Below are 71,303 nucleotides of genomic sequence, written 5' to 3' on the forward strand. Positions count from 1 at the left end.
CCAGCATTCGGGAGGCAGAGGCAGGCGGACCTCTGTGAGTGAGTTCGAGGCCAGCCTGGGCTACAGCGTGAGTTCCAGGACAGCCTCCAAAACAATACAGAGAAACCCTGTCTCGGAAAAAAAAAAAAATCCCATTCTGTGGCTGGGAATCTAGAGACATACTTCGAGCCTCCTCTTTTAAAAAAATTATAGCAAAGTTCACATTACAAAAAAAATTCACCTGCGGAGGAGGAGTTATTCAACATGTAGACCTAGGATTTTTTTTTTTTTTTTTTTTGGTTTTTCGAGACAGGGTTTCTCTGTGGCTTTGGAGCCCATCCTGGAACTAGCTCTTGTAGACCAGGCTGGCCTCGAACTCACAGAGATCCGCCTGCCTCTGCCTCCTGAGTGTTGTTGGGGATTAAAGGCGTGCGCCACCGCCGCTCAGTTTAGGATTACCGTTTTAACCTGCATGAAATCTGTGGTTTCTAGTGTGTTCCCTGGGTTACAGAGTCATCGCCATTATTAACTCCAGGACAATTTTCGACGCCCCCCCCCAAAAAAAGATCTCTGAGCCTATGCAGCTGTCACTTCCCCTCCCGCCCCCAGAAGCACTCTAGAAACCACTCTCCTCCAGGGACTTGCCCCCTGTGGGCAGCTTCTGTGAACGGAATCGGATTTCCAGTGGACCAGTTCTCAAGTTCATCCATGTCTGTAGCACACGCTACTCTTCTGGAGTCTCACTATCCTAAGCTCTCTAACAACGGGGGGAGAGTGAGGGGAGACCTCCAGCCAGCAAGTGACACTCTATGTTCCTGGACATGACATTGTCCCTGATAGTTCCCCTCTGTGAACACCATGGAGCAGAAAGCCTACAGGGCCAGAGCCAAGTGCCCTTCTTCTTTTTCTAAATGATTGTTTTAAAGATTTATTTCCATTTATGCCTGCGGGCCAGAAGAGTGCACCAGATCTCATTACGGATAGTTGTGAGCCACCATGTGGTTGCTAGGAATTGAACTCAGGACCTCTGGAAGAGCAGCCAGTGCTCTTAACCACTGAGCCAGCTCTCCAGCCTGCCAAGTGCCCTTCTGATTGGAGGTCCCAGGGTAACTCCAGGCTGGGGCAGCTCCCTGGGCTGCTCCTGTCCTCATCACTGGTCTCCAGACCAGAGACCAACCCAGAAACCACATAAATGCCTTCCTGTCCTTTCCCGGGACCCATCATTCCTCCACCTCTCTCTGGGGTCTCTACTACTGCCATCTGGCCCAGGAACCTGTGCTTGTAACTACCTGGGCCCTATGTGGCTCTGGAGAACATCTTTTGCAAGTCCTTCCAACACACTCCCTGCCGGGGAGATCATGCTTGGGATGTCCACTTTCACCGGCTGACAGGGCTGGAATCTCTGAGTCATACATAAAGCGGAAGAAAACAAGCTGGCACCAGAGAGACATTTCCAGAATGTTCCAGCACTGGCTGACTTTAATTTGGAAACAGCTTTTGGCTTACAGACATTCAGGTTTTAAGGCACATTCCCAACTAGAAGGATCCCGGCCACTGGCCGGGGACTGGCTCTATTCTTACATGGTTTTGCATGGAAGATGGAACAAGTGACTTTTTTTTGGCTTTTTTCTAAAAAAGGAGTGAGTTTGGCAAAAAACAAAACTCATGACAATCCTCACCAGATACAAACAGGGTATACCACCCACTTAACCACTCTCCTCAGAAACATGTATATAGTAAACACCCTTTTATGTATCCGTCTGGCAATGATGGTTTAAAAAAAAGTTTTCAAATAGAAACACAAAATCACAAAGCTGAGAGTCTTAGTCACAAGCAATGAGAGGAATGATTGGAGAGGCCAGGAAAGAAAGACATCTATTCTGAACGGCAAAAGTCTGTGAGGGCCAGGGAGACGGCTGCCTGAGAACTCTGGCCCAGCAGGGCCCTTTCGGCACGGTATGGGGATGACGAGGAGAGACCAGAAGGAAAAGGCCATGGTTCTCCGGGGGAGAAATGGTGTGCCTGGGATAAACTGGGTAGACTAGGAAAAACTGAAGGATGCTCTCTGGGTCTTTCCCGGACACGGCCAGCAGGGGGCAGGGGCGAGCCACTGTCACTGCTCAGTCGTTGCCACCACAGATCTTCAGTAGGATCTTCCGATAGTCCCCGGAAGTGTCTCCCTGGTTACAGAAACAAGAGTGAGGGTCAAGAGGGGCAAAGCCACTTTCTTTCTGGCCCCAAGTGTCCTCGTGGGGAGGCAGGCCCGCCCGAGGGAGAGTCCCCACTCAGAGCCAGCAATGAAGACCTCACTTGCTGTCCCCAGATCCTATGTAAAATGAAAACCAAAAGCCAAGTGTGACGTCATGTGTGTGCATAATCCCAGCGCTGGGTAGGTGGAGTCAGGTAGATCCCGGGCTGACTGGTAAGCCATTCAAGCCTAGTCAGCAAGCCCTGGGTCCTAGTGAGACGCTCTCAAAAGTCAACACTTAGACAGCTCCTGAGGAATGATATTCAGTGTTGACTCTGGCCTGCGCGTGCACGTATGCCCGAACACACACATACACGGTATCATTCACCTATTGTCAAAGTCAGATAAATACCCAGAACGGCATTTTTAATCAGCCCGAGGATCACCGACCAGGGCTAACCAGCATTGCTCTCTGCCTAGAGCACTTATACGGGGATTCTACCGTACAGCAATGCTGTCCTCCTGCTGACCGATCAAATCTGTCCAACATCACTGTGCTCTCTCCACAAGTGCTGGCCAGGCCTAGCGGATTTCACATCGCTCTCTGCCACCCTAAGGCTCTCTAAAGGCAAGCCCTGTGGCCTCCTTGGCTGTCACAGCCCACTAGTGCCCAGGCCACAATCTGACAGTGACGACAAACCCTGTGCTACCCGCAGCTTCATCTTCACAGCACAGCAATGGAGATGAGCTTCACTTCAAAGAGGAGCCCAACAACAAATGTCAAAATGCCGAGTCTGAAATCAGGGCCTGCAGTGCTGGGGGACTTAAGTGTCAACTTCTGCCACCCAGCTCAGGCACACAGTGTTTCCTTCCGGCGTTTGTGGAGACTGCCACCACCACACCTGCGGAAGAGATGCTGGAGCCGGGAGTTGGTGGCGCACACCTTTAATCCCAGCACCTCAGGAGGCAGAGGCAGGTGGATCTCTGTGAGTTCGAGGCCGGCCTGGTCTACAGAGCGAGTTCCAGGACAGCCTCCAAAACAATACAGAGAAACCTTGTCTAAAAAAAAAAAAAAAAAGATGCTGGGCCATTACCTGGGAGGTTTGCAGACCAAGCTCAAGGGTCGGGAGCCAGGATCAGATAACAACCCGGGCTGACCCAAGGGTTGAGCTACCTAGGTGGTTTCCACAGTAAAGTGAATGGGGAAAAAAAAGCTAGATTCCAGTAAACAAGAGCTGAGCTCCACAGACCCTTGGACACGAGCTCTCCTTGGTGGAGCACAGCTTCACAGTGTGTGTGTGCGTGTGTGCGTGCGTGCGTGCGTGCGTGCGTGCGTGCGTGCGTGTGTGTGTGTGTGTGTGTGTGTGTGTGTGTGTGTGTGTGAAGGGGGTACTCTGAAAGTCAGAGACACGATAAGGGGAGGCTTGAGATTTCTCTGTGCCATTTCCAGACACTCCTGTTCAGTTGTTAAGTACTGAGGTCCTAGAGGGTGGGCCCATAGGGTCACAGGGTTGTGGCCTGCCCTGCCCTTTGGATCTTGTGACTGGATGAAGACGCCCACTAGGCCAAACACAGGGCTGCTCTAGAGGAGTGGTCGAGGAGGAGGAGGAGACAGGGAGGGCCTGGTTGGCCCTTGAGCCCGTACCGTGATGTCGTGGTACAACGACTTGCCATACATCCGCTTATACTCCGCTCGGATATCCAGGAGGTCAACCTCGCTGCGAGACACCATGATGCGAATCAGGGTCCGGTCTTTTGTCCCTGCTCCCTGAAGAGTCACCCAGACAAGAGTATGCACATGGGACCTCCCGTCCGTCCTCCCACCCGCCCACCCTCCGAAGCCCCAGCCTCTCCTGTGCCTTCCACACTCAGCCCCTTGGGAAGCCCTTAGAAAGACCCACCCGGGAGGCTTTACGATGTTGGGGCCCCCTGCACACAAGATCCACATACCCGCATGGCCTTGTTGAGCCTTTCGGCAAAGAAGGCGGGGGTGTTCTTCAGGCATTTCACTGCAAGAGAGACACAGCACAAGGTCTGCTGGACACAGTGGGGAACACGCTACCCAAGTATCTTCCTAGGAAGCCCGGGCATCAAACCCGCCACTGCCCATCTGCTTTTCCCGCTGGCTGTGTGATCCCATGTGTGCAGCCCCACACAAAGGAGGACCATCAACCCAAACCCCCCTTTCTTGACATTCACTGCACAAAAACCACTGGGGCTGTGCAAAAAGAGGGAGGGGCGAAATAGTAATGAGAAGAGGCACTGGCTTCATGGATGCCCAGGCACAAGGGGTCAAACGGGATGACCCCCCCTCCCCCCCCCGTGGAGAAAGGGAGGCCAAGGGGATGGGGTGTTTTTTCCTTGGGCCATGCAGGGAGATGAGGATCTACCGCCTGTTCTCATCAGAAGCACCCAAGAAAAAACACGCTGAGAGAAACCAGGCAAACTGACTGCGCCCTGGTATGTATAACGAGGAACCCAACTCCGCATTAGCGGGGAGGCTCCTGGCTCGGAGGGCACAGGGCTATAAGAGGTTCTCCCAGTGCTGGAGGCTCTGCCAGCATTCCTAGAATGGACACCGCTTTGCTGTTGCAAGTTAAAAAAAAAATCTTTCCATGCGTTTCCATCACAGGCAGCTGACAGCCGCCCCGCAGGGATATATTTTTAGAGTAAAACTTGGCAGGATGTGAGTCACCTTCCTCCAGGAGAGCATCTGGGCAGGCCCCCACTAATGCCCACACTGTAGCTCCGCTCTGCTCTGCAGAGCTGCGCTGCAAACACAAAACCCTTCTGTCCCAGAGGCCGGGAGGCTCAACGGATTCCCAGACGGTCCAGGTTAACTAGTCCAGATCCTGTGGCTCCTCTCACTACATCACCTCCAACCGCAGGACGCCGAGCACCCAGCCCGCAGCCCGTAACTCCCTCTGTGGGTGGGTGGGCAGGCAAGCCAAGCTCCAGACGCCTACCCACAGCCAGCATGCCCTGCTCCAGGTCCCCAGACATCTCCCGGCAGATGCTCTTCTCGATGTCTCGGCCCGTCATCCTCTGGTAATCGTTGAAAACTAGCAGGGAATTAGAAGGGATGTGTCAGGGTCTGAATCGTGCTCTCTCAAATTCCCATGCTGCAGTACTGACCTCAGCACCTTAGAGCAGGTATTATTACAACAATGAATGCCAATATGGTGGGCCCTGAGCCAAGCTAACCAGTGGCACACCCATTAACAAGGAGGTCAGGTGTGATGGGGAAGTCCTGTGTGTATATGTCAATAGAGCACTGTTGGCCAATAGGGAAGCAAGATAGGTGGGACTAGGAGTCAAGGAGGACTCTGGGTAGGAGAAAGACAGGGAGTCACCATGTAGCCGCCATAGAAGTAAGATGTCCGTCTGGTAAGAGAAATACTTAGATGGGTTAAATACTTAAGTCAGAGATAGCCAGTAAGAAACAAGCAAATGGCCAACAGCTTCATAATTAATACAGTGTCCTGTGTGATATTTGGGGACTACAATGCGGCAGAGCCCAGGCGACTGGTGGGGAAAAACCAAAGCGGCTGGCAAGGAAAAGGCTTTACCCTAAAATGGTGTGCGGACCCACAAATCTCAGCTTGAGATGGCCTGACTTAGGGTCTTCTGGTCTTTACTTCTTGCACATAGCCACGGCTCTCTCCAAGTCCCACCAAGTACTCTGCACTATAACCAAAAGGATCTGCGGTAGAGGACTCCGCCCTACTGTACACCAATGTGGCCCCTGAGCAGCTAGCTACCCCGTGCCCCAGTAGCTGGCACTACATCAAATGCACATAATGATGTACTGGTGGCAATAAGTGGACTCAGTGGTGCAGACGAGAGACAGAGAGAGACAGACAGACAGACAGACAGACAGACAGACAGAGAAAGAGAATTGGGCATGGTAGCACATGCCTTTTTAATCCCAGTTTCAGAAAGCTGTGGCAGGCGGGTGGGTCTCTATAAGCCTGAGGCCAGCCTGGTCTACATAGCCAGTTTCAGGCCAGCCAGAATTACCTAGAGAGACTCTGTCTCAAAAACAAACAAAAAAGGGCCGGGCAGTGGTGGCGCACGGCAGGTGGATCTCTCTGTGAGTTCCAGACCAGCCTGGTCTACAGAGCGAGTTCCAGGACAGCCACAGAGAAACCCTGCCTTGATAAACCAAAAAAGAATGAAAAAAAAAAAACCAAAAAAACAAAAAAGAGCACATAAAGTTGGGAAGAGAAAGTGGGGCGTGGATAGGGGGGAGGGTGGGAGTCAATTTGCTAAAACGTATCGTACACACGTGTGAAATTCTCAAACAGTAAGACAGTCGATGAGTACATGTTTGAGTCCGTCCGTGTCCCCGCACACTCCATCCCAACAGTCAGGTTAAAAAGCACGCCCTGGGGACAGGGCTCAAGCCCAAACTCTCACAACCTTCACGTTGACTTCCTGCCGACACAGAGACTGAGGGGATGCCTCTCCCGTCCTGTGGGCCTGGGTTAGAGGTCCTGGGGCACGAGCAGGACCCTTACCTCACTCCTCCCCTGCACTCCTACAGCCCTCCCAAGCTGTCCTGCACTCTGCTCCGATTGCTCACCTGTCTGCCCGCAGGGGCCTCGGACGCAGCCGACCACGGCTTCCAATAGGCACGGCTGCTCCTTAGACGCCTGCAGGGGTTGGAGCTGCCTCTCTCTCTCCTCTCCCTCTCCCTCTCCCTCTCCCTCTGGTCCTCCACCCAAGGCCTCAGACACTCAACTCCTCACAGCCCCCAACCTTCCAAGTAGATCATCAACACAACTATCTTTCTGGCGTCCTTCTGGTGTCTGTTCCACCCACAGCTCCTAATCTTCAGTTGAGGGCCACCGTTGCCCGTTCGTTCGCTCAGCAGACAGAATCCCTCTGTCCTCCTGGGCCGCCACCTCACTCTGACAGGCTGGACTCTGGTCCCTTTTACCCCAACTCTCTCTATCCAGGCTACCACCAACTCCCCCTAAGTCGCCGTAGGGCTTTCTACCAGCTGTCCCGCTCAACTGTGGGTCATTGCACCCGCGGGAGGCCCAAGGTCACCTAGGAGACCTGGCAGCGTGTTGTCTGCAAGCTGAGGGTCCTCCGGAGACTTCCGGTCTCTCTCGGGACGAACACCTCACTCCCTGGACGACGGGAAGAGCTGTCCACCACCTCTGACCCCACCCCCCTGCTATGGCCACTCGATCTGTTCCAGACACACCTGTCTCTCTCAGGGTTTCAATCTCACAATCTTTTTACCAGAGGACGGTCCCAGCCCCTCCCCCAACCTACTCCTTCACCTTCTACCCGTTTCCAGAACGTCCTTTTTCTCTACTACATATCTGGTGCCCAGCTCCGAGCTGTGCTGAGTATTTCTCTTCTGACACGAAGCTAACCGGTGAAGACAGACTACACCTCTCAACCACCCGCAACCCACTTCCCCGCCTTTTTTCCGTCATCGTCCTGCAAGCAAAGCTTTCAGGGAGCTTCCCACAGTGTCTTCTAGGGAAAGTGTCCATGCAGAGGGTATCAGTCAAATACTCTGCAGGCTTTTCCTCCCCGCAATGTCCCGTCTGCCCTCATCTAACTGACCCGGGATGTCTCACCTGCCACCAGGTGGGCCCGGCTCCGGGAGCACAGAATTGCATTGAACTTAGACTCATCTGTTCCCAGGCGGTTCTCTCCGGCTGCATACAGCTCCTGGATGGGGAGGAAGACGCACATGTGTACGGCAATCGTCGTCTAAGTCCCGGGCTCAGATCGCCGCCCAGCAGGCAGCATCTAGCTCCGTAAAAGCCCAGACAGAGGGAGGGCAGTCAGAGTACGGGTTTGCTGAACCCTGTAGGCGATGCTCGCTGCAGACCCAACCATATCCTCTTATCTGTCCGTGTGTAGCACAAAGGATTCTGAGTCCAGATCCCAGCACCACAGAGGAGGGGAGAGAAGCAGCCTGGACTTGGGTCCCGGCTTGGAACCAGCTTGCGACGGGGCGTTAGGCGAGGATTTTGGCTCCTGAATCTCAATTTCCTCACACAGAAAATGTAAGTCCAGGGGGGTCACGGGGAGGAAAAGAGGAATGGAAAAGCTAGAAGGGACCCTAGTCAACTCCTCAGGAGCAGCACGTCTCAACGGTAGGGAGGAGCGTAGTTCCTACGTCTTAGGTGTCAGTCAGATTTCTTTTCTTTTTTTTTCTTTTAAAGATTTGTTTATTTATTACATATACAGTGTTCTGCCTGCAGGCCAGAAGAGGGCACCAGATTGAATTGTAGATGGTTGTGAGCCACCATGTGGTTGCTGGGAATTGAACTCAGGACCTCTGGAAGAGCAGTCAGTGCTCTTAACCTCTGAGCCATCTCTCCAGCCCCAGGTGCCAGATTTCTATGTGGCATTTTCGAGTCAAGGAAAGCACCTTCCCTCTCTATATAAACATGTGGGATGATGATGACTTAAAAACCAGTTACAAGCCAAGGTAGGCGTTGGTGGCGCACACTTTTAATCCCAGCCCTCAGGGGGCAGAGGCAGGCGGATCTCTGTGAGCCTGAGGTCAAGCCTGGTCTAAAGAGGGAGTTCCAGGACAGCCAGAGGTACAGAGAAACCTCTCAGAAAAACCAAAAAACCAAAAATAAACAAAACCCAAAGTCCAATTATGGTAATGAAGAGATCCAATGCTCTCTCTTCTGACCCCCAGAGGCACCAGACATGCACATAGGCAAAACACTCAACATAAAAATACATCTTAGCAAAAAAAAAAAAAAAAAAAAATCTTAGCCTGGCAGTGGTGGCGCACGCCCTTAACCCCAGCACTCGGGAGGCAGAGGCAGTCGGATCTCTGTGAGTTCAAGACCAGCCTGGTCTACAAGAGCGAGTTCCAGGACAGCCTCCAAAGCCACAGAGAAACCCTGTCTCGAAAAAAAAATAATAAAAATAAATAAATAAATGTAAAAAAAAACAAATTCCATGGGTCTTCACTGGGCCCTTTCCCCATGCTTCCTTACATAAATCACGTTTGCTGAAGGACATCATAGCTCTTAAAACTTAGGAAGAAACCCCAAATATCTACCAATCTGCAACTTTGCCCCAGACCTCTAAGATGCCTTCCGGGCCTTCAGACAGTCACGGAAGTTAACGACACTGATACCCGGGACGCTCTGGGGTTGAGATCCCGCAGGTCAAGAAGAGTCTGAACATGTCGGGAAGGGAGAAAAAAGCTCACTTCCAAGCCCACAAACTCAGAAGCCGGATAGACAGGCACCCTCGCACACCTAACTACCTGCGTGGAAAAGTCCCCAAGCATGTGAAGCCCCACACCCCTGTGATCTTCAGCTGGTGAGGCATTTACTCACCGCTCTCACAGGTGGGAAACGCAGGGGGGCCTGGGTGCCCCGTTCAACGTCAAGTATCCGAGCATCACCACCCCCAGAAACCCGAAGCACACGGAACCCACCAGTGGCCCCTGCTCTTTCCAACCCCGGGGGCACCGAAGCCACAAAGCAGGAAGCGTGACCCAGCTCATGTTTAGCAAGCCCTGCCAGGCACCATACTCACCTGGACGTCTCTCTGGACAAGGGACATATCCACATTTGTGCTCTCGTCACGGTTTCCCTGAAAGCAAGGAGGGTGTTAAGGTCAAGCCACTTTTTTGGAAGGCCACGCCCCTCTCTCCTCACTCAACTGCCAGGGCTTTGACGTGCCCCCTCCCCTCTCCCTCCTTCCAATTCCCTCTCTCGCATCCTGTTGAGAGGAAGGTACCTGAGACAGAGAGATGAGGAGCCTCTGGAAGTGCCCCGAGGTGTCGCTTCGAATGGCCTCCTCCAGAGTCTTTTTGAATTCTGAAACACACACACCAGGGTCTACCCTATGGGCCTGCTACCTCTAAAGACATGGTTAACAGGGGACAAGATACTCGGGTCTCGGGCTGGAGATGGCAGGTGCCCCCACGTAACCTTCCATGACTCCAGGCTGACCTGACCTCTGGTCAGGCCTGGCCCAAATCCACTTGAGATTTTTTTACCACCCTTCCCGACCACAGGCACCTGCCCATGTGTAAACAGCATGCAGGGCTGGGCTTTGGGTCAAAGCCCAGAGAGATGGGTGTGAGAGGAAACGGGAGATAAGAAGGCCCACGGCAACGGGAAATAGGGCACGAGGAGGCCAAGGACTGAGAGGCCCCAGAAGAGGGTGCGGCCAATGCCCAGGAAGCAAAACCATCTACAGAAGAGCAGAGGCCAGGGAGCTTCCCACCTGTTTTGTAGGCTCTGTTTAGTTCCCGGATGTGTTCGTTACTCCGGGAAGCAAGGATTTCAATCAGGCAGGCCTCATCAGTACCGGCCCCCTATGGCAGCAGGGAAACATAACAGATCTCATGCTGGTGACCAGGCCCTCACTGGCATCCAGGAAGGACATCGGCAACAGAGGCCCCCGACAGACAGACAGACACACACACACACACACACACACCACTCACGCCCGAGAAGCCAGCTCCCCTCCCAGCCCTAGGCAATAAGGACAAGGGTAATGAGGTAATGAGTAGGCATCACATGAGAGACCATGGATTAGGAAATTGAACGAGTGTACAATGATTTTATCCCATGCCACACCCTGCTGGGTCGGGCTGGGGTGCCGCCGGTCAACGTCTGTTTCTTTCAACCTCGGGCCCTGAGTGAGATAAGGAACGGATGGCGGAAAGTCCAAAAGTAAGACCATAACGGATGTGGGAAAGGGCAGAGCCCCCGTGAACTGTCTGGAGGAGACATCTAGGAAAAGAAGCCAGAGGGCACAAAAGGAATGGCCGGCTGCGCCCGGGACAGCAGGAAGGCAGGAGACAGGGTCGGAACCTGACCTTTTCCATCTTGGCTCGGCAGCTTACTGTGTGACCTCGGGCGAGATGCTTCATTTTATGCCAAGCGTCTTGTCTACGAAGGGAATGAATGTGCACCTACCTCCCAAGGACTAAATGGGCTGATCTGACACGGTGCTTTTACGATTACCGCTGACGGCTTGCTACCATCTTACAAAGGGTGTGCGTGTTCCCACCTTACCCAGAGCTCCCAGCATGCCCTGAAAGAACATCCGCCATCTCCGCTCATGGGTGCTCGGGGAACCACAGCACCAACTCAGCACCGCTAGCGCCCTCAACCTGCGATGCTCTAGCATTCCGCCAACTTCTCATAAAGCTGCTGGAGGTGGGCTCTGACAACGCCCAGGCCCAGGCCATTGCCATCCTGTCTGCCCTTAGCACCCTCTAGACTAAAACACGCGTTGGGTTTCAGGCAGTCTTCTCTCCCTTCCAGACCAAGCACAAAGCTCGCAGCCTCTCGTGGAGGTGGAATCCGTGCCCGGCGTGCCTCTGAGTGAGGAGCTCCGTCAGGGTGCCTGGGCAGGGACCCTCTACTCGCGGGGCACACACAGCCGCGTGGCTCTGTAGCCCCGTGGTCAAAAATCTACCAGAGAGCCCAAGCTAAGCTGCAGGAAAAGGCTCCGTGCGTTACACGGGCAGACACAGCAGGCAGGTGTGAGAGCCAGGTGGTGCTAGGAAGCAGAGGAGAGAGATGGAGACAGAGACGTCTCTGTCCATCTGCTGCTATTCAGTTCCACTGACTGAGAATGACGGGGAACAGCCTCCCGCCCCTCCCCTTCTGCCATCGGCGTCCTCTACAACCCCAGCCTGGTCACCCCTCCTGAGACGGGAGACACAGTTACTCCCCGTGAGGAGCGGCAAGCTGCCTGCCTCTCTGAAGAACTACCACACGCTCCTCCTTCTATGGGCTGGAGCCAAGGGGGCCTTGGAAGTCAGGCGAGGCAGCAACTGGTAAGTGGGTGGCACGGTCCTCTCCTGCCTGGGCCGTGGCTGGCCACGCTTACGCGGGAAGGCAGGCACCCGTAAGCCCAGGGACACACACCTTGATGGCCTCCTTTATCTCATAGACATCCAACAGGACCGGGGTCTTCATCAGGGCCAGGATCGTCTTCTCGAAGTTCCCCGACAGTTCTGATTTTAGGTCTTTGATCAGATCCTGATGGGAAGGTCAAAAACAGACAAAAAAACAAAAAACAAAAAAAAAACCCACGGGCGATGAACACTGCAGACGGCGGGGCTGACAGTTATCAGGGCCCCGCCATGGGGAGAATGTCTGAGCTAGAGTGCTGACGCATTCAGTATCTATGTAACTTTACCTAAAACTCAGAACCCAGGAAGCTCAAAACCAACCCCCCCCCTTAAGCCTTTTCCACCAAGGCTCTTCCGTCAACTCAACCTCCCGGGGTCCCCTGCAAGCAGAGGAGGGTAAAGGGAGGCTGGGTGGGGAAGAAACGACTTATCTACAAGGCTTGTCTTGGCAGAACCAAAGCTACAGCCTGAAGCAACCCTAGCTAAAGCTCGCTGCCCATCTTGGAGACCTAGTCCTACTAGGGGGCCCCAGTTCCCGAAAAAATCAGAGCAAATGGGCCTGTAGCCATCTATGCTGATGGTAGGCCCTGGAGCTAGGCTCGGGAGACCCAGCCTCGGTGGCCCTTCCTGCATTCCCCTCTGCTCCCCACCTTGCCATAGGCTGTCTTGAAGGACAGGAGGATCTGCTGCCTCTGCTTGTTAGATCGGCTCCCCAGGCAGTCGATGATGGCCTGTTCATCCGTTCCTAGGAAAGAGGAAGGGGTAGACGCGCTACGGGTTATGAGGACACTCTGTGGCACGGGGCTCTCCCAGCCTGGGGCCTCCCATTCATCCTCCTGAGCATCTAAGACGGCTCTACTTCCATCCCCCTGGACAGGCTTGCCTCCTGCTCCCACTCAGCGAACGGCCCAGGGAACTGGGGGCACAGTAGGACTGGAGTCAGTTGGGTGTGTGTCTCTGTCTGTCTGTCTGTCTCCCTTCTCTCTCTCTCCCTCTCTCTCTCTCTCTCTCCTCCCTCTCCCCGAGACAGGCTTCTCTGTGCAGCCCTGGCTATCCTGGGACTCGCTCTCTAAGACCAGGACGGTCCCAAACTCACAGGGACCAGCCTGCCTCTGGCCCAGTCTAGTCTCTTACCAAAGCCCTTCATGGCCTTCCGAAGGACCTCAGCATCTCTCATGGGGTCAAATCCGGAAGCATCTGTGATGGTGCCTCGGTTTCCAAACTACTCAGACAAACAGGCACAGGTAAGATGGCCCACCCATGCCACCCAAGGGCGCAAGACTCTTCACCTCCTCCCATGCCCCCAAATAACCCCCTTTTCTCTAAGAGCCGAGGCACCTAAATGAAACCTGAAGTCAACAGCCCTAGACATAAACAGCCCCCCCCAAGGCTCATGTGCCGACGCCGTTTAGGAGTCGGCTACCGGGAGGGTCACTAGGGTGGAACAGGTCCTTGAAGGGAGTCTGGGGCTCACTGCCCCTTCTGTTAACTGTTTTCCTGTGTGCTATGTGGTAGACAGACAGCTCTGGTTCACCAAGTGTTCCCTGCCACGATGCTCTTCCCCACCACAGGCCTATAGCGACAAGGTCAAGCAGCCATTGACAGAAACCGTGAGCCGAAGTCAGCTTTGGTCCTTTCGAGCTGTGTTGTCATGTGTCGTTCCCCCCCGGCCCCCGGTATTTATACACAGGCTTACCGTTGCCTAGCGGGGCGATCTTTCTAGTGGTTTGTGCGTGCTGGTTATTAAGGCAGTAAAGTGGTTAGGGGAAAGAGAGCCGGGCCCCAGTTCAGGGTAGGGAAAGTGGGCAGCCTTGCAAGGGGCGGGTGGGAATGGGAGCAGGGTGAGACAGGTGATGGACCCTCTGCCTAAAAGTACCCCGCCAGCACATACCGCCAACCAGCCCTGTGCTAGGCCGGTCTGGCCATGTAACCATGACAACTGAATTTTAGGCATTGCAAACACGGACTGATCTCCAGAAGGAGCCAAGATAAACCTGGAAGAACTGCCAACCTTCCCTACTCTGAAAGGATTCTGAAAGTTCTTCACATTTGTCTAGGAGCCACATATGGGGTCCACTGGGCATGAGGCTGTGTGGCCGGAGGCCTCAGGAGCAATCTCTCACAAGGAGCAACCATCAGGGCAGTGCTTTGTCCTGGGACGGGAGGCACCAGAGAAATCAGCACTGTTTTGCTGAAGCAGTGTGTGGTAGACGGAGGCCTGAACCTTCTCTTCCCCCCTTGTTCCTTCAATCCCCCAAGGCCTTGCTGGCTGGGCCAGAGTCCAGCAGCCTTTGAACTTAGTTTAGACAGCACTCACCTGGGCTGGAGGCACAGCAGGGGTGACGGTACTGGATCCTGAGTACCCTGGGTAACTTGGCACTGGCTGCTGCCCAGGGGGTGGCATTGGTGACTGTCCAGGATAGGTCATCGGAGGCTGTCCAGGATAGGCCCCTGGGGGCTGCTGCCCAGGGGGTGGCATGGGAGCCCCTGGGTATGCTGGATATGAGGGCATCCCAGGAGGTGGGTTTCCCCCTGGGGGTGGATACATTCCATAAGGAGGGACAGGCTGCTGGGCAGGAGGGGGCTGCCCAAAGCCACCAGGGGGGACTGGAGGATAGGCACCCCCGGGAGCTCCAGGATACAGGTTTGGCATGTTGGCTCCTCCAAATGTCCCAGACATATTGGTTGCCTGCCAAGTACACAAAGCAGAACCTGAGATTCACAGGCCCAGAAAGCCTGGCATCCTGTCTTCCTACCCTCCCTTATGGAGTTCTGCAATGGCTCTAAGTTAGGAACCCCCTATCAGACCATGTATACTTAGCAATGGATGCCGGCTCCACTATGCTAGGCTCAGCCCTGCCCCACTCCCAATGGGACATGAAGGGCAATCCCCCCGCCCCAACCATGGATAATGGGTACACCTGCTCAGTGAGCAGGGCAACTGGGCCCTGGTTATGGTTCACTCTGTATACAAACCAGAACACCCTCCACCCCTTCTGGAGACGGAAACACGGAAGATGAGGTTGCTCCTTCCAACCAAGACTAACTGGGCAGAGCTAACCATTTCAAGGACCTAGAAAGTACAGGGGCCCCTTCTGCAGGCATGGGGGCAGCCCTGTCGCACAAGCCTGCTCAGTCAACTGAGGTAGGCGTGGGCTCAGGTGGATCTGCACATGCCCAGAACAAAAGACTGACTCCCTCACCTCAGCTTCTGATGCCCAATGTGAAATGGGTCCCACCGTCTCCATCCTTCACTTACCCTCTTCAACCACCAAGATCTACTGTCCCCAAGCTCATGAGGCCCGCGGGCACCTCACGACCTGGCTGTCCCTGGACATCCACACGCCACACTTCTCTACCGTGCGTGTCAGATCTTTGTTCGAGGCCCCTTTTCATTTCCCACCCTAAGGTCTTTGGTCTACGTTGCCCCACCTGTACCTCTAACCCTTTACCATACCAGATTACTATCATCTACTCTACCTCCTCCGCCCTGTGCTGGGGATTGAACCTAAGGCCTCATACATCATAGGCAAGCACTCTACCACTGACCTGATATGCCCATCTCTCCTTTGACTTCTTGGGACAACAACTCTCTAAGTTGCCCAGGCTGGCCTTGAACTCACCCCGTAGCCCAAATGGGCCGTGAACTTGGGATCCTCCTGCTTCGGCCTACCACTAAGCTAAGGTCACGTGCCTGTGCCACCAGGGTCATTTATTATTCACTTCCCTATCTTCATTACTCTCTTCTCTCCCTCTGACCTTTCTTCTGACTCTTCTGTTTTGAGGCAGAGTCTCTCTAGGCCGCCCAGGCTGGGCTGGAATTCTCAGTCCTCATGAATTCACTTACTGAGTGCTCAGTGTATGACACAATGCCCAGAAACACCTGTCACCTCTCAATACTGCCATCTGGTAACTTTATTTTCTGTCTCCTCTCCATGGATGCTAAGTGGATCTGGACTGAGATGTCCGTGTGTACAGGTGCGCGGGGAGGCAAAGGTCACAAGCTGTCTACCTTGTTTGACACAGCGTCCATTACTGGCCCTGGGGTCACTGGCTAATCGTTAAGTCCAATGGATTCCCTGTCTCCACCTCCCTGGCACTGGGATTGCAAGGACCACACCTGGCTTTTTTCCCATGGGTCCTGGGACTTGAACTCTGCATCTGAGGCTGATATAATAAGCGCTTTACCGGCTGGACTATCTCCCCAGCGCAGAGATTTTGTTTGCTGTATCCATGTATTCTCAGTGCCCACGATGGGCCTGGAATAAATCTGTGTTCCCACTAAGGGCGCATTTGTTTTCCGACTGGAAGATGCCCTCTTCTAAAAGCAAAACCACAAATAAAAAAATAGCCTAACCTACCTAACCTACCTGCTACATGGCCGCCAAGTACCAACCGGAAACAGCGTCTGTATGCGTATGTCTCCATACCTATCCACACACACCCTCCTTCCCCCCAACCCCCAGGATTTGTGCTCAGCTTAAGAGACATTCTCAATAAATCTCCCTGCAGGCACCAGCCTTACCCAACCTCCCAGGGCCTCGAGGACCCGAGAAGACCATCAGCTCTGAGAATCTCTTCCCCACATATAGATGAGAGAAGCGATGCCTAGAGGCAGGTGGTAAGATGACCCTCGTATTCTAAGTTGCTGCTCAGGACTCCACGCTCAGAGACTGGCATGAGGTATCTCTAGAGCCTTGAGTCCTGCAGCCACCAGCCCGGGGCACCTTGGCGGGGGGGGGGCTGACTCACCATGCCCGAGAGGTAGTCCTGGTTGAACTGTCCTGCATAGTTGGCCACGTTATCCAGCCCGATGGGGGGCATGCTGGGAGGAGGGTAGCCAGCACCTCCCCAGGGACCACCACCTGAAAGCAACGCCAAGCTCATCAACTCGCACCCCCAGCCCAACGAAAGGGCAGAGGGACGTGCAGAGGGAGTCAAGCAGGGCTTCAAGGCAAATGTTATGAATAGCCAGAAAGACTGGGGCAAGTCCAGGGGAAGGAGAGGGGCTTTCCCTAACTCTAGGGAAGAAGGCAGGTTGGGCCCTCTGCGGGGGATCCAGGCATGCTTTGAGAGAGAGCAGATACTCCCTTGGGCTCTGTGTTGAGCACATGACAGCAGTGAGTTCCACGAATGCTAGGGATTCTCAGACGGAGGGAAATGGGGCCCGTGCCGGAGCACACGGACACCATAAAGGACAGTGGCATGGAGCTGGCTAGCTGTGGCTCCTGAGGCAGGACTCTCAACCACTCTCATTCACGTCTGCGGGCAACTGGAGACGATGCACGCGTGACCTCAGACTGCTGAGGTAAGGAAGGGCTGGGGAGCAGACACCTGTGTGGGGCTGAGTCGGCAACGTGGCCAGTGCCTGCCAGATGCATCCTCACCCACAGGGCAGTCCAAGTCTGCCCCGCAGCTCCTGGGCTGTGTAAGGCCTGGGGCATGCCGTCACGGGCGGCGGAGTTTCTGCTGGAGAAGCGACTGCTTCGGAAGGAAGATAAGCTGTGCTGTTGCTGCTGCTGGCCACGTGAGTGGTCTCACTTTATCACCCAGGCTCTTGGAAGCCACGGGGAGGGGCAGACAGGGAGGGACAGTGAAGGGACCCCTGGGCATAGGCCTCGCTGGGAGAGACTCCAAAAATCACACTCCTTGAGACAGGGTAGGTGGCTGACTAGAGGCAGCACTCTGGAGGACACTCCAGAGTGTCCTATCTTGTTAGTAGTGGGGACAGCCAGGGGAGTGTTGGGGAAGTCCTGTGTATTTGTCAATAAAGCACTGTTGGCCAACAGCGAACTAAGATAGGGGGGACTAGGAGTCCAGAAGGACTCTGGGAAGGAGAAAAACAGGGAGTCAAGATGTAACGCCATGGAGTAGGAAGCCCGGAAACCTCTCCGGTAATAGAAATATGGGCCAAATACTTAAGTCAGAGCTAGCCAGTAAGAAACAAGCAAGGCCAACAGCTTCATAATTAATATAGCCTCCTGTGTGTTTATTTGGGACTGATGTGGCTCTGGAATCAGGCTGGCGGGGAAGGCTTCTCTCAAGGAAAAGGCTTCTCTTTACAGGGGAGGGAAAGAACCTTGAAGCTACTTTGCAAAGGAGTATAGCAGGCCTTTGTCCATAGGTCAGCTAATTAATAAGGCCCCTCCCGGGACCAGCCAAAGTCAGGCCCCTCTCAGTCCCGGTCCCAGTGGGTGAACCCTCTGGGGTGTAAGAGAATAGACTCCACCTTTTTTGCACAGGATCCCCCCCAGGTCCTCTTACCTGAAGCAGCTGGGGGGTAGCCACCAGCAGGTGGGGGGTAGCCTGGGTAGCTCATAGTTGACTCTGAAAAAGAAGGGAAAGTGCACTAAGGTCATGCTGAGGATGCCCCTACCAGGTCCCCTGGGATCTGCTTCTTAGGAACACAACCCACCACCTAGGCCCCTACCTACTGGAGGGATTAGTTCCCTGGGCTCCAGTGCAATCCAGTCCACACCTCCCTACCGGGCCTCCAGTTAGGTCAGGCCAACCCCAAAGCTACCAGAGGGTGCAACCCCACAAGCCAGCTACTGGTTCCTTGACAGCTGCTCCCCCAGGCCTGGTTTCCGCCTCCACCAACAAGAGTACAAAGTGTTTGCCGCGTCTGGTGTGCTCTGACATCGTATTATAGACAGAGCACTGCCTCAGCCTCCTGAGACTCCTTGTCATACCTTCCTTGTCCTTACCACGGTCCCTCCCACAACAGAGGAGCACCCCATCTACAACTCTGAAGTCTGCCATAGCAATGCCCCACCCCTAAGAATCAGATCCAAGCCGCAAGTTTAGACCAGCTGCTGCTGCAGTCTTTAAATGGCTGATCTATGTCTCTCCTGGGCATTCCATTCTCTAACACAAAACAACATGGTTGCCGGGCGTTGGTGGCGCACGCCTTTAATCCCAGCACTTGGGAGGCAGAGGCAGGCGGATCTTTGTGAGTTCGAGACCAGCCTGGTCTACAAGAGCTAGTTCCAGGAAAGCCTCCAAGGCCACAGAGAAACCCTGTCTCCAAAAACCAAAAAAAAACCAAAACAAAACAAAAAAAAAAACAACATGGTTATGTCGGAGTCATCACTCTTAGAGCCAAGAGATGCCCCCACCCCACCCTGCAATCCCACGGGCCTTTCTGCTACAGAGCCCATAATCAGCGCAGGTATCAAAGCCCTAAGAAAGAAAAGAGTTATGTGGAGATGAGGCAGTAAGGGGTGGGGGGACACCTGCTCTCACAGTCCTCTGTACACAGGTCTTCGGCAACGCCCCACATCGATTAAAATGGCCCCGGGGGAACAGAGATCAACCACTGCCCCGCAACCTGCTAGCTCTCTCTACGTAACAAGCTGCCGCCACCGCAATAAAGTGCAAAAGCCCAGGCTAAGGGCGTGTGAGGAAATTCACGGCCTCCAGTCATGTCCACGGGGCCTAGGGTGGCAGCCACCGTTTCACACACTGGCAGTTGAACTATGCCAAGGGACTGTAAAACATCATGGGCTCCAGCGTCAGTTCCCAGTCTAAAGAGGTTCCCAGGTGACGGACCGGATCTGGGGTCCCCGCTTTTAATAACTGTCCAGAGGCTGTGCACTTAAAATAATTCTAGTCGCCCGCCGCGTCTGCCTTGAAGAACTAAATAAGCTGTCCCAAGGAAGTTGCAGAACTTCTCCAGGGTACCAGCGGACCCCGCAAAATGGCCTCTAGTCCACTTACTTTGGTCTCTGGGTCCAAAGGGGACCAGTAGGCAATACAACAGGGAATGAGGTGATGGCGCCTTTGTGGCTGTGGACGGAGCGAGAACTGGCAGCCTTCAGACCCTGCCCTTTAGACAGCTTTGTCTTTCTAAACTGCTACGCATGTGTGGTTCCTAACATACATGCAGGGCCACTCACAGCCGCCTCCGGACCCAGGGGGACCCTGACACCTTTTAGATCCATGGATACCTGCACAGGAATATGCCCATGCATGTACACAGACACACAGACATACAGACGCATACACACACCCCTTTTTCACTTTTAAAGAAAGAAGGCAGAAACATACAAACCAAGAGGTGTGGTTGCACACATGCACAGACCACTCTCGGCACTGCACACAAAGCACCGGGTAAGGCTAGCTGCCTCGGGAAGAAAGGCCGGCTGGAGGTGAAGCTCACGTCCCGCACTGACCCTAACAGAAGCAACTTTAAGAAAAGGTCCAGTTCAGACAGGCATTTCTAACCACGCACAAAGCTGCCCCTTCCATTCCACATGGCCTCGGTGGCTCTTCCAAAATAAAAATAGCGCACACAGGGCTTATTCAGCTGAGACATCCAGGACATAGGAGGACAGCCTTCCCTCCTGGGAGAGCTGTGGCAGGGTTTCCTGGCAAGAGGAGCATCTGCCTCCTGGGACGAGCTCTGCCCCAAGGCCCCTCAAGGCCCAGTCTGTGGCTAATTCCGCTGCAGAACTCGGCCCTGTGGTGGCCCTGACTCCCTCCCTCCCACAATACTCCATGTATTTCCAGTCTTTTCCTCTCCAAAGATTCATCTTCCACCTGGAATTGTCCGAGCATGCTCCTTCTCTTTCCCTCTGAGGCCTGTCAGGACTTAAAGCCACAGGCTTAGCCCGGAGTTCCACAGGGCAGGGTGGTCACTTTCTCCTCCCTGTGGGTGAAGCTTCCTGCTTCACTGGTCGGGAACATGGGGGCCGGGGGGTGGTGGTGTCCTGGGTGGTGGAACAGTTACAGGGGTTCCTCATCCCTCCTCAATCTCTGGCTATGGTGACATGGTGACACACTGACCTTCTCCTCTCTCTCTCTCTCTCTCTCTCTCTCTCTCTCTCTCTCTCTCTCTCTCTCTCTCTCTCTCTCTCTCTCTCTCTCTCTCTCTCTCTCTCTCGGCTGCTTCACAATCACCGCCGATTTGGTGTACATGCCACTATGTCCTTCTAAGTAAGAGGCACAGATGGGCCAACGGCAGAGGCGGTCTTGAACTGTCATATTGAATCCCCTGCTGGTGTGTACCCACGCTGTCACAGGCTTTTGATCTGCCACTGCTGGGCCCCTATCCCTACCACATTCAAATATCTGCTCTCACGCTGTTACGGCTTGAATCTGAAGTGTCCCCCCCCCACCAGGCTTGTGATCTGAACACCTGTTCTGAAGACAGTGTGGTATTTGTGGTATTCCGGAAGGTTGTAGAGACTCAGGAGGTTGGAGTTTGGCTGAAGGAAGCAGGCTGAGAGGGGCAGCCCTTGGGGTTAGCTCCATGCAAAGTCCCTGGTCCCTGCTTTCTTTACTTCCTGGTCCAAAGTGATGTGAGGGAGCCCCTACATCCCAGATCAATGCTGTCACTGCCTTCTGCACCGTGACAGCCTAAACATTCTGACAGCCTAAACATTCCCTCTCGGATATCTGTACTCCACTGGGACCCAAAGGAATTAACACCCGTGTGTAACACCCTGAAGCTCACCGGCCTACTGAACCCCAGGGCGGGAGTCACCAGCTCAGAGGAAAGACCTCTGGGCTCTAGGAAGCCCCAAGGGACCTCAGCATGTAGGGACCCTTACCACCCCTTCTAAGCTCTTGCTTGTTCCGTGATAAATGGGAACATGGTGACCCAGAAAGACTGCCTGCTACCTGCCCAAAGCTTTACTTCCAGTTTACCCTTCAACGGAGAAGAAAGGTGCGCGGTTGAGGGGTACTTCCCACGGCTGACGTGACTGGACAGCCAGGCATATCCTGTCCCCACAAGCCTGCTTCTGACCATGGCACTCAAACATGGGACCTCACGGGAGAGCCCTCCCGCATAGGACAGGCACCCGGCTCTAATCCTAACAACCCTGCCTACAGAGAATGTCTAGCCTCTGGTTCTGACTCTCTTGGGGACACTACAACCAAAACATCACCCTCCCTTCCTCACTGGGACTATGGAAGGCAGCCACGTAGACTCACCCAGCTACGGCCCTCTCCGGCATAAACATATGTTTCTTAGTTAGGGTTTCTATTGCTGTGATGACACACCACGACCAAAAGTAACTTGGAAGGGTTTTATTTATTTCAGCTCACACTTCCCTATCACTGTCCATCACTGAAGGAAGTCAGGACAGAAGCTGATGGGGGGGGGGTTCATGGAGGGGTGCTGCTTACTGGCTTTCTCCTCATGGCTTGCTCAACTTGCTTTCTGGTAGAACCCAGCCCAGGGATGGTACCACCCACAATGGGCTAGGCCCTCCCCCTATCAGTCACTAATTAAGAAAATGCCCCACAGGCTTGCCTACAGCCATGGGGCATTTTTTCAATTGAGGTTCCCTTCTCTCTGGTGACTCTAGCTTGTGTCAAATTGACATAAAACTATCCAGGACAATGTGTTTCCAAAACAGACCATTGTGGAACATGTTAAAACCTCCCCTCCCCCCAGCTGAGTGCAGGGCCGCCTCTCCACACATGAGCACCCCAAGGAGAACTTGGATCCTGGCATCCCAGCATCCCCGAGAACCAAGCCTCCTGGGTACCCAGTCAAAGCCACCACCTGTGGGGGAGGGGGGAATTTCCTTGGGACTGTGAAAGAAAGGGCTTGCTCCCTAAAGCCATGGCTACCCACACCAGTGTGCCCGTAAATTTCAAGGGTTCCCACCACATAGGCACATATCTAGAGAGACAGGACAAGAGGGAAAAAGCTTCCGGAATGGAATTCCTCTCCCCAGACTCAGCCATCGCCACTGCCACCACTACCACAATGGAGAGCCCTATGCTCTCCACGCCTACCAGGGAGAAGTGGAGACAGATCTTCAGCCTGCAGCAAAGCTGGCCTATTATTCCCTAGGTCCAGTGTCCAGCCTGATTTCTAGAGACACTGAAGGAGGAGTAAGCGGCCGAGGTGCCAAGCCTGAAGTACAGGTCCAGACACGGCGGCCTCTCACGCAGAACAGAAGCCACTTGCTCTCACACAAACCCATAAATATATAGTTGAAACAACACAGCTCTGACAGTCTTTGCTGTCTTTTTTTTCCTAAGTAAAGGGAAGAAATCCAGACATAGTGATGTCTGGAGGTTGAGACAGGAGGATGGATCCTTATGGCCAAACATTTGGGGCCAGCCTGGGCCAAGTAACAAGAGCCTGATTCAGACAGGAAAAAACAAAAACAAAAAACAACAACAAAAAAAACCCAACCTACAGAATGGCTGAATGTATTCCTAAGAGATAACATCTGATAAAGGGACTTATAAAATAGAGAAAACAGACCTGAGCTGGACAAAGGGTATACAGAGATAACAGTACATGGAAAGGTCCTCAGCATGCCATTATATATGTAAACAACAAACCGCACAGCTATTAGAAAGGCCAGGCCCACAACAGTGACCAACCAAACCCTGGGGTATGGACGACAGCTTCCAAATCGCTATGGGGGAATGCTAAATAGTTCAACTATGGAAGAGAGTTTAGCAGTTTCTTATAAAACTAAACACACACACACACACACACACACACACACACACACACACACACACACACACACACACACACACACAGAATCCTACAATGTAACCCGGGTTGACCTCAAATCCTCACCCCTCCCTTTCGAAAACAATTTTATTTGTATGTTTAACTTGTATTATTTATTCATGTGCATGTGTGCGCCCTGGCACTTATTTGTCCCAGGTCACTGGGGTGGTGGTGACAGTCTGGATGCTTATCTAGCTCCCACTGCCCTTGGTTCTGTCACTGGAGCACATCAGAACCAGGATGTGGTAGAACATGATCTGGGGTAGCAGACAGCAAAGCCCGCCCCTCTTCCCCAGACCAGGCACCTCTGGGCTCACTTGATGGCCCCAGGTGGATTTGCCATTGGTGACCTGCTTTAAGAGTTTCTTTCCCCCTGCTGAATCCAACTTTTAGATCAAGGCTGTTGGCTGTGAGGGAAGAAGAAAGAGGAGGGAAAGCCAGACTTGCCCAAACCCTACCACACATGCATTCAAAGTCAGTCGAGCTGGCCGGGCACACCATGTAAGCAACGGTGGCTTTGCAGTTCCAAGGAATGACTCACGATGGAGGCGCCCGTGAGCAATGATTGACATGGAGAGTTTATATAAGCAGAACAGGGCCATAAATCTTTAAACCTCGGCTTCAGCAAAGCATTGCTTCAAGGTCAATTCTTGATTCATCTAGACCAGAGGTTCTTAACCTGTGGGTCATGACCCCTTTGGGTCAATTTTTAACAATGAAAATACACCCTACATATCAGATATTTACATTATGTTCATTACATTGCAACTCATAATAGCAGCAAAATTACGGCTATGAAGTAGCAAAGAAAATAATTGCATGGTTGGGGTCACCACGACATGAGGAACTAACTGTATTAAAGGGTCTCAATATTAGGAAGGTTGAGAATCACTGCCCTAGACCATACCCACTTCCTGTGTGTTTAAGAAAACCCCAGACTATGTAACTTTTTAAGTACTATCAACTTTAAATATATGTATTCTCTCTCTGTCTCTGTCTCTGTGTCTGTCTCTCCCTGTGTCTCTGTCTCTCTGTCTCTCTTTCTCCCTCTAATACTACATGTTAACCCTGGGTTTCTGTGCCAACACACAGGACTCAGAAACTGGATCACCTCACTTGAAGGCACTGGTCCAGGCAAGGGGACCAGAGAACCAACCTACCCAGGCCTTCCCAGTCCCTAGATCAGGTAGCCCTGAGAAAAGAAGCCCCAATGCTCCCTGTGACTTGTGGTGACTATCTTCCAGGGCTTTGGTATGACACAGCAGCCTTGTCCCCATGATCATCCAACACAGTTTAAGTGGGTAAAAGAAAGAAGGCTTAAAACCTGGTTTCTGCCTTGATGGTCAGTAGCTGAGTGAGGCTGGCCATTTTCCCTTTTAAACCTCACCCCTCACTCGCTCTGACAACCATTTATAGCAGCGGTTTCTCAACATTATTTCTGATGGTCTTGGGAACTCCCAACCATAAATTTATTTTCGTGGCTACTTCATCACTGTAATTATGCTACTGAGCGTGTCTCAGTTTCCCAAGACCATCAGAAATGTGCTTTTCAATGGTAGAGACCCACAGGTTGAAAACCATTGGTTTATAGGATCACATAAATATTTGACCAATACCCAGTGGGAGAGGGTCAGCACAATCAGCGCTGAAGTCCTGGCTCCTGGCAGAATAAGGCCCCAACTATGTATTTTTGCATACCATTCTGTAGAGCAGGACACCCAGGGCATGTGTGTGACAGTCAACTCTGGTGGCAGCCACACACAGACAAAGAGAATTAGAACACAAAAAGATCCAAATCTTCTCTGCAGATACCAGTCTATCCAATTTCACTGTTCCCTCTCTTTTGGGGGGGAGGGGTTTCTCTGTATTGTTTTGGAGCCTGTCCTGGAACTCACTCTATAGACCATGTTGGCCTTGAACTCACAGAGATCATCCTCCTGCCTCTGCCTCCCGAGTGCTGGGAGTGCCACCACAGCCCGGCGTCACTGTTGTCTCTTTACGCTTGGGTTATCTACAATCCACCATACCTAACAGTCCCAATCAGGACCCCAACACAGCTGGGGTCCCCATACAGAAGTAGTGTGATGTACACAGAGTTTAATGTTGCCTGCACTGTGATTACCGACTCCAACACCACCCTACACACTGTCAAGTTAGCCAAAGATCAGGCAGGTGTGTAAAAAGCTTACAAAATGGTACATGTGATTACGTGTCCTAACCAATGCCCAATCTATGCCAGCACCATGAAAGCTCAGAAAAGTCCAATCACAAAGAGGCCCCTGCTTAATTCTACCCTCAAATCATCTGGACTTATTAGGCTATGCTAATCGTCACCATTTATCAAACACAATGTGCCAGGCACAGCTTTAAGGGATCTCCGTGGAATTTAACTTTACAACAACCCTAACACAATCCTAAAACCAACAGCCTTCAAATACCAGGAGACCTGGGGAAGGTATAGCCAGCCAGTGAATGGTGGAGGCAGGACTCAAACCCTGGCCATCTACCTGGCTTTGGATCCTGGGACTTTCACCAACACTACACTGCATCTCTGCAGAACATACTGGTCCTGGGAGTACAATTCCAAAGGCTGAGCTTTACAAACTCCCTTATTAAATAGGAATAGTAATGGCATCGTGCTAAGTTTGTTCTCACTCATCATTTTAACTTTCATTCATTGAGTTGTCCCAGTATAAAACATCAAACTGGGTTTGGGGTGGGTGGGTGGTCCCCAGAGGACCCTGGGGCATTTGGTAAAGAATGAGAGTTGTGGGGACTGGAGGGGGAGGGGAGTTGACGTGGCAGGGCAAAGGGGTGGGGGTAAGAAGGTTGGTATAGTTTGGAAGACAGAGAATGCCAAGGGAAGTGCCGTCACGTGGCTCAAGAAAGGCCCTCAAGGGGCTGGAGAGACGGCTCAGAGGTTAAGAGCACTGACTGCTCTTCCAGAGGTCCTGAGTTCAATTCCCAGTAACCACATGGTGGCTCACAACCATCTACAATTCAATCTGGTGCCCTCTTCTGGCATGTAGGCAGAACACTGTATATGTAATAAATAAATAAATCTTAAAAAAAAAAAGAAAGGCCCCCAAAGGCCCACGTGCTGCAGTCCCCAGTCCTGTGGCAGCACTGGTAGGTGGTGAAACCTTGATGGGCTATTTCTGCTGGTAGGTCTTACTTAGGTCTTACTTAGGTCACTGGGCGCTCGTCATCAGGATCTGAGGCTGCCCTCTTCCGTCTCAGGTGCCATATGGTAGGAATGCTGCCACCCCACACAGTACAACCTTACCATGGGCACAGAGTGACGGAGCAGGCAGGGGACCCCTGAAAGACACGTTCTTTCAGCTGATGGCCTCGGGCAGTGGCAGAAAAGAATCTACCTGTCTCCCAGATGACGCCCCAGGGCTTAGGAAGCAGGGTACCGAGGTGGCTGGGTCTCAACAGTAGAGCTCTCCCAAAATGGACTAAGACCACAGTGACCGCTACAGAAGGACACAGCCGGAACGCCCAGCTGTTAAGTCCAGAAACGGTCCTTCGGCAGACAGACACTGACACTCCATCTTAGCTTTCCAGCTTCCAGAGAACCGTGAGCAACACACTTCTGCGGCCTCCTGCGCATAGTAGGTCCGCCAGTGACCTGAGCAGCCCAAGTGAAGCAAGAACTGGGACAGAATTCAGATCCCAGCATCACGGCTCGCAATTACCTGTAACTGCTGCCCCATGGGGGGGGGGGATCCAACACCTGCTTATGCCTTACCCAAACGCATACCTTTAGGGACCCTGGGCACTTGAACACACAAGTAGAGGTGAGGGAGGGTAGGGAGAGAATCATACATACTCCCCCACACCAAAACTGAGCTGTGTTTTCTTTCAAGCGCAGTTCAGGTCAGGGGAGGTACAGGTTTTGCTTTTCCGCCATCACCTCCTACTACCAGTCACACCTGGGTCTGAAACAAGTGTCTGCCAGGATTGTCTAGGGAACACAGTCAGAGAGACCAGTTTAGTCATGGGCTCAGCGCATTGTGGACCGATGACGATATTCAAGACCCCCAAGGTGGCTGGAATCCCATCCAGCCCACGCAAGGAGTCCCCTTGAGCTTGAGATGTGTCTGCACGGCAAGCAAGCCCTGCAGCGCCCAGTTACGTAGCCTCTGTGCCGTGCAATCCTTCCAACAACTAAAGAGAGACCAGACCACAGGAAACGGCTTGACCCCCCACGCTCTACTGGGAATTAATCGGAGCAGGCTGAGACCAACTCCCTTAGTACTGGTGTCTCCAAGTGGCCACAGAAGTCAGGCTGTGACATGCAGACAAGGGATAAAAACTCTCAAGCTCATCCAACTTCTATATATGCACCTGCTTACCAGGGAGCTGGCCCATACAGAGATGGAAGGGCTGACAGGACATCAGGGCCACAAGGCCTCAATCGAAGCCTTAAGACATCACTGGTCAGTTAAAGAAGTAGAGGTAAGGGCATTCAAAAGGCCTGAGCCAAGGCCATCCATCGTCCCCCAAAAATGTCTCAGATACAGTCCTTGGCCCCAATGCCCCAGAACCTGAAAATGTTGCCTCCTGTGGCAAAGAGCTGGTCCAGTGTGACTGAGATTATCAGCCAGATGACTGTGGGACTCTGCTAGATTACCTGGGCTGAAATCAATCCAACTGAAGGTGCTCCTGAAAGTGGACACTCTTTCCCCTCTAGGGAAAAGTAAAAACACGAAGGCAACACCAAGCAGGCAACTGCTCCACCTGTGGAGGAATGGGCCACAAAAAAACACAGCCAGCCACCAGCACCAGAGACACCAAACAGATGACCCCCACTTAAGGCACAACCCTACGCACACCTTGAGTGTCCCCCCATGACAGTTATAAGACTGCGATCAAACTGCTAGACAAACAAGCCATGTGGCGAAATGGCCAGCTACTGTGGAGAACAGTGATGGCTCCGAAGGAAGGAAGGAAGGAAGGAAGGAAGGAAGGAAGGAAGGAAGGAAGGAAGGAAGGAAGGAAGGAAGGAAGCCAAAAAAAAAAAAACTAAACACAGAACTACCACGGGCTCCAGCAAACAAAAGCAAGACCTTGAACAGTTATTCGTGGACTACCTCACCTAGCAACATTATCCACAGTCCAAATGCATGCATAGGGGCCACTCCAGTGTCACACATGAACAGATAAAATGCGCCACTTAGCCGGGCGTTGGTGGCACGCACGCCTTTAACCCCAGCACTCGGGAGGCAGAGGCAGGTGGATCTCTGTGAGTTCGAGGCCAGCTTGGTCTACAGAGTGAATTCCAGGACAGCCTCCAAAACAATATATAGAAACCCTGTCTCGAAAAACAAAACTAAACAAAAAAAGAAAAGAAAATTCGCCACTCACTCTGAAAACAAGGGACATCCTGGCACAAGCCACGGCACGGATGAACTTAAACCCAGAACGGTAAGTGACATAAGCCAGATACAGTAGGATAAATGCCGCCCGATTCCACTCAAGGACAGAAGGCTATGGCTGCCACAGGGGGCTGGGGCAAGAGGGGCTCTGTTAAGTGGGGATAGTTAGCTTGCGATGATGATGATGAGAAAGTTCTGGAAATGGGTCACGGTGATGGTTACACCATCAATGCTGCTGAACTACTCACCTAAAATTAGTAAAAATAGTCAACTTCGTGTCATGTATTCTGCCACAAAAAACCAAAAAAACTTAAGTCTGTCATGGCCTGCAAGAGCAGGAATTACAAACTAATCTACACAGCAGCCACCTCTCTCTTCCTACAGATCCCTTCGTGTCTGAGGTCTATGGCCAGCCCATTCAGCCTGGTCGGCATCTTTAGCAAGAGAAGCATCAAACCCCTAAGACTACAACAAATGTTGAAATGTCAACAACAAAAACCACCACCAGGTGCTCACTGCTCCCTCCTACCTGGGAGAAGGAGCCCAGATAAGGCTGGCTCACTTGTTGTATATAGGACAACACAGTCACCATGGTCACCATGAGTCACCATAATAAGAGCTGGGGTGGGTTCTACGACCAGGCAACACACCCAGCCAGCAACGCAAACTCTGGGGGAGGGGAAAGCTAAGGACCTGATTCATGTATGCAGGTGACAGAGCATGTGGCCCAGCTGGTAAGCCAAGGCAGCCTTAAGGGGATGACTCGGTTTACTCCTGCCCACCACACCTCTTCTTTCCACTTACACACGGAGAAACTGACAACGGGGGGGGGGCACGTCATCATGACACAGCAAGGGACCCAGCCCTGAACCTCTTGCTCCCAAGACAGGTGCTATGGTTGCAGAGGGCGTGGCACCAGCACAGGTTAATGGCTCATGAGGGACCCACTTCACCTGGATGCTTCCTTTTATGAAAGGCTTTGAAGGACTAAGGGTTCTAGCTAAGCTCCATGACGGACGCCTGAGGCAGGGGCAGACAGGGAGAAGACCAGAGCTACAAAGGATGATTTCACACAAGCGGCAAAAAGTGGTATAATAACGCCAAGGACCCGGCCCTATATATGTAAACAGACGACGAAGCATCGCAGGACATATGAACAGGTCCCGATAAGAGCAGGAGAGACCAAAACAAGAGAAGAGAGCCATCGATGAGAAGGGGGGGGGGGGACAATGACACACAATTAGTAGGCTCAGAGACACAGAGAAAAATGTATCCATAAAAACAAAAGGAAAATTCTGTACACATGGGAACAGTAAGAAGGCAGTAAAGTTGTCTTTAGAAACTGAAAATAGAAGAGCTTAGAAGTTCAACATGCGACAGACCGGTGGCAAACAAATTTGTGTATAAAGGGAACGATAAACAAACACACTCTAAGCATTCAACAGAAAGGTGAGAAAAGCAGGTCAGGAAAAGAAATCCAGAGATAAAAGAGCAACAAAAAGGCTGGTCGCAGTGAGCTATGCCTGCAATCCCAACACTCAGAGGCAGAGGCAGGGGGTTCTGGAGGTCAGGGGCCTAGGTACATAGAGAGTCTGAGGCCAGCCTTTGCTACAAGAGCTCTTATCCCGGAAATAAGGAAGGGAGGGAGGGAGGGAGGGAGGGAGGGAGGGAGGGAGGGAGGCAGGGAGGGAGGCAGGGAGGGAGGCAGGGAGGGAGGGAGGGGAGCTGGGGGAGGTTTTAGTCAGTGAAGTGCATCAAGCATGAGGACCAGAGTTCAACCCCCATAACAGGAAAAGCCAGACACAGCGCCCTATGCTTAAGAGTTCTAGTGCTAGGGAGGCGGAGGCAGGTGGATCCCCGGAGAGAACACCAGATCCCACTGAGACCTGACGAATGCCTGAGGCTGGCTTCTGGACTCCACGGACCCCCCCCGCACTTATGTACTGAAGCACTAAACAACCACAGACAGATACAAAAAGATGTAGGACTGTTACAATCTAAAACAGTGTTTCTCAACTCATGGGTCCAGTTGGGGTTTTAAAGGACCCCTTTATGGAGACAAGATCCAGATACCTGGAGTGCCAGATACTTACGATTCGCAACAGTAGCTATGGGATAGCAGCAAAAATAAGTTTATGGTTGGGGCGGGGTCACCACAACACGAGGAACTGTAATGTTAAAGAGTCCCAATGCTGAGAACGCTGAGAACCACTGATCTAAAATGAGTTCCAAGGGGGAAGTCGGAAAAACTGAGGCAAGACATTGATTAGTTGTAGCACAAGAACCCCGTGAGGGCTGGGGATGGCTCAGTGGGTGAGGACGCTCGCTGCACAAGCATGAATACGCAAGTTCAAATCCCCAGCCCCCACGTAGCAGCTGGCCATGGCCATGTGTGTGCCTGTAAGGAGCCTGGTGCTGGGAGGTAGGTGGATACAGGAGGATCCCTGGAACCCACTGGCTGCCAGCCTAGCTCCAAATTCAGTCAGTGACAGAGCAAAACACTCAGGAGTTCTCTCCCGGCTTCTGTGCACACACACACAGGCACATACAAGTTGATACACCACACGTCCCCACGGGCACACATACAGATATTAATAGCATCTATGGTGGTATAAGAACACTGACTACCGGGCGTTGGTGGCGCACGCCTTTAATCCCAGCACTAGGGAGGCAGAGGCAGGCGGATCTCTGTGAGTTCGAGGCCGGGCTGGTCTACAAAGCGAGTTCCAGGACAGCTTCCAAGACAATACAGAGAAACCCTGTCTCGAAAAACCAAAAAAAAAAAAAAAAAAGAAAAAAGGAAAAAAACACTGACTAACACCGGAAGAGACAGTAGGACCAACCTGGTGGCGATCCAATGTCTGAGAAGAGACCGTCAGCAAAGTTCACGAGCCAGACACGAGAACTCAGGCATAGAAACAAGGCTACAAGCGTTCAGAAACTGAAAGGAACCAAGGTTCTCCAGGGGGAAACAGAAGACACTTGGATCCTCAACCACTGCTAGGCACTACAAGATAACAGTTCCTTCAAACTTCCAACGGAGAAACCGTGTCAGCTTTTCATTCATTCCTACGGCCAGCCAAATGGCCCACCTATCAACAGGCTGCCAGACTTTTCCAGAAAAAAAAAAAAGACTAAAAACACAAGGCACCCCACCTCCCACCTACTTTTAAAGAAATCCCTGCAGAATTCTGACAGAATGAGGATGTAAATAAGGAAAATAAGAGCCCCAATGCAAGGGGGAATCCAACACAGAAAGCTTGAAAAGGAAGTCCCAAGATGGTAGCTAAGCGACGAGACTTGGGGAGTAACTTGCCCGGCTCAGAGCAATGGGTGTGTGCGTGGGTGGGTGGGTGGCTGGGTGGGTGCGTGCGTGAAAACCCAAGCCCAAGGGGAGGGATGACTCACTGCAGGAACAGGAAGCTTGGTGGCCCTGCACATGTAACCACACAGGTCATCTGGGACAGCAGTGAGCCATACATGCTACAGTCATAATAATGCAATTAGCACTGATATATGTATCGATTCCTCATCTATCCAAGCAGCAAGAAATATCTAAACTGATAAAATAACAAACAGAACTATAAACCTATCACTTAAATAAAGATAGCGTTAGGAAAAAACAGTTACATGCACAGAAGTAGACAAAGGGGAGGGTGTGTCAGGAGACAAAGGGGAGTCCGGTGTGTTGGGGAGACAGCTGGTTTCATTTTAAGCCTTTCAGATCAATATAGTTGACTTTTCTCATTCTGTAAACTGCATGGGTTTTTTGTTTTTTTTTTTGTTTTTTGTTTTTCGAGACAGGGTTTCTCTGTATTGCTTTTGGAGGCTGTCCTGGAACTCGCTCTGGAGACCAGGGTGGCCTCGAACTCACAGAGATCCACCTGCCTCTGCCTCCCCAGTGCTGGGGTTAAAGGCGTGCACTACCAACGCCTGGCAACTTCATGTTTTATAATGTAACATAAAGTGCTACATATGAAGGGGACCCTGACACCACACACACACACACACACACACACACACACACACACACACACGAGAACTATTCCAGCACAATCGAGTTACTGCATTCACATTCTCCAAAAAATCGAACACTTTTTAGCTAAAAGCTAAAACACCACTTGTTCTCAGTGTTGCTAGCTTACACCGGTCCCTGCCGGGTTTTTGTGTGTGTGTGTGTTTGGTGGCACACACAGCTTACACGGTTTTCGGGGCCCTCTTAAGGGAAGGATACAAAACACCTTCCTTTATGCTGATGTATTATCAAGCAATATGGCCATGGAGGTAAAAGCCCAAAGCTTAGCTGGGTGTGGGGGGAGGAGATTAGGGACATCTGAAGACATGATTCTGCCCCCCTACCCTGCACTGGAAGAGGGCCTATTAGTCTCCCCCTAACAGAAGGCTGAAGTCACAGGCACTTCCTCAAAACACACACATACTTCAGAGTCATTCTTCCTTCTCCCCTGGGGGTGGGGCAAGCGGGGCGGGGTAGAGCCGGGGAGGAAGGAATGTAGTCTTAGGGCTACACCAGGGTGTGAGGATCCCTGTTCTCTCTAGTGGTCACGGGTAGATCCAGACTCTCTGGGGTTCCTATCCAGGCAGCTAGGGCTTCACGAAGGTTCTGTAGCTAGCTCACAGCTGCTTCCTTGGGGAAACAGACTTAAACCTTTTTAGAAATGGAACAAGAGGGCTGGGCCCTCCGTTAAGCCACATTAAGCCTCTCAGAGGCTGTCTCCCTCCTCTGAAAGGCACCTCTACAACCTCTTGCAGCAGCAAGGGACAGAGGGACAGAGGCTGAGATCAAGGCTTACAGGTCCTGATCCAACACCACCGTCGGACGCCCACTGCCCATTTACCCACTCTGTAATTTTAGTCCTTCTCACCTGGGAGACACGAACATTTGGCCCTGCCGAGAAGCCTTGCGGCTTAACCATCCCTTAGCAGTTAGAATCTTCTGTGGTGCAAAGTACAGTCACGCTGCCAGAAACTGAAAGTTAAGTTCCTGGAGAACACTCAGATCAATCAGGCATACAATTCTCTATCAGGTCCTGGCTCTCTGTGGCTGGCATTCCAGACTAGGAGGAGTTACACGCTGGGCCACCGAGGAACAGCAAAAAGACAGGAGGTCCAAAACACTCCCCCCCCCCAAAGGTGTGTGTGTGACAGAAGAAACCAGGAAATGTATGTGTCTCAACTCAGCCAATCTGGGCAATTTCCATCTTAAACAACTGGTCAGATGGCTCCCAGGGCTGGCCAGCCTGCTGTCTCCTAGCTTTTCCTGAGGTCACATGGGGTACACCTCTTTCAGGAAGCTACCCTGACCTTCCCACTCGCAATGATGGCTCTTTCTGGAACTTAGCATGTTCTCTATGACCAAGAGTGTTCTAGTCACCCCTTCCTTCTAGTTCCTAGGACGGGCATGTTCATTTCCTCACTGGACACCTCGATAACCTTTCCCAGCAAAATCATGGGTGTGTATGACACTACCACCCCCATTTTACACACCAGGGAGCAAGGTTCGGAGGTCAAAGGCCAGCCAGTGGGAGGATCGCTTCTCCCGGCCTCCCAGGGAGAGGAGGATGGCTCTTGCAGGCCGCTGGACAGCCGTACCTCCTTGCTGCTTCCCACCCCTGCCAAACTGGGATCTTCAACACAGCTGCATCCCACCAGGACCACGAGTCCCTGACTCACCTGGCTGGCACCTGCCCTGTAGGTAGACCCCAGGATTCTGAGGGGGGGGGAGGCAAGCAGCACCCTTCTAGAAGATTCCCTTCTCCCTCCCAGCCCGAACAGGATGCGAGAAGAGATAGGGACATCCTAACCCTTCCAGGTCTATAGAGCCCCACACCCTGTGATGGTGGGGCAGTAACCTCACCTATGTGGGTCATGGGTGCCATTAAGTGACTGACACAAGCCAGAGAGCCCTGGGGCAGCACTCACCAACCCTGACTGCATTTTCTTGGGCACTACACAAAAAGCCCACAGAAGGTGGAGGCAGGCATTCAGGCTCCCCACCCACACTGAAGGGATTAAAAATAGCAGGGCTGACGCCGCTCATTCTCCAGGCTGCAGAGCAGACGCTGCCGTCCGAGAACATCTCCTGGGCTGCCCAACCTGGAGAATTCCTGGGCAGAGCTGGCAGGAGAGTGGCCACAGCAATCGTGAGGGCCTCCCGGCGGGGTTGAGCCTGAGGGAGCAAACCTGAAAGCACCTTCTTAAGAAATAAAAAACCCGGTCCTCAGTGGCATTTGGATTGCTCCAGAATACTGAACCATTGGTATCGTTTGAGTCAATGGCTTGTTTTGTTTGGTAGGCACCAAGGGCCAGGAAGCAGGAGAGGCCTGCCTGAGTTCTGAGTTCCTCAGGGCTGGCTGGGGAATGACAGGAAAAGGTCTAAAACTGGATCTCTTGGCGTCTTCTTCTCCGACGCATTTCAGCCCCCAAAGCTGCCACTGTTACACCCTGGGTTCCACTCCACTCACCCAGACTGGAGGTCAAGTTGGGGGACATGAAGGCCAGCCTGGGAAAACCAAACTGAGGAAGTGACGGTGACCTCCCAACACCTCCCACATAACCGAGTCATACACAAAGTACCGTCTGTTCCAGGGAACTCCATGTGACACAGAGAAACTGGGGTGGGCGGCCACAGATCTCATCTCTCTCGGGTGTGAGGAACCCCAGCAATGGTCAGCTTTAGCTCAGCCAGGGCACACAGGGCTGCTGTCGCAACAACGGTGCCCTGCGTGTCGATATTTGAGGTTGAAGACGGCAACCCCGGGAGAAGGGGACATAGTGGAAACTCTGCAACCCCGGGAGAACGGGGCATAGCGCGAACTCTCCATCCCGGAGCTGGATCTGAGATGGGCCACCTGGTCCCATGGGGCTGGAAGACCCGAGGGTGGTTCCAATGCAGATCGCAGCGTGCTAACGGGCCCGGCCTCTGGGAGGAGGCTGAAAACTCTCAAGCATCAACGAGGAAGCAAAGGCCTGCCAGCACGTTCCTCCACCCCAAGGACAGAGCTGCCCTTACTGTATGCCCGGCTGGCTTCTGGCTGCTACGACATATGGTTCCCAATCCCTAACCTGTGCGGTGCTGGCTCAGCCAATGGCAAAAGGATCAACATATTCGTTTCGAACTAAGGAAGAGAAGTGGGTGGCGTTCCAGAACCTTCTGGCTGTCATCTGTCAACCATCTGCCCTGTCTTGCTTTAGGAACAGAGGGTTCACTATAACCTGACAAACAGAAACCCCAAGAATTCTGACTTAATTCGTTCATTGCGTGGGGTGGGGGAGGCGCTTACCTCTCCCCGTTTCTTCAGGCATCAGAGGCTTTCCCATGAGGTGGTCCAGGTACAAGCTCCTAACAGTGTTGCTTCAAGCATTTTCTAGGACTGCGGTTTTCAAACCTGTGCGTGCGTAAGGCTTGCTAAAACACAGTTTTAGATCCCGGGAGCTGACTGGGGCATGTACCGTGTGTCTTTGTATGTGTCTATTTATCTGAGTGTGACCCTAAGGCTGGACACATCAACACATCCCAGGCACCTGCCAGAATTAAAACACTTAGAATTCTAACAGCAGGAACGGAGAAGCAGTGATGAGAAATCAACCAAGGTAGCAAGAAACAAGAAGGAAAGAAAACAACCTCCAAATATAATAAGCAGCAAAGACAACCCGGAACAAAACGACCACAGCCACAACAGTAAGAGTGTGAATTCCTCCATCAAAGACAAAAGTCTTCAAGACTGTAGCTGTCATGGCTGCCTGCCATCCCCTATCTCTCTAAACCCAGACATGTGTTGATTATAAGAAAAACAAATTTCCAAGTAAAAATGATTTGAAATTCAGGGCAAGACAAAGACAGAAAAAGCAAGCAAAAATGAGACGTGGGATATTAATATTAAAAACATGTTGACGGTTGACATGTTTCAACAGATAAAGTGCTTCACTATGTAAACATAAGGAACTGAGTTCAAATCCCCAGAACCCACATAAAACGCCAGGAGTGGTGGTGGCACATGCCTATAACCCCAGCACTTGGAGATGGAGACTGTAGCATCACCGGGGCTTGCTGGCTACTCAGTTTAACCAAACTGGCAGGTTCCAGAGGCGGCGTGAGACCGTATCTCAACACATAAGGCAGATCCCCACATGCGTACAGCACGGGCGCACACACGTACATACGCCACACACATCAAACACACACGTAGGTGCGTACACACGTGTTTTGAGGACTTTTTCCAAAATCCTGCCCCGGCAAACCAAGGACTTTTCCAGCTATCTCTTAGTCGTTTGTCTCTGTCTGGGAAGCACGCATGGGCCTTAGAAAATTTCTAAGGTCAGTTAAGGGCGAATACACCAGGCCACTCTAGTCCAGTCCACTGAGACAGGTGAGAGCATGAAGACTACAGGACAGAGTCTTCTCCCGCCATTTGGCCTGCTATATCTTTGTGTATTAACTACACCGCCATCTCCCTTGAAGGACACAGAAGGCTCACCTTGTTGCCTTAGATGAGGAGGGAATCGTGATCAGTCGAGCTGAGCTGGCCACACAACCCTGGACGCACAGGAAGAAGGCCCAGCTGCAAGGGGGTTGGGGGGGTGGGGTTCTGTCCTGGTACTGGTATGGTTGGTTCTGCTATGGTCTTTGTGTAAGGTGTGATGTGACAAAACCTCGGAGGGGAGCTGAGTGGGATGTGGAAACTGGCTATTGTAACACCTCATCCTTTCTTACTTCTCCTTCCGACTCTGCCATTCTCGGATGTAGCAAGCAGCCAGCTGCGGGGAACACTGAGCTTTGTTATTTGCTCATCAGCCTCTCTTCACTTGTTAACCGGCTTCAGACGTTTTTATCGTGAGCATCGGAAAACAGACTAAGACTTCCAGGTTCCCCCTTTCTGTAAAGTTTACAGGCGAGTCTCATTTTTATCTGCTCTTCCTGAAAAGCCTGGCTGTCCTGAGGACAAGGACCACAAGGGCACCAGGGGAGGGGCCCTTTAAGAGTTATCAGCAGGCTGAGAAACAAGGCCCAGCTACCAACTGGACAAAAAGCACGAAAATACAGCTTGAAGTCAGCCAGGGAACGTCGCTTCTAAGTGCCTGAGTCTTGCTGTTTTGTAAAAATGTGTTTCTTCTATTAATTTTAGGACTGCAAGAAAAGAAACTGTCCCAGCTCTTGGTTATTTCTCTTAAAACGTAAACAATACAGACCCAAACACCGAAGACCGCGCAGTACCATCCACGAAGCAGACCTAAAAACACCTGTTAATTCCAAACACGGAAGACAAGTCCATAAAAGCTGGAACTCTTGCCAAGGACAAATGGAGCTTGACTTAAATAAAATTACAGCGAGAATTATTTTGGTCTGTTGCCTTTTTTTGTTTCTTAAAGATAAGGACTCACTGTGTAACCTAGGCTGGCCTTAAATACATGGTCCTTAATAAATATGTGACAGTCACATATGGCCCAGGTTGGTCTTGAACTCATGAACTTCTGGCCGCAGTCTCCCAAATACTGGGATTACCATGCCACCGCAATGAGTTTTACAGGTGAGGATTTCCAATACTTCTCTCAGCAATAGGGAAAAGTCAAGTTGAATTTGAAGCTACACTTTAACATCAGGTAGCCAGCCACAGAGGGTTTAATGCAGTCTGAGATGTTTGCTCTCTCACCAGTCATAACCCAGGACCCAAAACATGAAGCCTCACCATGACACGCTCTCATGACACTACATGACCAACCTGGAAACTCAGGATGGTTTTTCTAAACGATCCCCCCCTTCAAGGCTGACTTACACTGACCAGAGGACAAGGAAAAGGGGGGCACTTTGTGTGTGTGGTGGTTTGGATGAATAGTGGCACCCCTAGGCTCACGGGGAGTGGCACTATTAAGAGGTGTGGCCTTGATGGGGGAAGGGTGTCAGTCACCCGGGAGTGGGTTTTGCGGTTTCAGATGCTCAAGCCAGGCCCAGGGTCTCTCTCTTCCTGCTGCCTAAGGATCAAAAGTAGAACTCCCAGCTTCCCCTCTAGCACCACGTCCTCCGACCAGCTGCCACCGTGACGACAATGAACTAAGCCGTGAACCACAAGCCAGTCCCAACTAAACGTCTTCCTCTAGGAGAGCTGTTGTGGAAAAAAAAAACCAACAATGACAACAAAAAGAGTTGTGGTCATCGTGTCTCTTCACAGCAATAGAAACCATAATCAAGGTAACATGACAGGTTTTTCGATGACAAGAGAACACAAAATAAACTAAAAGAAGGAGTGGATAAAAGTTGAGATGGCGGGTTGGAGAGACGTGGTTAAGAGCTTTGGCTGCTTTTCCCGAGGTCCTGAGTTCAATTCCCAGCAACCACACGGTGGTTCACAACCATCTATAGTGAGATCTAGCTAGAATCCCACTTCTTGACTTAAGAGAACTTAAAAGCCTTAAAAATGCAAACACTCCCTAAATAAATACATTCTGGAGCATTCAACGTGGGGTAGCATCTTGGCCCCAACTTTGCTGCTGCCAAGTCGATAAAAACAGGAAAAGAACTCATTACCCACCGGCGAGGGAAAGACTGAATAAATTATGGTAATTCTGTACTGAGAACATTCCACAGCTGCTGACCTGGAGCAACAGCGACCCAGATACTGTCGCAATAAACAAGTCATACACAGAAGCTGCAGACTGAGGTGCAGGGGCTGTGGGCATTCACCACCACTCTCCTCGGGTGCGAAGAGGGGCAAAGAGGGTGAGCTGAGGAAACGGGACCCTCTCCTCCTTTTACACAGTCGCTCTCGTGAAGCACATCTGCTCCAGCTGCTGGCAGCTACGCCACCGCTGGCCCCTCACGTCTACTGAAGCAAAGCGGCCCTGGTTCCTGTGACTGACTCCTCTCTGCTGCCCGTTTTCCTTTACTCGGCTGCTCCTGGGAGCTCTGTAACATCGCCATGCCCTTGACATCAAATATAAATATAACCTAGACAAAACTGCTTCTCTAGCCTAGATACCTGCTCAGTCCTGCTCCCACCCCGTAGAATCTCAGAGGACACCTGACAGGCGACAAGAAATCAGAGCTCATGACCTTCTCCACCTTCCAAACTGGGCCCTCATCCAAGCTCTCTGGGATACCCTCGGGAGAGGCAAACCTAGTGTTGCAGCTGGCTTGGGGTGCCACTGAAGACGACTATCAGAGCTCCCATGGAGGCCGATTACCTTCCAGGCCAAAAAGATGGCATCTACCACTAGCCCCGGGTGGACACACAGGACATTTTGATCTACCCCAAAGATTAGATCGCCGCAGGCTATAGACTCCTCTCTACCAGTAGAAACAGCTGGGCCTGTCAATCACCTCCCTGGCCGATCACCTGCCTCAGGAATGCTAGTTCACCCAAAGTCATGACTAGGAGCCGGGAGGAATTCCCTCAGTGGGATAACGTGCTTATCACCTGTGCAGTCACCCATGGAGGAGCGTCCACCACGAAGCACTTGGACCTCTCCTTCCATTCTCCACCACTTAGAAAAGCACAAGTTCCCCTCTTTTTTTTTTTTTTTTTTGCTCTCCTTTTCTTTCAGAGTCTGGCCAAAGCCTGGCCATGCTCTTCCAGACTCTCTGGGCTTTCTTCCTACAAACCCGCCCGCCCCTTCGTCTGCCAGGCAGCTCTCTGTTGCTGAACCTGCCTGCTTTCTTACAGGCATGGCTTCCCTCGTCCTCTCCTCCATCCCTTCCCCCTGGCAACTACTGAGATCCAGTTTGCCTACTCTGCTGTTTTGCTTTTGTTTTTCCCAAATCCTTACATCCTTGAGCACCCTTCCAAGGCCTTTTCCGCCTTTTATTTACAAAACTGAGAACCCAAAGAGGGACCTCGACATCCCCCAGTTAACGTCTCCTTCTGTGCCTCCAGAACTGGCTGGACAAGCGGTGGGCACTCACTGGAGATTTCAACAGAGGCATGCCTTGTCCACCTAGTTCCTAAAAATAACTGTGCCCTTTGCGGTGGACACAGCAAGCTCTCGTCCCTTAACACTGGCCCTGCCCCCGTTACACGTCCCTTTCCTCCAAGGATGCTTCCCACACCAGGCTTCATGTGAACAGCTTCCAGTCCAGTGTTCTTCTATACCCACCCCCCACCCTGAATTCTCATCCCTCTGTCTTGCAAGCCAACCTCCACTGCTGGGGCTCGGCTCAACTGTCTGTCTCTGCTGCCAAGACAGTGGGGCCTTCAAAAACTCAATCCCAAAAAGCTAACACCGATGATCATCACAGAGGCAGCCTTGACGGCGGCCACTCCACCATCAGCTTCCCGGTTCCTTGGTAACACGCCCACAGTACCAACAAGACCGTCGCCGCTCTCACTCATCTCAAAACCCTTCCACAAACACCCTGTCAGCTATGTGGCTACCTGGCTTATCCAGGGCTGCCTGCAGATGAAAACCGTCCTCCAATCCTCCAATTCGTTTTTATTACCTAACGCGTATGGCCGCCATGCCTGCCACCTGTGTGTGTTTGTGTGTGTGTGTGTGTGTGTGTGTGTGTGTGTGTGTGTGTGTGTGTGTGTGTAGACACTTAACACGACGGGTGCCCGCCAAGGTCAGAAGAGGATGTCAGATCCCCTGGATGTTACAGACAGTGGTGAGAGGCCACGTGGGTGCTGGAAATCAAACCTGGGTCCTCAGCAGGGGCACTAAGTACTCTACAGTGGCTTGAACTAGTCCCCATAGGCACACATGTTTGAATAGTTGGCTTCCAGTGGGTGGCTGTTTGCAAGCATTAGGCGTGGAGTTGCTGGAGTAAGTATGTCACGGGGTGGGGGGGGCGGGCTCTGAGGGTTCAAAAGACTCACGAATTCTGAGTTAGTTCTCTCTGCCTCCTACTTGTGGGTTTGAGACGTGAGGGCTCAGCTGTTTCTGTTGTTCTGTGACTGCTCTTCCAATCATGCACTCTCTAACCCTTTGAAAGCATAAGCCCTCTTAAACACCTTCTTTTTTAAGAATCACCTTTTCTGTCACAGCAACAGAAAAGTAACTTAAACCTGCTTTTTTTTTTAACGACTTATTTTATCTTATATGCATTGGTCTTTTGCCTGCATTTGTGTCTGTATGAGGACCTCAGATCCCTATGAGCTGGATAACAGACAGTTACGAGCTGCCATGTGGGTGATGGGAATTGAACCTGGGTCCTCTGGAAGAGCAGCCTGTGCTCTTAACCACTGAGCCGTCTCTCCAGACCCCGTTCCCTAACTGTTCAGCTGCCCTTCCCTCTCTATTCTTTCTCACAGCCGTGTGGGCAGGATCATCAGAGGCCGACCATTCCACTGTATAGCCGGTCTTCTCCCCCACGACAACTAACCAAGTGACCCTGGGCCTTTTTATTTCCCAAGTTACGGTCAAACATGCCTGATGTAGGCTAACCGGTTTTAGAGGTTACCGAAAGGTTTCAATCCAAACAAACAAAAGTTCAACAATTGTTCTTACAAATGCCAACTCCCACCAGGGGAACGAACCTAGATCTCCTGTATCCTCAGAGCTGTCCTATGCAGGCATGGCTCAAATTCCAAATGTTCTGGAAGGACAGTGGGGCTTGTGAAGAAAGCATCACAGAAAATGGAGAATGTTCATCAGCTGTGCCTTCGAAACACAGCCACACCCAGACTTTCCCACTCCCATGGGGCCAAGTTGCCAGGAACTGCTTTGGACCCAAGAGGGAGAAAAGCAGCAAGGAAGGGAAGAGAAAAGTCTTAGGCCTTCTGGGAACAAAGCATGCAATCCCACCTACCCGGGGTTTCTTTTCTGTCTCCCACAGGAGTCCCCTCTCCTGCCATCATCCCAAGCCACCATTACCCTCCGGGGCCACAACACTCAGGCATCACTGATCATCAAAGCCTTGTAGACAAAGCAATTGAACTGAGAAGGCCCTTTCTCTTTTCCTTGTCATGGCTGCAAAAGGCGCTCAAACAGCTGAGCTTGCTTGTTTCTGTTTTAAGCATTTAAATTTTGTCCGCTCGTGTGTGCCTGTGTGTGTACACGCGTGCGCACACGGGCATGGGTAAGCCACAACTTACAGGAGTCAGTTCCCTCTTTCCGATATGTGAAAATTCAAACTCAAACTTAGATAGGAAGGCTGGAAGGCTCAAAGGCTGCCAGGTGCCTTAGCCAAGGTCTCACGTAGCCCAGAGTGCACTCAATTCACTATGTATCCCCCCCCCTGCCCTGCCCCCACCCCAGGAGGACGTTCAGTGTTAATTACATCTACCAATTTTGCCTGCATGTGTGTACTGGGGGGATTGGGGGGAGAGTGCACACCATTGTATGGGTACAGAAGCCAGAGGACAGCCTACGAACGTCACCTTTCCACCTACTGAGTCGTCGTCTCCCTGGCCCCAAATTCATTCTGTATCAGAAGCTGGCTTTGAACTCCTGATCTCCCTGCCTCCACCTCCTGGGTCCTGGGATTACAGGTGTGAAGCTCCATATACCCAGCACTCTCAGGCTCCGCCCTCGCCTCTGTCTGGGTGCACTTCTCCCACTATTCTCCGCCAGCCCTATAGTCCCCATACTCAAGACACAAAAAAGACATTATACTTCTCTTGCCTGCCTCCCACCCACCCGACATTTCCTGTACACTTTAAAAGAAAGGTTCATCATGGGCACTTTGAAAGACTAAAATGGGGCTGGAGAGACGTCTCGGAGGTTAAGAGCACGGGCTGCTCTTCCAGAGGCCCTGAGTTCAATTCCCAGCAACCACATGGTGGCTCACAACCATCTGCACTGAGATCTGGTGCCCTCTTCTGGCTTGCAGACAGACATGGAGGCAGGATGTTGTATTCATAATAAATAAATAAATAAAATATTAAAAAAAAGATGTAGCATTGACCAACTGGTTATATTTTTTAAAAAATTAAAGCCTAAGATGATTCAGAAACAGTCTCCGTGCTCCAAAGACTGAGATGTCACAAGGTCGAGACGCCTGGTCATGAGGACTGGGCCCATGACAAAGTGGAGGAAGAGGGCATGCCTCGTCCCTCCTACCGGGGAGCAGAAGCCCTTGGAATGGCTTGTGAGTAAGAAATGGGCCACACGAAGGAAAGAGGGCGGGGCAGTGTGGGCTAACACAGCAGTTCGAGCTGGCTGCTCCCTCTGCTCTTGCGGCCACTGGTGCAGTCCGCTGGCAGCCGCATTTCACCGCTTACATGCCAGGCCTTACCTTGGTAACCTAATTCCAGCATCGCCCCACTGTGAGGCACCAGTTGCTACCTGTTCTAACTGGTCAGTACCCGAGCATTGTGGAGCTGGTTTAAAAACAAAACAACAACAACAAAAAAAAGCGTTCACTTGCTGGGCATGGTGATTGTGAACGCCTTTAATCCCCAGCACTCGAGAGGCCGAGGCAGGTGGATCCCTGAGTTCCAGGCAGGCCTGATCTACACAGCAAGTTCCAGGAGAGACCCTGTCCCTAAAAATAGATGATTGACAGACAGACAGACAGACAGACAGACAAACACAGAGCCACTCCCCCCAGAAAAACCCAAATAAACCTCAAGGGGCTGTAGCAATGGCTCGGCACTTAAGAGCACTTGTTGCTCATAACTGTCTGAACTCCAGCCCAAGGGTATCCAGTGCCCTCTTCTGACCTCCAAGGACACCAAGGGCACCAGGCACCCACCATAGCACACAGACATACATGCAGGCAAAAACACGTATACACACAAAATACAATATGCTTAAAAATGTGTAAAAGTAATCTGGGTGTAGTGGCCCACACCTTTGATTCTAGCACTCTGGAGACTTGCATTTGAGGCCAGCCTGGTCTCCAGACCAAGCTCTAGAACAGCTAGGGCTACACAAAAACAAAACAAAACAAAACAAAAAACAAAACAAAAAAAACTGTAAAAATAGAATGACTCATAGGCATCCGAAGTGGGCACTCTGTGTTAGAGCAACAGACAACCCTCCCTCACCTGGCTTGCCTGGTTAGAGAACACTAGGCACAGACAAGCACCGAGTTGTTAATCCTCCTGGAATTCTCAGTAAAAAACTGGCTGGAGCAAGGAAATAATGAGGGAGCATAATGAAAGCAAGCTGAGGGTGATCAAGACAGCTGACCCTGCCCTACAAGGTTCCAGACACGTCCAACCTTTTGACAATGACACACAGTCATCTACCAAGTTTACAGTTGACAACAGCTCAATTGAGTTACTAGCCCCCACCCAAAAAAACCTCATAATGTTAAATTTACTGATTTTGTGTAGGGCTGTATTCGTAGCTTCTTTCAGTGTAGCCCCGGGGTATCCCTGCTCAGAAGCAGGGCAAGGCAAGGCAGCCGGGAGCAGCTAGTGGAGGCCTAGGAAGGGAGCAGATGACTTGGGCTGACCCTCGAGGGTCCCAGAAACACAATCTCCATAGACACCCACTGATCATCGGGCGGTGAGAGGCATCCCCAGCTTGAGCTGAGCTATCCGTCCCCCAGATCTGTTTCTTATCTAGTTAGGTCTTTAGGAGCCCGGCCAGAGCCCACGGGAAGTTGGGGAGCCAAGCCCAAGAGTTCCTCGGGCCGAAGGGATCCTGGTTGGATCCCGCATTCTCTGAACCCCTGGGGAACCGTGCCTTATGTAAACCCTGGGTGGCAGGTCCAGGAACCCGCGCCCTGCAGTTCCGGAGCAAAGTTCCCAAAGACAGCCTACTTGCTCGGCGGGGCTCGGCTCAAGCTTCTCCCGGAAGCGCACTGAACTGAGAAGACCTGAACCAAGCCCAAGCTCGCACTCGCTGAGGTCCTCGGGCTCACCTGCTCAGACCCTGCTCAACTCCGGGTCCTGGCCCCGGGGGACTCTCGCACCCCCCCGCCGAGCACCAACACCCAGCACCGGCAGGCGGCTCACGGGGACCCTCACTCACCTGGCACCGGTCGCTGAGGTTGACGAGCGTGCAGCTCCTTCCCACTGTCGCTTACCCGGATCTCGACCCGCGAGCGTCTGCGCACCGCCGGAGGAGCCCGCGGGGCGGAAAACTCTCCGGGTGTGGTCGCCTTAAGCGGGGCGGGGCGGAGCCACGTGGGAGGGGTGGGGCCTCTCTGGAGGGGCGGAGTGCGTGGGACCACGCCCACAGGTGAGGTCCCGCGTTCCTGCGTGGCTCAGTGGCAAGCCCGGCGCCTGCTCGCGGCGCAGAGCCGCTCTAGAGAGTGGGACATTCGCCCGACCGTATGTTTAAAAAACAAGTGAATAAAACCTTAAAAGGTCACACCACGTGTACGGCAGGAGGAAACTTCATAACGGAAAACATTACCAACGGCCCCAGCCGGGTGACCAGGGCGGGCCACCGTCAGCAGTGACGAATTATGTTGATTTTCTGTCATACGGTGTCTTCCTATCAGTGCTACACGTGATCCAGTGTAATCGTGCGAAACCATCAGACGAGCCCCAGCTGAGAAACTCCACGACTGTCCAAAACTGTCAAGGTCATCAAAACAAGGGTAGCCAGAGAGAAAATGTCACGTCGAGATAAGAAAACTGAATAATGTGACATCTCGAATGGGATCCTGGGGGAAAGGACATTTAGGTTAAAAAATAAACCAATGGCATTTGAAAACTGTATAGATTTTAATAATAATAATACACCGATATTGGTTCATTCATTATAGCAAAAACACTAGAATGTTAATGGCAGGAGAAAAACCCATGTTTATGGTCACTCCGTGTCTTTCTTCCGAATCTTTTCTATGAATCTAAAACTATTCTAGAAATAGTGTTTGGGATTATTTTGGGCTTTGTTTGCTGTTTGTTTGTTTTTAGAAAAAGGTCGTGCCGTACATATATGATTGTGTAACATATTCACAAAATAAAAATTGAGAGTCCTCTTTTTTTATTTAACCCCGCCCCCCGTCACTTTTAGGCGCCTCCTCCCAGTGTCTGTCCAACATTGTCTGTGTGTGCGTTGCTTAGCATGCCTAAGTAAGCGTGTTGTTTGTAAACCCGGATTGCAGTATTTTTTCCTCGCTGTATATTGGAGTCTTTTCAGTTGGTGACCGTGGCTCAGACAGGCTTTTCCTAAGAACCACACACAGTGTACTCCCCACCCACTTAGGGATCCCGATTGTTTTCTATCTAGCTCCCACCTGGTGTACACTTCTTTTGACTTGCAAATAAGCCATTAGTCATTTGCATTTCAGGAGCCCAAAGAACAGTTAAGAGTCGGAAGGAGCCTGGAAGGCAAGGCAGGCACTTCCGCCATTGTTGGCCCTGCGCCAAGAGGGGTCCACGGCCGGCAGGTGGGGCTACCATCATCAGGCGTTGCTCTAACACACACACCTGCAGGTACAGCTCCTGCAGATTGGATAGCGTGTTTAGGACGAGAATGGTTGGGCGGGCGAGAAGTGGTTCGTGGAAAGCAGCTCCTGAACAAAAGAGGGGCAGAAAGAACAGGAACTGGCTATTTATATACTTGTGGGGACATTGGACTCATGTGAAGTCCGCCACCAAACCAACTCCAAGCCTTCCTGGATTCCAGAAAGCTACTGTCACATTCTGTCTCTCTGGGGCAGGGTGATTCTTGGGGGAATGTCACCTGACTGCCACCCAGCTCCTCTGTCCCATTCCTGCTCAGTGCTGGTACCATCATGAGGGCTGGAATGGTGGCCTTCGGATGGCCCATTTTCTCTGAAGCAGAGCCAGTGCTTCTTGGAATATATGTAAAAAGAAATAGTTTAGGGCAGAGGTTCTCAACCTATGGGTCAGAGACCCCTTAGGGGGAATCCAGTGACCCTTTTACAGGGTTTTGGCGCTACCTAAACTATCTGGTCTTTACATTTACATCAGATTTACATTACGATTCATAACAGTGGCAACACTACACTTATGTAGTAGCAACGAAAATAATGTTATGGTTGCAGGTGGGTCACCACAACATGAGGAACATTAAGGGGTCGCAGCATCAGGAAGGTTGAGAACCACTGGTTTAGGATGAAACTATTCTCTGTGACACATACCTTTCTGCCTGAGAGCTCTCCAAACCCTGACTGGAGAATAAGCCACCTTTTATAATTTATTTTTTTCAAAGACGGCTCAGGATGGCACAGAACTAATTATGCAGATGTAAGCAAAAAAAAATCCAGAAAAGAAGCTGTGTCTGGCTGTGAACAAAAACCCTCCTTCTAGGAGTGTCTGTGTCTGCAGAGACTGGTGGCTGACTGAAATTTCAGCATTGCAGAGAGATTAGAATTCCAGGTTCATCAATCCCTGCACTCGGGAGGCAAAGGCAGGAGGATCTTTGTGAGTTTGAGACCAGCCTGGTCTACAAGAGCTAGTTCCAGGACAGCCTCCAAAGCCATAGAGAAACCCTGTCTCGGGAAAAAAAAAAAAAGAATTCAAGGTTCAGAGGCTAATCACTTTTTCTTAGGCTAGTTTTACCCTTCCAGAACTTCTACTCTATAAGTGAACTAACACTTCATGACAATAAAATTTAAAAAACAACTCTTAGAAGCTATTAACTTAGAATTAACATCTTGTGGCAACAAATAAAAACCTTATAAGCTATTAGCTTATCTTCCACAGATCCAAGAACTAAGAATATCATCAGATACCATCTCGGGCCTATGACTAGTTCCCTATCTCGTTATCCTTCTGTTAATCCCCAAGATGTGAGGAGAAAGACCACTGATCCAAATCATCATGGCCAAATTAAAGCAAGCAATTAATTAAAGCAAGTTTTTTGTTTTTTATTTGTATACACGGACCTCGCCCCCCCCCCAAAGCAGGGTCGAGAGGTCAACCTTGGATGGGTGGGGATAAGGACTTTTATAGTTTAGGAGTAGGGGGTTTCCAAGTGGGGGACTTGGCAGGCAGCTAGGCAGGGTTGGGTACAGGAACATAACCCCAGTATAACAAGTTGGTCACAACAACCTCCTGAAACAGACAGTCATAACAAGGTGGTCATAGTAACTTTCTGAAATGAAATTATGGTTGCCCTTTCCTGAAACAGACAGTACAAAATCATTTGGAGATAGGGTTACAGATGGGGCATAGCACAATCCTTGAGAAATAGATATTTTAATTATAAACAGGATGAGTCTAGTTTGTCTTTATTGTAAGATGGCTTTCAAGCGTACAATGGAGGCAGGCTGGTTCATCACCGCCTCTCTGGTGTACATATATATATAACGCCCGGCCTACGGGGGCTATTCTTATTCAAGCCACCACAGACGCCTGCTGCCAGTTTTGGCTTTCTTTCCTATAAAGTCTTCCATGGATGACCAACTTCACTGTGCTCAGACATGACACAGACACAAGAGAAAGTGAAATGCCTTATAAAGAAAGGTCCCGCCGGGCGTTGGTGGCGCACGCCTTTAATCCCAGCACTCGGGAGGCAGAGGCAGGCGGATCTCTGTTGAGTTCGAGACCAGCCTGGACTACCGAGCGAGTTCCAGGACAGCCTCCAAAGCCACAGAGAAACCCTGTCTCTAAAAACCAAAAAGAAAAAAGAAAAATAAAGCAGACCTTTAATCCCAGAATCAAGAGACAGAGGCAGTCAGATCTCTGTGAGTTCCAGGTCAGAGTGGCCTACATAGTGAATTCCAGGACAGTCAGGGTTGTTACATAAGAAACCCTGTCTCAAAACAAACAAAACAAATAAATAAATAAATAAAGAGGGCTGGAGAGTTGGCTCAGGGTCTAAGAGTACTTGTTGCTCTTGCAGAGGACCTGTTTTCTGATTCCCAGTATCCACATGATGGTTAACAACCATCTGCACCACCAACCACGGTAGATCTAATGTCCTCTTCTAGCTTTCAAGGGTACTACATGTATGTGGCTCACAGATATATTGCTGTGCCCAAATTCTGAACCCCAAAATCACCAAGAGGCCCATTTCGATACAAAAGCAAAGAATCTTTTTTTTTATTTATTGTTTATATAGTCTTCTGCCTGCATGCCAGCGCAGGGCACCAGATCTCATTCAAGGTGGTTGTGAGCCACCATGTGGTTGCTGGGAATTTAACTCAGGACCTCTGGAAGAACAGTCAGTGCTCTTAACCACTGAGCCATCTCTCCAGCCGGCAAAGAATCTTTTATTGCAATTGTTTAACGAGCTAACCCCATTAGCTCTGTTCCTTCATCCATCCTCTGCAGTGGAAGGTTGGAGAAAAGACTCCAAGAAATCATGAGACAGGGATTTTATAGTGCATCATAAGGGGAATGTCTAGGGGTATGCATCAGTCTCAGGCTTGGTGCGCTTCCAGGCTTGGACGACCTGCCCTGTGTTGATTGGTTAACTGGTTGTTATGGCCCATAGGCCCTCCCAGGGCAGTTGCTACGCTCTGCACATCACTTTTGTGCACTTGTCCATAAAGCACAGCCCAGCCAGCTAGCTTCTAATTGGTTCCTTGCCATGAGGAGGACATCTGACCTCCTAGTGACTAGAACAGGAGCAGCAAGGTCAGGAGAGCACATGTTAGCCTGTCGTGACTGCTAAAATGGGTGGGGGAGCACACTGGTCCCTTCAATATGTGCAGGCAAAATGACCATACACATAAATTTTTTTTTTTTTTTGGTTTTTCGAGACAGGGTTTCTCTGTGGCTTTGGAGGCTGTCCTGGAACTCGCTCTGTAGACCAGGCTGGCCTCGAACTCACAGAGATCTGCCTGCCTCTGCCTCCCGAGTGCTGGGATTAAAGGCGTGCGCCACCAACGCCCGGCTACACATAAAATTTTTTAAAAATTAAAAAAAAGAAAAAGCAAAGAGAGACAGAGGACAGAGAAGCAGGCAAACTGGATCTCAACAGGCTGAGACTGCTTTATTGGAACAGCAGAGGGCATCAACCTTTCTGCAGGATGAAGGCTGACCACGTGTAGAGGGGCTGGGGGACGCGTGTACACACACTCATGCATACACAGACACACACAAAGGTAGTTAACAGGAAACCACAACAGTTACAACTGTTCTTTTGTGGTTTGACTGGAAGCAGGGTGGGTTGGTTTTTGAGACCCTGGACATATATTGTTTCTGCAGGTGGAATGAAATGGTCAGGCTGGGGCTACGTCATTCTTTGCATGGCTAGGGACTGTCACCCCTACATCCTCACTCAATACTTCATGACCTGAAGCAGTCACCAAACAGGCTGGGTATGGTGGCTCACGGCTGCTCCCAGCACTCTGGAAATTGAAGGAGGCAAGCCGCTGATACAATTTGGAGGCAGTCTAGACTGCACAGTAATTTTCAGTGGAGGGGGGAGGGGAATTCTTGCATTCTAAGTACAGCGAAGTCTGATGGGGAAGCAAATACATCATCAATGCCACTTGTGATAAAGAGCCACAAGGAGAAAAATCCTAGGAGTGGGTGAGATGTATCCATCCAGAAAAATTTCCTGAATGCTGGCACCAGCACCCACTAAAAAAAGCTGGGCATGGAATCACAGCTGTTTCCACATGGCAGCTGGGGGCAGACAGAAAGATTCCTGAGGCTCACTGGCCGGCCAGTCTGACCAATCGGTGAGCGCCAGGATCAGTGAGAGACCTCGTCTCCAACCATAAGGTAGAAAATGACAGGGGAAGACTCCTGAGGCTGGCCTCTGGCCTCCACACAGATATAGACTCTACACACGTACAGACTGCACACACGCCAACTTTTAGTTATTTTAATCACATTAGTTTGTTTTGTTTTTTTTTTTGAAGTAGTGTTTGGCTCTGATTTCTGCTTTTATCTTTGTGGTTCCTTCTCTTAGCTCTGATTTCTAGAGCTCAACATCAGGATGGAGTCTTCAGCTGTCTTCTAGTAAACGTGTCTAATTATAAATCTCCCTCTAGATCCTGCTTCAGGGGCATCCCAAGTTTAAATACTCAGTACTTTTGTCACCTCTCAGGCATAAATAAATACTTGGGGGAATGTTAGGATTTTATCCTTAATCCACGCTTTAGAAGCACATTATCTATTTTATTTTACGAGTTTGTGTGTTTGGTTTTTTTGGTTTTCTTTCTTTCTTTCTTTTTTTTTTTTTTTGGTTTTTCGAGACAGGGTTTCTCTGTATTGTTTTCCAGGCTGTCGGTCCAGCCTGGCCTCGAACTCACAGAGATCCGCCTGCCTCTGCCTCCCGAGTGCTGGGATTAAAGGCGTGCGCCACCAACGCCCGGCTGGTTTTCTTTTTTTAAGAAATTAAAGAAAATTTTCATTTTGTACTCCTTTTAGAACGCCATCTTTTTTTAAAGATTTATTTATTTATTACATATACAGTGTTCTGCCTACATACCAAAAGAGGGCACCAGATTGAATTGTAGATGGTTGTGAGCCACCATGTGGTTGCTGGGAATTGAACTCAGGACCTCTGGAAGAACAGTCAGTGCTCTTAACCTCTGAGCCATCTCTCCAGCCCCCATCCCAGTTTTTATGAGTCTGGTTTCACTGTACATGCAAAGGTCCACTTGTAGAAGACATAACGTAAACTAGATGAATACTATTGTTGGTTAGCAGTAAAAAAGTGGGAAATACTAATCTACCTTCTTAGAAATCAATAGATTGGATAGGAAACATAAGAAAAAAAATTAGATGAAAGACCTAAATAGCCTGCCTAGCAAATTCACAGAAAGATTTTTTTGTTTGGTTTTGGTTTTGGTTTTCAAGACAGGGTTTCTCTGTATTGCTTTGGAGGCTGTCCTGGAACTCGTTCTGTAGACTAGGCTGGCCTTGCACTCACAGAGATCCACCTGCCTCTGCCTCCCGAGTGCTGGGATTAAAGGAATGTGCCATCACCGTCCAGCATAATTGTTAATATTAGAAATCACGATTTGAAAGAAGCCTCAATTATCAATGTCTATATGAAGAAGGCTAAAACCATTATGTGATGTGCAGAAATAGAGCTGCATTTGCTTCGTACGAATAGCTGCTAATGAGGATATCAATATCTAAAAGATCATTAATATTTTGGAGGCTGTTGGTCCAGCCCAGCCTCGAACTCACAGAGATCCGCTTGCCTCTGCCTCCCGAGTGCTGAGATTAAAGGTGTGCATCACCACCACCCGGCTAGGATGGGTGTATTTTCAGTTAAAATATCTAACTTTTGCAGGAAGTGGTAGCACACATCTGCAGTCCCAGCACTGGAGAAGACGGAAGGTTCTATGTTAACCTGTGCTACACAGCAAGTACAAGGCTAACCTGGACTACATAATGAGACCCTGTCTCAAAATCAAAAAGGTGAAGAAAAAGAAAAAAAGGAGCTGGGGATATAATTCAGTAAGAGAAGGATGACTTAGCATGCATAAGGCTCTGGGTTCCATCCCCAGTACTGGAGGGAAGGAAGGAAGGAAGGAAGGAAGGAAGGAAGGAAGGAAGGAAGGAAGGAAGGAAGGAAGGGAGATAGAGGGCAGGAAGCAGGGAGGGAGGGAGAGATGGAGGGAGGGAGGGAGAGATGGAGGGAGGGAGAGATGAAGGGAGGGAGGGAGAGAGAGATGGAGGGAGGGAGGGAGAGATGAAGGGAGGGAGGGAGGGAGAGATGGAGGGAGGGAGGGAGGGAGAGATGGAGGGAGGGAGGGAGAGATGGAGGGAGAGAGGGAGGGAGGGAGAGATGGAGGGAGGGAGGGAGGGAGGGAGAGATGGAGGGAGGGAGAGAAGGAGGGAAGGAGGGAGGGAGGGCACAAACCATGTTACCATTCAGAGAAAACTGAAGAATCTTTCTGTTAGGATGTGGTGCTAAAGGCCTTGATGACCCCATTCATCATATGTTGAAGGAATCTCAAATTCCTCCCACAGAGGAGCCCAGCTCTGCCTGTGAGAGCATCCTTGACCTTCTCACAGCTCCATGCTTTTCCTGATGCTTGAGTTTTCTCAAGAGTGTGTCTAAGTGAAGCCCCAATTCAGCCTATTTTTAAAGCATGACTCATCCCTTAATTGGCAGTGGAAAGTACCACTCCAAGCAGAATCTCAGGCTCACAGCCACACTGGGCCTTTGGAAAGCTGCGTAGGAAAAAGTCCTCCCTGTCTCCAGGCCTGTGTTCTCAAATACAGGGTGGGTTTAGCAGAACAACCTGGCTGTGTGCTTGCTTGCCTCCCATGAGTTCTTGAGAATTACTTTCAACACTTTTGCCCTTTGACTGGCAGCCCTCAAGCCCACGTAGAGGAGTACTAAGCAAAAATGTGGTTTTTGAACTTGAGTCCCCTGTCTGTTGTGGGGTTGCTGCGGAGGACAGGGACCCCCTACAAGACTCCAGAAGAAAATGCTCTTTGGTCTCAGCAGATGAAGCGGGCAACCTCCAAAATGCTCAGCACCCTGCAATGGGTCCTATCTCTCTCTCTTCCCCATCAGTTACTGAGACCTAAGCTGGAAACGACAAGAGACCACAGACACAGGACTATCCATTCGGGTCTGGACAGTTAGGGGGTACAGGACACTAGTGTAGGTCATTGGCAGATACTCTAGAGCTATGATTCTCAACCTTCCTAACGCTGCAAGCCTTTAATACATTCTTCGTGTTATGGTGTGTAGCGAGCCGCCGGTGTGTTCTCGGCTACAGCGCTACCATACTTCACAATGATCTGAGGCTAAGGGCTAAGGATGAAAAAATAAAGACAAAGACAGTAGCTCACTATTACAAAGAGAATGGCATTTATTATTATGAGGGTAGAGCCTTATATACCAAAGTCAGGTACGGTGGAAAAACACCAAGGTCAGAAGCCTAAGTTCCCAGGGCCCTCCATCAAAGGGTGGGCCAAAAACAGGAATTAGCATTTAGACAATAAACAGGAACTTGCATGCAGGCCTTACTGAGAGGAGGAGATGATTATAAGCAGTCAACAGCCCCCCATGATGGGGGAAGGGTGCAACAAAGGTGGCCCTCAACCATAAGATTGTTTTCATTGCTTCTTCATAACTGTAATCTTGCTACCACTAAGCTAAGAGCCACTGCTCTAAAGGCTTAGCTTGCTGTGGGCGGGCGGATGAAGTGTCCTAGGGCATCTCCTCTGAGGATCAGAGTCGAACCCAAGCAGATCCTACAAGCCAGTCTTACGCAGGGGACTGAAGGTCGGCCTTCCATGTTGGGGCTGGGGCGGTGGGAACTTTAAGAGGAGAAGCCCAGTGTGGTGTGATTGTCTTGTGGGGTGGACACAGCCATCTGAAAGAACCGATGCCATTCTCGTGGGACCTCCGTCGCTTCCTGAGAGAGTACACTGCTGTAAAGGAGCAAGACAGGACCCCTCCCATCTCTGGCTTCTTGTCTTATTGTATAATCTCTCGCTCCCGTACTCCCTTAATGATGCCATTTGCCATCTAGTGATGGGGGGGGGGGGGTCTTGCTGCGGACAACACCACGTTGTTTGAATTTTCAGCTCTAAAGCTGTGAGCTGAATAACCTCCTTTCTTTATGAGGCATCCAGCCTGAGGCACTTCCTTACAGCGGCAAAAACCAGATTGACACAAGACTCCTATAGTCAAGTGTGGTCTTCACCCTTCTCCCTCATGTTTTTCTTATTAAGACACCTGGACCACATCACTGGGAACGTCAGGGGCTGGAGGTGAATTGGATACTGAATGCTTTCACTGTTTCACTCCTGGGGAAGTCTAGGAACATCCTCACTTCAAAGTTCATTTTTGTTATGTGAGTGTCTTAGCTAGGGCTCACATTGCTGTGAAAGAGATACCATGACCGTTGCAACTCTTTTTTTTGGGGGGGGGGGTTTGAGACAGGGTTTCTCTGTCGCTTTGGAGGCTGTCCTAGAACTCGCTTGGTAGTCCAGGCTGGTCTCGAACTCACAGAGATCTGCCTGCCTCTGCCTCCCGAGTGCTGGGATCAAAGGCGTGAGCCACCAACGCCCGGCTGACCGCTGCAACTCTTACAAAGGAAAACACATAATTGGGGTCGCTTACAGTTCAGCTCTGTGCTAGACAAGGGATTGAGAGTCCTGCATCTTAATTTATGGGCAACAGGAAGCGGTCTTAAAAGACCCCCCAGAGTGGGGAGACCCTCACTCAAGTCTCGGGATAAGCCGACGCCCCAATAATTCAAGAGAGACCGTTCTTGATGCAAGCACACGAGGTTTATTTGGGGAACCAGTGCACTGGGGCCGAGCTCGTGACCCTCGCAGGGGCAGAGGAGTTCGACCCCCAGTAGCTGCAGTTGGGGGGGTTTTAAAGGGGAAAAACCATAAAGAATGGGGGAGTTACACAAACATAAAGGATGGGGAAGTTAAATGATAGCACATGTCTTATCAGGAAGATTATACGTTATCTCAAGCAAGCATTCTTTGGGCATTCTACAGTTAACATTGAGCAGGAATGTGGTGAGCTAGTTCCTGGATCAGGGAGTGTTATCTTTTAAGTTTATCTTGAGGTCTCCGGTTTCTCAGGAGAGGGCAGAAGGACAAATTACTCTGTGATGGGCTAGTCGCTAGGGGTCTAAAAATGTTGAGTTGGAATCTCTCAGTCTGAGTCACTGGTGTGACTTGAGCATATGTGAGACCTCAAAGCCTGCAGTGACACATTTACCCCAACAAGGCCACACCTCCACCTAATAGTGCCATTCTCTCTGGGGGCCATTTTCTTTCAAACTACCACCGTGAGCCAAGGAATTTAAAGCAGAGAAAACTTCAAGTGGGCTCTGGAGTCAGAGGGTTGATTGTGAAACCCTGGCTCTACCATTTGCCACATGAGTGGCTGAGGGAAAAAAAAAATTAGTCAGGTTATTTGTACAACAGAAACAAAAACTCTGCTTCCCAGCTGGGCCGTTGGTGGCGCACACATTTGACCCCGGCACATGGGAGGCAGAGGCAGGAGGATCTCTGTGAGTTTGAGGCCAGCCTGGTCTACAAAGAGAGTTCTAGGACAGCCTCCAAAACAATACAGAGAAACCCTGTCTCGAAAAAAACAAAACAAACAAAACAAACCCTCTGCTTCCCAAACACAACAGTTCCACAAAAAACCTTCATGCAGGCCGGGCGTTGGTGGCGCACGCCTTTAATCCCAGCACTTGGGAGGCAGAGGCAGGCGGATCTCTGTGAGTTCGAGGCCAGCCTGGTCTACAAGAGCTAGTGCCAGGACAGCCTCCAAAGCCACAGAGAAACCCTGTCTCGAAAAACAAAAAAAAACAAACAAACAAAAAAAAACCTTCATGCAGATGTTGTGCCCAAATTCTGAACCCCAAAATCACCAAGAGGCCCATTTTGATGCAAAAGCAAAGTCTTTTATTGAAGTTGTTTAATGAGCTAACTCCATTAGCTTGGGCTTTCCATCCATTCACCACAGTGGATGGCTGGAGAAAAGACAAGAAATCACGAAACATGGGTCTCATAGGGCAGTGGTAGGGGAGTGTCTAGGGGTATGCAATAGTTTCAGGATTGGTGAGCTTCTAGGCTTGGATGACCTGCTCTGTGCTGATTGGTTCAACTGGTTGTTATGGCCCGCCCAGGGCGGTTGCTATGTTCTGCACCTGTTGGTAAAGCACACCCAGAGTCTTAAAGCACAGACAGCCCCAAGAGCTAACTTCTGATTGATTCCTTGCCACAAGGAGGGCATCTGACCTTCTAGCGTCCATGACAGGAGCAGCAAGGTCAGAAGAGCACTTGTTTGTTGGGCCCCAGCCCCACCGGGTCTCTGTGAGTTGCTGGTCAGCCTACAAGTGCAACTTGTTTTCCAGTCCAAGTGCTTCCTGTTTTCTAGTCCTGGTTTACTGCCCTGGCCTTGGCCCTCTGACATCAAAATTCAGCAGGAGGAAAAAATGCTCTCTTCTACCTGGGGTTTTTCCACTGTGCTGTAAACCTGTATATAAAGCTCCTCCCTCCTACAAAAGAGAGACCTCTTAGCACTTGCAATGAAGACACACACACACACACTCTCCTGGCAATAAAGGCAGCACATACATTCTCTTAGTACAAATAGCTGGACGTCTAGTCTTTCTTTTCCTGATACCCCGGAGTTGCTTGTGGCGCAGGTGCTGCAATTGGAGGTCCCACGGAGATCCAGAGAGACATGGAAAGACTGGGAAAGATTGGCCAGAAAGAAGACTCAGGAGAGGAGAGACTCGAGAAAGAAAAGAATTAAAAACAAACGCCGGAACAGTTACCTCAACTTCTAACAGTAAAAATTGAATGGTCAAATCTCCAGGCTTTTGCCTGAGAGATCACCTTCTAAGGAGAAGGTGTATTGAATTAATCTCCAGCCTTCGCCCAATCCACTGAGTTTGGGGAAGTAAGGGGAAACTGAGAGATCGCCCTCAATTGGAGGGTGGATTGGATTAAACCTCTAGGCCTTCGCCTGACACCAAGGTTGGGAAAGAAAGGGGAACCTGAGAGATCACCCTAGGTTGGAGGATGGATTGAGTAAATCTTAAGTTTTTTTCCTGAGGGATCACCCTCAGTTGGAGGATGGATTAAAAGTGGGTGAATTAAAAATTGGTAACAGTTAATATACGAGCTACTGGTATTAAGTAAAAGAAAAGGAAAAGATAAAAGTATATGGAATGAAAAATACACAGAGAGTCTGGATACTATGTACAGTTGTGTTGTCTTTAAATTGTTTAATTGCTAAGAAAGGAACAAAAACTGCTAAAAGATATTTCATTATTAATGCTGCTAAATTAATCCAACTTATATATTTTTTTTAGCTTATACAAAGCAATTTATTAACAGAAAATAATTTGAGAAATCCTGTTCACAGACGGCGACCATGACAACCACCCTTCCTTCAGGTGCTGTCAGAGGGGATAGGGGCAACATCCTCAATCCGCCCAATCTTCATCTCTGAACGAGCAAGAGCTCTGAGGGCCGACTGGGCTCCAGGTCCAGGGGTCTTGGTCCTGTTTCCTGCAGTAGCTCTGAGTTTGATATCCAGGGCAGTGATGCCCAGCTCCTTGCACCTCTGGACAACATCCTGGACAGCCGACATTGCTGCATATGGAGAAGACTCATCTCTGTCAGCCTTAACCTTCATTCCACCAGCTACCCGGCAGATGGTTTCCTTGCCAGAAAGATTGGTAACATGGACAAAGATGTGTTGAAGGATGCGAAAATGTGGCAGACACCAAACACATTCTCTCCTTCAGCCACCTGAGGTCCAAGGCTGATGCCCTGTTCTCCCTTCTTTTCCTTCCCCTTGCGAGGTGCCATTTCTGAACATCGGCTCCAGACTTCTCCACCGGGCCCAACTTATATTTTGAAGATGCTTTGACTTATAAATTTAAATATAAGGACAGGTTACTTGGGAAAAGAATTTCTGCTTTTGTTTCCACAGAACATAAAAAGCTGTGGGTTCCTTCCAGACTAGTATGGTTTGATGAAGCATCACCATCTGAAGCAGTGGCCCAGGTGATCCAACATCTAAAGCAGCTGAGATGATACAGTCTTACAGACCACAAAAACAAGAACTTCAACAGGTTTCTGGGTTTTGTTTTGTTTTTTTGTCATGATCCCCATGGTATTTCAGCGCCCCTTAACAGCAGTAAGTAGTTTGGAAAGAACGATGCCCACATTCCCAATTATTGTTTATAAATGTTTGTTTACATTTATACAGAGTTGGTTATTGATACTAAGATTGGCATTAACGTCTTAGTCACCTGAGATAGGTGCTAATTTATATATAAAGAAGGGGGGAGATGTTGGGCCCCAGCCCCACGGGGTCTCTGTGAGTTGCTGGTCAGCTTACAAGTGCAACTTGTTTTCCAGTCCAAGTGCTTCCTGTTTTCTAGTGCTGGCTTACTGCCCCAGCCTTGACCCTCTGACATCAACATTCAACAGGAGGAAAACACACTGTCTTCTACCTGGGGTTTTTCCACTGTGCTGTAAACCTGTATATAAAGCTCCTCCCTCCTACAAGAGAGAGACCTCTTAGCGCTTGCAATGAAGACACACACACACACACACACACACACACACACACACACACTCTTAGTACAAACAGCAGGACGTCTGGTCTTCGGAGTTGCTTGTGGCACAGGCGCCGCACATGTTAGCCTATCATGGCTGCTAAAACAGGGGGCTGGTCCTTTCACAGAGCTTGCTGCAGCCACAGACGGTTCCCAGCTAGAAATCTGTGGTGATGCTGGTGGTGGTAGTGGTTGAGAATCAGGCTCTCGTGGCTGGGTGTGTTGCTCCGTGGCACAGCACCTGCTAATTTGGTCTCAAGAGCTAGGTATAACTGCACTCAAATTCTGACTCTCTGGTAAAACCCTTACATCTTCATTTTCATCTGCAAAACAGGGCTGCTCCCGCGCACACCCGATCCCAAGGTCTGAAGCACACATGTTGTATGTATAAGATCTCCAGCTGCTAGTTATTTTTTTAAAGATTTATTTATTTACTTATTTATTTATTATGTATACAGTGTTTCGTCTGCATATGTCTGCCGGCCAGGAGAGGGCGCCAGATCTTATTACAGACAGTTGTAAGCCACCATGTGGTTGCTGGGAACTGAACTCAGGACCTTTGGAAGAACAGCTGTGGGGACACCAGACCTTGTTCAGAAACCCACCCCTCCATCAGCCTGGGAGCAGGCAGCTGGGAGATAATGTTTACTGAAAACATGTTACTGAAAACAATTCAGTGCCATAAGCTCCTGATAAGTGCTCCTATAAGGGCTTGCTCACTGAAACACTCTGACTTTGATCTTCCCTATGGCTAGCTACTCCCTGCTGTTTTCCGATTCTGGGGCCAGAGATTTAACCACCAGCCTGGAGGAAGGAGAGGTCTGTGAGAGGGCTGTTGGAGATTCGTGCGTGTATGGATGGCAGAAGTTTTTTTCTGAAGGGAAGCGTTTTTTCTTGGAAAGTTCTCCTAAGCTGATTTGGGGAGCATAAAGTTTTCTTAACGCAACCGACTGGTCTCTGTGTCATCTATCCCAACTACCTCGCCACATTCTCGGATACAGGCTGTGCAGCAGGCGCGGCAAACAGCCAGTGTTCTTAACCTCTGAGCCATTTCTCCAGCCCGCTGCTAGTTATTTTTGCAGCTGATGCTATCAGTAGCTAGAAACTGGCCCTGTAGGGCAGAGACCCCCCCCAAGAGCATCAATTCCAACAATGGGATGGGATCCCCAGAGAGTGAGAGGGGACACCCAGACACCTGTCTGGGACAACTGGGCTGGACAGCTTCCTCACAGTTCATGCTGGGTTCTGCTATAAGTCCTTAAAACCCCCAGGCTAGCAGCTGGATGGCACCCATCCCCACTCCAGCCTCCTCCCCTGAGCCTCCCTCACCTGGGGAGTTACCCACTCTTCTTTCCCTTAAGCCCCCTATCATGAAATACTTTTTCTAAAACTCACCCCCTGTAGACTGTGAGTCTAATTCTTTAAATCTGTGAGACCTTCAGGTTAAAAACACAACAACAACAAAAGGCTACCTGTGGTGCCATTAGCGTACCAAAGAGCATGCTGGCCTCCAGGCTCTCTCAGCAATGCAAATACCTGTTGCCTGGGCTAAGGCTGCAACCTGGTTCTTCTTACCCCACACTCAACAGCCATCTAGCCTCACAAGCTAGCACAGTAGGAAAGGAGAAAGACCCCAGTACTCCCGAATCACAGCTACCCCAGGAAAGAAGGCAGCTCCAGCTCTGGAATCAGGCAGAGTCGTGCCTAGGAACAGCCATGGCTTTTTCCATTCTCGAATCTCCTCTTCAACTCAGGGATTCCATTACTTCTTGCAGCAAATGGCTTGGCCTCAGTACACTCAATCAGTGGCTTCCATATTCTGATAGATTCTTACAGCCTCTTCAGGAACAAATGACCCCCAAATCTGCTGCTATCTTTAGGTTTTATCTTCTTTCCACTCTCAACTCTCTTATCTCCAAGCCCTCTTTGCTTCCCGGCTCTTACTGCTGAACTTTCTTTCCTCTCTGCTTATTCTAGTCCCTCTCTAATCACTGGATTTAGTCTTACAGAGAATCAAATGTCTTTGGGGGGTATAGATAATATTTTAGAAATTGTTTTATGCTGTTCTACTACATTAAAAAAACTAGCTCTGCAGTTGGGTGGGTTATGGCTCTCCTTTTCCAGACCCAAGCCTGCTCGCTTGTTAAAAAGTTTCCTGGAAAAATCTCTGTCCTGGGTCAGGAAGGCCACATGAGTCCTGATGTGAGGAAAGCAAAACAGAACGGCATGGGGAAAGGTACCACGTGCTCTAAAAGGTACCATGTGCTCTAAAATGGCTACAAAGCAAACTATTCTCAGTGGGGATCATCTTGGTTTTATTTAACTCTCTTTTATCTCTAAAACTTTTGACAAAGATTTGTGAGAGTACTGTGTAGGCATATTGGGTGCGGGTTTTAAAATCTGTAACAAAAAGTTTAAAACTTGTAACAAACGGGTTGATAGTTTTGTTTGTTTGTTTGTTTTTTCCGAGACAGGGTTTCTCTGTATTGTTTTTTGGACCATGTCCTTCTCGAACTCACAGAGATCCGCCTACCTCTGCCTCCCCAGTGCTGGGATTAAAGGTGTGCCTGCGCCACCACCGCCCGGCTATTGTTTGTTTTAAACCTACACTTAGGAAATCTTTGTTTTTTGGTTTTTTTTGGGGGGGGGGGGATTTCAAGACAGGGTTTCTCTGTTTAGCTTTGTAGACCATGCTGGCCTTGAACTCACTTAGATCTGCCTGCCTCTGCCTCCCCAGTGCTGGGATTAAAAAAAAACGTGGTTGCCACCACCGCCCGGATCTACTTAGGTAATCTCAATTTCCAATAGCATGCTTGTATTGTAGTTTGTATTCAACTCTTGTTTATGAAAGTGGGACAACGTAGGCTTGATGAATAATGTATGTTTGATTAAGGTTTATAAATTTCTAAGGTTATACAGGTGTACTCAGGTTAATAGAAAGTGACTTAAAGATATGTGTATAACCACTTGTATCCTTGCTGTGTCTAATACCAGGCTTCTAGAAAATTTTAGATAAGGAACAACATGTTTGATGAATAAGGCATGGTTGGCAAAAAAGGTTCATAAATTCCTAAGGTCTATTCAGTTCAGCAGAAACTGACTTTAAAATAAATCTCTGGGGCTGGAGAAATGGTTCAGAGTTTAAGAGCACTGGCTGCTCTTCCAGAGGTCCTGAGTTCAATTCCCAGCAACCACATGGTGACTCACAACCATCTGTAGTAAGATCTGATGCCCTCTTCTGGTCTGAAGGCATATGTGCAGGCAGAACACTGAATACAAAATAAATATATCTTAAAATATATACATACATACATACATACATGTATGTATATGGCCAGCAGTGGTGGCGCACGCCTTTAATCCCAGCACTTGGGAGATAGAGGCAGGCGAATCTCTGAGTCCGAGGCCAGCCTGGTCTACAAGAGCAAATTTCAGGACAGGCTCCAAAGCCACAGAGAAACCCTGTCTCAAAAAAAACAAACAAAAACAAAAAAACAATACATATATCTGGTCTCGCTATTTGGATAAACTGTCATACAAGAAAATGCTACACTAAGCCGGGAGTTGGTGGAGCACACCTTTAGTCCCAGCACCTGGGAGGCAGAGGCAGGCGGATCTCTGTGAGTTCGAGGCCAGCCTGGTCTACAAGAGCTAGTTCCAGGACAGCCTCCAAAAGCCTCGGAGAAACCCTGCCTCAAAAAATCAAAAAAAAAAAAAATGCTACACTAAGAAAGAATCAGGAAAGTAAAGTCCCCAATATTTTGTAGACTATTTATTTTTAAAATTTTATTTTGATGCTAAAGGAGTCAACTAAATCATCAGTTTAAAAACTTAAGGCTCAGACTTAACAGGGATAAAACTGTAAAGGTCTAAACTTATAAAAGCTACTACCTTGTAGTAAAATGTTAAAGATAATTAAGACATGCAAGTTAATAGTCAGTCACCTTATAAATGATAATATTTGGGCTGGAGAGATGACTCAGAGGTTAAGAGCACTGACTGGCTGCTCTTCCAGAGGTCCTGAGTTCAATTCCCAGCAACCACATGATGGCTCACAACCATCTGTAATGAGATCTGGTGCCCTCTTCTGGCCTGTAGGGATACATGCAGAGAGAACACCGTATACATAATAAACAAACAAATAAATGTGCACAGAACTATCTTGCAGTCATTCTAAGTACAAATGTAATTTATCGGGCTGGAGAGATGGCTCAGAGGTTAAGAGCACTGGCTGCTCTTCCAGAGGTCCTGAGTTCCATTCCCAGCAACCACAAGGTGGCTCACATACATTCATAATGAGATCTGGTGCCTCTTCTGTCATACAGGGATATATACAGACAGAACACTGTATGCATAATACATAAATAAATCAATCTTAAAAAAAACAAACAAAACACAAATGTAATTTATCAGGGACAACCTTTAGCCTCCTGTATATCCTACCAAGGTTAAGCATGAAGCAAGTAACTAAAAACAACTAAAGTTTGCTTAAAATCAGATATACTTAATAGATTAGATGATGGCCTTCGCCTCCTCAGAGGGATTTGTTGAATATGACATTAAAGGTGTTCAATGAAAAAGGCTTCTACTAATAGACAAAATGCCAGATCCTAGCTGTAGGAACTCAGGCATTACACTGACCCCGCCCCCTCACAACAGGTGGGCAAGCTCAGTTGCATGGCCACGTCATCACGTCATCACTATGTTACGAGGCTGTGCAATGACTCAGTACGCATGCTCGAGCTCCCCCTTTTAAGGGACCATCTCCACGTGGTCGCTCGCATCTCTTATCTCTCTCCCCTTTTCTCATGTCTGTCTCCCCCATTTCGGTCTCGCTCTAATAAACTACGATTAATCCACTCTCTGTGGCTTGTGCTGTATCGCACCGGCCCCCGGTTTCGTACCCGAGCTCGTGTTCCTCCTTCCGCCACTACTAACTCCTAATTTCTAACTTTAAACTAATTAACACTAGCTGCCTCCCTAAGGTCTCCTCCAAAGATGACAAGGTACATAGGACACTCTCTGTGAGCTTGCTTCAAATGTGGCAAAGCCAGTCACCGGTTAGCTTGTTGGAGCCCACTCCCTATGGTGGGATGCTCAGCCTTAATGCATGGGAGACAGAGACCTGACTCTGCCTCAGCTTAATGAGCCAGACTATGTTGCTCCTCATGGGATCCCTTACCCGTGAGGAGGAGTGGATTAGGGGTGGGCTAGGAGGGAGGTGAGGGGTGGTGATGGAAGGGAGAACTGTGGTTGGAATGTAAAATGAAATTAAAAAAAAAGAAGAAGAATGCTGTTACTCTGTAAAATCAGTCTGGCCCGGTGGAAGAAAAGTATTAAAGACTTAGATGAGCTGGCCAGAGACTCTACAGCCCACAGGGGCTAACGCCTTTGCAGAACTCTTATTTTGGTCTCCCTTGAGTTCTTACATCTCCCTGGCCCTCGGATTTCCGTGCTCTTTGTGAGAATGATCGCCTCTGTCTCTTGAGGTCTTTTCGGGAGGAACTGGCACAATTAACCGGCAGCTGGTAAATCAGATGCTTCTGATGGAAGTTTCCTCTGTCTTCTACCCTTCCCTACCTGAGCCCCTGCTTTGGACTAGCGTTACAGACTGCTCCAACGCGGCATGCTCTAACCAAGCCCTGGCGGTTCTGCAGAACCCAGGCGTCACTCCCTTCCCCCACTCCCAGCCACCGACTGCATTCCAGCCTTCCTGGGCCCTGACAAGGATATCCCAATTTCAGCTGAGAAGCAGTTACAGAAGAGACCACGTCTTCAACCCCTTAGGATCAATAAACGTCTGGAACGTCAGGTCCAAAGGAAACTGTTTCCCTAAATTCAAAGGCAGAAAGGACTAACTGTGGTGCCTATTAGCAGAGCTGGCCTCTGGGTTCCTTCAGTATCTCAAGTACCTGTTTGACATTTCAAATTCCACACTGGCTAGAATCCTAGTTCTTCTCACCTCCTGACCAAAGCCTAAATGCCCTCTAGTTCTCGAGCTCCCTCGCCCCAAGCTACTTACTCCCCTTATAACCCTGCTATTGCAGTCATGCCCTCTCCGTTTTTTCCTCTTCTCCCTAACTCCCTTTTCCCCTCTCCCTGTCTATCTCCTCCTCCCTTTTTCACTCCCTTGCTCTCCCTACCCCCATTTTGCTCCTGATTCTCTCCTGGCCAAGTCCAGTCTGCAGGCCATGCTCCGTCTATTTTTCTCTCTGCTCTGGCCGTTCTCTTCCTCATGTCTACAATAAAAAACCTTCCCCTTAGTTGAGCCGAGGTGGCGCACGCCTTTAATCCCAGCACACAGGAAGCAGAGTCAGGCAGATCTCTGTGAGTTTGAGGCCAGCCTGGTCTACAAAGCAAGTTCCAGGACAGCCAGGTCTGTTACACAGAGAAACCTTGTCTCGAAAAACAAAACAAAACAAAAAAAATCACACCATGACCAAAAAGCAAGTTGAAGAGGAAAGGGTTTATTTGACTTACACTTCCGTATCACTGTTCATCATCAAAGGGAGTCAGGACAGGAACCTGGAGGCAGGAGCTGATGCAGAGGGCATGGAGGGGTGCTGTTTACTGGCTTGCTCAACCTGCTTTCTTATAGAACCCAGGACCACCAGCCCAGGGATGGCCCAACCCACCTCGGGCTTGGCTCTCCCCCCCCATCATCAATCACTAGTTGAGAAAATGCCTTAGAGCTGGGTCTCGTGGAGACATCTCCTTAACTGGGAACTTATTGTCTAGTGGGCTAAATGACAAACGTAGAAAATGCTCCACATGGCCCTGGGCACAAAGCATCCAATTATGACTACCTGGGTGGTAATGCGAGGTGAGAAGGCGTGCATAAGGTCCCCTGCGTCTCCTTTTACTCAGTAAAGGGTACAAGGTACACACTGATGAGGTGGATTCCAGGCAGGCTGAGTCTCATATAGGGTCTCATATTGGAAAGCTTGGCTCCTAGTTGGTGGACTATTTAGGAAGGATCAGGAGGTGTGGTCTGTTTGCAGAACAGGGTAGGGTCATTGGGGTGGGCTTCGAGGTTTCAAAAGCCCACGCCAGGCCCAATGGCTCTTTCTTGTCCTGCTACCTGCTGCCTGCAGACCAGGATGTAATTCTCCCAAGGCCGTGCCTGTCTGCCTCCTGCCGTGATGATCTTGGACTAACCCTCTAAAACCAAACCGTCAGCTAACTCCCCAACGGAAGGCTTCCTTTTATAAGTGTTTTATAAGTGTAATGGTCATGATGCCTCTTCACAGCAATACAATAGTAACTAAGACAACATGTGAACTGAAAATTGCTTCTAGGGAGATTCAACCTTTGAGATTTAATGGTAAAGCAGAAACTGTAGTACATTTTTTTCTCTTTTAGTTAGTGCTTTTAGTGTGTGTGTGTGCACACGTATGTTTTGTTTTGTTGTTGTTTGTTCCCAACACAGGGTTCACAGGGTTGGGAACCTTGGCTGTCCTGGGACTCGATTTGTAGACAAGGCTGACCTGGAACTCATAGAGACCCATCAGCTTCTGCCTCTGGAGTGCTGGGATTAAAGGCATGTACTAACCTTGCACGCTTTAGAAAGTGCACTTCATTTCAATCAGAAAACCTGACCTTGCTCTGTGAACTTCAAATTTGCCTTCCTGCTGTTGAGAATCAGGTTCGTGAACTTCGGAGAAACTTAAGGTACAGTTTCTGCTCACCATATCACAGAGCTGCTATGAGACTGCCAGGAATGAAGATATTCCAGAGACACCTGCAACTCTCAAACTGACGATCAGACCGTTGAAACAGTGGACGCCAAACAAATGGCAGTTTCCCAGGAATCTCACACTAACAGAAAGGGACTACGATTTCTTTAGTACACCTGACGGGCTGAAACTGGACCCCGAGCGATGTCTGGTCAAGGGTAGCCTGGACCACACCTTGGTCGGACTGCAGAGTCATGCAATGTCTTGCCTGGAAGATGGACTGAGGTAGGGCTTTGTCCCTTTTCTCTTGGTACCACATTGAACAAATCTTTTTCTGCTTTCCACTATTAAGTTGGCTATTTGGGGGGGAGAGGGGTTTCAAGGCAGGGTTTCTCTGTGGCTTTGGAGGCTGTCCTGGAACTAGCTCTTGTAGACCAGGCTGGTCTCGAACTCACAGAGAAATGCCTGCCTCTGCCTCAAAGGTGTGCGCCCGGCGAAATTGGCTATTTTTAAAAAACTTTATTACAGTGTGTTACACACACACACACACACTGTAGTGTCCACAGAGGTCCCAGGCATTGGATTCCCTTTGGTACTGGAGATATAGGAGGTTGTGAGTTGCTGGGGACCAAACTCCAGTCCTCTGATGGAGAAGTGCACTTTTTTTTTTTAACTTTTTTTTTGTTTGTTTTAAATTGTGTATACAGTCTTTTGCCTGCATGCCAGCGGAGGGCACCAGATCTTATTCAAGGTGGTTGTAAACCACCGTGTGGTTGCCAGGAATTGAACTCAGGACCTCTGGAAGAGCAGTCAGTGCTCTTAACTGCTGAGCCATCTCTCCAGCCCGCACTTTTTTTTAAACTCAATCTTGCCAAGCCCTGATTGTGCTCTTTTAATTGGTTTATTACCGGGACTTCTTCACAAGCTTATTTATTGTTTTCAACAGAGGCTCCAGAAGTGGCTGTTTTCCCTTCAGCAAGCACCTGCTTCCCTCCCGCCAAAGCCTGCAGTGGAGGGAGTTGGAAGCCAGGAAAGCTAAATGCTGCCCTCTGCTGGTCACTTTCTGTATAGCAGCATCTTCTTGTTTGAGCTTGGGGAATCCTCCTTTCCAGCTAAGCCGCATCGCTAGTCCCAGTGAAAAATAAACATTATTTATTTTATGTATATGAGTGCTCTATTTGTATGTAATGCCCGGTCACACAGGCATGTTTTTAATGGATCTCATTCATTCTAGACGTGTACTCCACCCTGAGCTATAATCTCCACCCCTGGAAAGAATTAGTTTTGATTTTTCTTAACCTCTGAGCCATCTCTCCAGCCCTAGTTTTGATTTTTTTCAGCCCACAAACTTTCTAGATTTTTTTGTCGTTTTATGTCACGTCTGCTGCGCGGCCTGTGTCCGAGAACGTGCGGAGGGTGTCAGGGATTGACAACACAGAGACTCGTTCAACGATATAAAGAAAACTTTAAACAGGCTCCAAAAAGGTTCAAGAAAACCTCCTAAGAAAAGCTCCCACCAGAGAAGCTTCTGCTCTCTCCTCTCCCCTGGCTGGTGTCGCGTCTGCTGCGCGGCCTGTGTCCGAGAACGTGCAGAGGGTGTCGGGGATTGACAACACAGAGACTTGTTCAACGATGTAAAGAAAACTTTTAGCAGGCCCCAAAAAGGTTCAAGAAAACTTCCTAAGAAAGGCTCCCACCAGAGAAGCTTCTGCTCTCTCCTCTACCCTGGCTGGTTCTGCTCTGACCCCAGAAACTGATCTGAGCGTGGCAGAAGAGGCGGTTAGTCTCTGGACAAGGTCGAGCTCAGGGTGCTTTCTGCGGGCAGGCCTTTTCCAGGAACTTAATGCCCCCAGGCATTGTATTGTTTTTAGTAAACATTGTCTTACAGCTGCCTACTCCCAGGCAGAAGGGGAAGTGGGTCTCTGCTCAAGGTCTGGTGTTCCCACAATTCACCCCTTTTTATTTTTAAATGAGGCACTCCTGGCTTAGGTCAAGTAGGGTCACCCTCCCTTTCCCGTCCTTGGGGGACCTTGAACCCCTGTCTTAGGCGGGAGGGGTCTTCCCCACAGGTGGCCTGTCATCAGAGCACCCCAACTTTAAATCATCTGTAACCAACCTTTATGGCTATCGGGATTGCCATGGGCTAGGCTAAGCAATACTTGGTTACGGATCTCTTGCCTCTGGAACAAGGCACATTTGAGCCCGGCATAAAGCCAGAATGCCTACCGCCACTGCCACCATTTCCAGGACCCCCATTGACATAGCGCCTCTCCATCACCGTACCCATCACCAGATCTGGGCCATAACATTCTACCAGCCTTCATCTGTTATAAGGGTAACATGTACGTGATTTACATTCTGTTACAAGGGTAACCCGCATGTGACTTAGATTTACAATTTGATAAAGTTACAATTGTTCCAAGATCTGCTCAGGAAAGCATTTAGAAAGTGCACTTGCACAGATACATTAGGTACAATCATTGATGTTATACATGTAGCATTATGAAAAATATGAACAATAGGCTTGTTGCACTATCCACAGAGCACCAATTTGTTCCTGTGGTGATGTAGTTTGTTGATTTAACGTCAGCTGATTATGTGACTTGAGTCAAAGTCTCCTTTTTGTCGCATTAGGACAAGTTGTATCTCTCTAGAAAAATACACTGGCCTAGTCGTGATTCCAGAAACAGGAACCATCAAGTCTGATATTTCAAGTGACCATGTCCTGTTTAATTACTTAAAAGAGGCTTTTGCCCCTCATCACAGTCCATACCAATGTCCAAGTGTTTTAAATGGGTCCTTTTTTCTCTATTGGCTTCACGATGAAAACTCATGGGTCCGGAAGGTTGATGCAGCAGGTCTGTTGAGAAACTGGAAATCTCGAACCGACTGTTTTTTTTCTTTCTTGGGCTCTAGATTCGATGACATCAAGGGTCAGGAACACTGATTTAGGAGATCTCACTCAAACTGGCTTAGGTAGGCTCCCATGGACTCAGGTCCAGTTTTTCTCTGCTCCATGTCGAAGCTTTTATTCTTTTTCTACAAGAAAACACAAACATGCCCTCGACCCCAAATTAGGGTCTTCTCCACTGTTTAGTGCATGGATGTCTCCATTTGACCTGAGCAATGGTTGCTCAAGTTCCATCATGTCAGAATCTGTCTGAAGCTCACTGGCATTCACATTATAAAATTTTTAAATGAGGAGTGTATTATTTGATGAGTCATGTGGGGACTGGGGACATTATTCCCCCCTTTTTATTTTGTAAAAAAATTTTTTTTTGAACTGTTGAAGCTGAACCATAACAGTAGAAGGATTTGTCTACCCTCCTTGGTTAACTATCTAGGTAAATTGGGATTACTACTTAGATTATTTGTAGATGTCCATTAAAAAGGACATATCCATTAAATATTTCCCAAAAACTTCTGAAAATCACTCAAAGATTGTAAGCTATACTGTGTCCAAATAACTTTTGAAAATTATTTGAAGTCTGTGAGTAGTCTTTCCCAATCTAACCTGTAGAGCTCTCACTAGCTGACAAGGCCTCATTTGTATCTTAAATTTTTTTGTTAAAACATTAACAGACTGGCTGGATGTTCCTTTTGGCTATATATAAAGTAATCTAGGTAGCTTTTGAACTATTTTTGAAGGGATTTAAGTATCCTTTTAATTATATAAGCAGTTTACACTTACACATTCACAATCACATTTTATACATACCGGTGTGGCCACACCATACATTTAGAACATACATGTATCTTTTAGTCATCCTTTTTCCCTAGGTTATGATTAGTCTGTTGTAATGAAGCTTCCTTAATTGAAATCTATGTAAAAGAACAACTCCAGCCAATTCTTGAACTAAGAGGTTAAAAAGTCCTGTATGTTTTTTATCATTTTTTCAT

At 49.9% G+C, this 71,303-nt stretch overlaps 1 protein-coding gene and 1 pseudogene across 1 annotated transcript; both read right to left on the reverse strand.

Annotated features, from left to right (window-relative positions):
* Window positions 1-1,425: 1,425 nt before the first annotated feature.
* On the reverse strand, window positions 1,426-45,943 carry Anxa11 (annexin A11). The gene is made up of 15 exons (XM_040747859.1): window positions 45,795-45,943; window positions 18,312-18,374; window positions 16,800-16,912; window positions 14,365-14,736; window positions 13,182-13,269; window positions 12,698-12,792; window positions 12,061-12,174; window positions 10,403-10,493; window positions 9,911-9,990; window positions 9,707-9,763; window positions 7,768-7,861; window positions 5,134-5,229; window positions 4,118-4,176; window positions 3,813-3,935; window positions 1,426-2,159 (listed from the first exon to the last, which is right to left on the reverse strand). The coding sequence occupies exons 2-15, from the start codon at window positions 18,364-18,366 to the stop codon at window positions 2,100-2,102; spliced, it is 1,497 nt and encodes a 498-aa protein (XP_040603793.1). The 5' UTR covers window positions 18,367-18,374; window positions 45,795-45,943; the 3' UTR covers window positions 1,426-2,099.
* A 12,517-nt stretch (window positions 45,944-58,460) lies between these two features.
* LOC101834881 lies at window positions 58,461-71,244 on the reverse strand (annotated as a pseudogene).
* Between the last annotated feature and the right edge of the window lie 59 nt (window positions 71,245-71,303).

This window comes from Mesocricetus auratus, unplaced genomic scaffold (assembly GCF_017639785.1).
Source record: "Mesocricetus auratus isolate SY011 unplaced genomic scaffold, BCM_Maur_2.0 Super-Scaffold_100006, whole genome shotgun sequence".
Classification (NCBI taxonomy): domain Eukaryota; kingdom Metazoa; phylum Chordata; class Mammalia; order Rodentia; family Cricetidae; genus Mesocricetus; species Mesocricetus auratus.

Bases quoted from the DNA above. Each gene is read 5' to 3' on its own strand.
- Anxa11 (XM_040747859.1), bottom strand. From the start codon at position 18,366: ATGAGCTACCCAGGCTACCCCCCACCTGCTGGTGGCTACCCCCCAGCT. The intron at 13,270-14,364 runs GTGAGTGCTGTC...TTGTCTGAGTAG, and splicing joins CTGCTGTGCCTCCAGCCCAG to TTTGGAAACCGAGGCACCAT. The intron at 4,177-5,133 runs GTAGGCGTCTGG...TCTCTCTTGCAG, and splicing joins GCAGGGCATGCTGGCTGTGG to TGAAATGCCTGAAGAACACC.